General features: G+C 37.5%; 2 protein-coding genes and 1 pseudogene across 6 annotated transcripts; 1 reads left to right on the top strand and 2 right to left on the bottom strand.

Annotated features, from left to right (window-relative positions):
• Positions 1-19,262: 19,262 nt before the first annotated feature.
• LOC114316057 (putative protein phosphatase 2C 23 pseudogene) lies at positions 19,263-21,861 on the bottom strand (annotated as a pseudogene).
• Positions 21,862-25,307: 3,446 nt separating this feature from the next.
• On the top strand, positions 25,308-40,585 carry LOC114316025 (uncharacterized). The gene is made up of 8 exons (XM_028262677.2): positions 25,308-25,709; positions 32,406-35,063; positions 35,636-35,801; positions 35,948-36,071; positions 36,191-36,303; positions 36,395-36,979; positions 38,129-38,446; positions 39,405-40,585. Exons 2-8 carry the CDS (start codon positions 32,419-32,421, stop codon positions 39,903-39,905), a joined length of 4,452 nt encoding a protein of 1,483 aa, XP_028118478.2. The 5' UTR covers positions 25,308-25,709; positions 32,406-32,418; the 3' UTR covers positions 39,906-40,585.
• A 766-nt stretch (positions 40,586-41,351) lies between these two features.
• LOC114316024 (transducin family protein / WD-40 repeat family protein) lies at positions 41,352-52,566 on the bottom strand. Of its 5 annotated transcripts, none has more exons than XM_028262674.2 (10): positions 52,202-52,566; positions 51,160-51,226; positions 49,525-49,778; positions 48,350-48,911; positions 46,951-47,604; positions 45,660-46,100; positions 45,100-45,294; positions 42,416-42,472; positions 41,749-41,811; positions 41,352-41,607 (listed from the first exon to the last, which is right to left on the bottom strand). In XM_028262674.2, exons 1-10 carry the CDS (start codon positions 52,264-52,266, stop codon positions 41,524-41,526), a joined length of 2,442 nt encoding a protein of 813 aa, XP_028118475.2. In that variant the 5' UTR covers positions 52,267-52,566; the 3' UTR covers positions 41,352-41,523. The 5 variants fall into 5 exon arrangements, with proteins under 5 accessions (XP_028118475.2, XP_028118476.2, XP_028118477.2 ...); XM_028262675.2 differs by having other exon boundaries at positions 49,525-49,651; positions 52,202-52,491; XM_028262676.2 differs by lacking the exon at positions 52,202-52,566 and adding an exon at positions 51,732-51,860 and having other exon boundaries at positions 49,525-49,651.
• Between the last annotated feature and the right edge of the window lie 19,523 nt (positions 52,567-72,089).

Raw genomic sequence — 72,089 nt, forward strand, 5'->3', positions numbered from 1 at the left:
TATTCTCGAATTTGAATCCCGGTCTCGGTTTAGATTCTCTTTCCTCGATGATCTTCTTCAAGAAATCATCCAGTTGCTGTTTCTCTTTAATTTCCTCAATCAGTGCCGGTTGAGCAGAAATAGCAGCTAAGGTTCCACCTTGTTCCCGTAAAACAATTTCAATTTCAGATTTTTCAAGGTCACAAAGCAACTCTTTCTGTCCTGTAAGCAAACATGCTAAGTTTCCAATCGATTTCCGGCTCAATGCATCGGCAACGGTATTGGCTTTTCCTGGGTGGTACAAGATCTGTAGGTCGTAATCCTTTATCAGTTCTAGCCATCTCCGCTGTCTCATATTCAGTTCTTTCTGTGTGAAGAAATACTTCAAGCTCTTGTGGTCGGTATATACTTCACATGTTACCCCGTACAGGTAGTGACGCCAAATTTTCAGTGCAAATACTACTGCAGCAAGTTCCAGATCATGGGTCGGGTAATTCTTTTCATGTGGTCTCAGTTGTCGGGAAGCATAAGCAATAACCTTCCCATTCTGCATTAAAACACATCCCAAACCCTTATGAGAAGCATCACTAAATACAGTATAACCATCCGTACCTGAAGGTAAAGTAAGCACCGGTGCAGTCACTAATCGAGTTTTCAACTCCTGGAAAGCAGATTCTCTTTGGTCAGTCCAATCAAATGATGTCCCCTTCTGAGTTAACTGAGTCAATGGTAGAGCAATTTTGGAGAAATCTTTGACAAATCTTCTGTAATATCCAGCCAATCCCAAAAAGCTTCGGACTTCAGTCACATTGGTCGGTCTAGGCCAGTTCACTACAGCTTCAATTTTCTGCGGATCAACAGAAATTCCATTTTTGCTAACAACATGCCCCAAAAACATAACATGGTCAAGCCAAAATTCGCATTTAGACAGTTTAGCATACAGTTTCTGTTCTCTTAAGGTTTGTAGGGCAAGTCTCAGATGATGTTCATGATGTTCTATACTTTTGGAGTAAATCAATATGTCATCGATAAATACTACAATGAAGTCATCAAGGTACGGTTTAAAGATTCTGTTCATAAGGTCCATAAATGCAGCAGGGGCATTCGTGACTCCGAATGGCATAACTAAAAATTCATAATGGCCATACCTTGTTCTAAAAGCAGTTTTATCAATGTCATCTGGTTTAACTTTCAACTGATGGTATCCGGATCTGAGATCAATTTTGGAAAATACTTGTGCACCCTGTAACTGATCAAATAAATCATCAATGCGCGGTAATGGGTATTTATTCTTTACAGTTACCTTATTCAGTTCACGGTAGTCAATGCACAGTCTCAGTGAGCCATCTTTCTTCTTGACAAACAAAACAGGAGCACCCCATGGCGAAGTGCTAGGTCTGATAAACTTCTTATCCAGCAGTTCCTGCAGTTGTACTTTCAATTCTTTCAATTCAGTTGGAGCCATTCGGTATGGAGCTTTAGAAACTGGTTGTGTTCCGGGAATCACATCAACAGTAAATTCAATCTCCCTGTCAGTCAAATCTCCTGGAAGATTATCTGGAAAAACATCTGGAAATTCCCTGACTATAGGAATACAATTCACATCAGTTTTAACACTATCATCAGTAGACACAGTCAGTACAGAACACAGATATCCTTTACACCCCTTTCTAATTAATTTAACGGCTTTCACTGACGAAATCAAATACGGAGGAGGTACTACTCCACTCCCATTAAACACAAATTCAGGCAAACCAGGTGGACGGAAAACAACTTGCTTGGTCACACAGTCAATAGTGGCATGATATTTTTGTAACCAATCCATCCCCAATATTACGTCAAAATGATCAATGTTCAATGGCAGTAAATCAATAAACAGATGCATATCCCCAACAATAATTTCACATGCGGGGTACATATAAGCACATGTCATGGATCCCCCTACGGGTGATGATACGGCTAGCAGATAGTTCATGGGTTCTAAGGGTCTATCCAATTTCCGTGAAAAAGCATATGATACATAAGAATGAGTAGACCCCGAATCAATTAATACATATGCATTTTGTGCACAAATAGAGAGAATACCTGACACAACGGTCTCGGTATTCTGCACATCTCCCGGTACTAGTGCGAACACTCGGCCTTGCCTCACAGGCTCTTTCCCCGTAACTCTGGGGTTAGGCTTTGGTGGAGCATTTGATGCTGCTGCGCTTGGTGCAGCTTTACCACTGGCTTGTGGAGCAGAGGGGCAGTCTTTAACCATGTGGCCCACCTTGCCACACCTATAACAGGCTCCAGATATTCTGTAGCAGACTCCCTTGTGCTTCTTGCCACACTCAGGACAGGGTGGTATGAATCCACTCCCTTGACTGAGGCTAGTTGTTGTCCCCGTATTCTGTTTCTTGTTGGCTGGGTTGTGCTTGCCTTTCTTAAATTTGAAACCCTGCCTTTTACCATGCCATTCAGTTATTGGCGTTTCAGATTGTTTCACTGCTGCAATGTTCGACTCGGCCATCAATGCCCGGTCGAGAACACCCACAAAAGTTGGTAGTTTCAAAACATTTATCCGGTCAAGTATTGCCACATTAAGGCCACCTTCAAATTTTCTGGCCTTCTTATATTCAGTATCCACCATGTGCGGTGCATAACGGGCAAGTTCAGTAAATTTCGTCTCGTATTCTGCAACGGACATTGTGCCCTGCTTCAGTTGTTCAAACTCAGTTACTTTTCTATCCCTAACACACTGAGGGAAGTACTTTTCAAAGAAGGACTCCTTGAACTGAGCCCAAGTCATAACAATGTTTGTTTCACGGATTAACATCCACCACCTTCTAGCCTCTTCTTGTAGGGTGAAGGTAGCTAACAGTACTTTGTTCGCTTCTGAGCACGGAAACACTTCAAATAATTTCTCTGTTTCCAGAACCCAAGCTTCAGCTTTTAGCGGTTCAAGGCCTCCCTGAAAGGATGGCGGTTTCATTTTGCTGAACTTCTGGGTAAGAGCAATTATATCCCCATCATTCACATTCACATTAGGTTCCGGCTGAACCGGAGGAGGAGGTGGGGGCTGTTGGTTCTGTTGTTGCTCCAGTCTAGCAGTTATCAGTTCTATCATTCTTTCCATTCTTTCCATTCTTGCCTCAGTAGATGAGGACTCAGGTTCATTTGCATTGTCCATTTCACTATAAGCAGTTATAACAGTTTTAAACATAAGCAGTCATTTGTTTACCAGTTTAACACATTAACAGATATTCAGTCATAACATAACCACACACTTATCATGCTCATGAGATGCCCTAATCACTTTTCTAGGACACCCTATAGCTCATTTGGACACGTGTGTGCGGTATAACTCGTGGTAAGTATCGCTCTGATACCACTCTGTCACGACCCAAACCCGGCCCTATGGGTTTAGCACCGTAACCGGCCAGTAATCCGAGATTACCGAAGGCCTGCTGAACAGTAATACAGTGAAACAGAGTACAGGGCCTGGCGGAAGCCAATACAGTAAATAAATAGTGTCCATTGAGCTGTGACAGCCTGTATGCAAAAAGGCTTTTCATACATTATACAAAAACAGTACAGAAAACATTCCGTCTGTACAACACAGTATACAAAATTAACAGTCACACAGTACAGGGACCTAATCCCTGTATAACAGTACAGTAAACAGTCAGTCTATACAAAACAGTGAAACAGTACAAAAAAGGGGGAAACTCTAAAACACCCCTAAGCCCTAACAGTAGGCTCGGAACCTCGCAGTGAGGCACAAAGGCTGGCTTGACAAAACTGGAGTAACCCTGACGCCTCTAGCTGCGGTCTGGTGCCTGTACACCTACATATATATATATGAGCAGTGAGCTAAAGCCCAGTGAATAACATAAAGCGTAAAGGGGTTTAGAATGAATGTCCTTACAGTAATGAAAACAGTTCATTTCTATCAGTAATTCAGTTGCTCAGTACAGTAAACAGTCATATGTGGTACATCCATTAGCATAACAGTAACAGTAGGTCTTAAAAGACCGAACAGTAATGATGGCCATCAGTCAGTAAACAGTAGTGGTTCCACAAGGAAACCGACAGAGATCTCTGTGACAGTAACAGTAACAGTAAACCGTAGATACTAAGGATGCCACAGTACAGTTCAGAAATAAAGGACATACATTCATTCGGTAAATAATACCAGTTCAGTAAACAGTTCAGTTCAGTATTCAGAAGATAATCAGTTGAACATATCTTTACACAATTGTTACTCACAGAGTTCTGGGCTACAGTATGCTAGAGCGTGTCTCTCCAGTCGCCAACCCTACACAGTTAACAGATTGAACACACACTAAGCTACACAGCTGGGAAAGATGATAACTTAATCCCTAATTTGCCTTGGTGTGTTCTACATCTATGTTCTCATTAATATGTCTTAAACTAGGCCTAAGAATGCCTAGAGTGGGATGAGGATGCAAAGATGTACATTGAAAAGTATTTTCAGAAAACAGAATTCCGCTCGAGCTCAGGTTTCCCCGCTCGAGCGTACATGAAACAAAGGTACCCGCTCGAGCGTAAACTTTCCCGCTCGAGCGTACCATGAAAGTACTGGATGGGTGAAATCTCCGCTCGATGCCCGCTCGAGCGTGAGACCTGACTCCGCTCGAGCGCCCAATCCTCCGCTCGAGCGGACTGCAGAACAGTGCAGAGATGCTGGATGCTCGAATTCTACGCTCGAGCGGTACTTCATCCGCTCGAGCGGAAGTGCAAAATCTGGAAAACCCAGATTGCACCTCCAAGCTCAAAACCAAGTTGTTAACAACTCAAAACCGATCCTCTTGGGCTCATTTTCTGGAAAACTCTTATAAACACATGGAATAACATGATTCAAGCTCAATTTTGAGAAATCAAAGCCCAAGGGTGTTTAATTCAAACCCAATTTCAAATCATTTTCAAGAACAATCTTCAAACATGACATGCATGATCTTAAATCATTTTCAAAGCTTCGATGCTGTTTCAAAAGAGCTCAAACCTTCGAAAATAAGATGAACTCATGGAGTATGACCAAAAGATGGACATGCATGTGATGAAACATGGACTACAACCTCCATACTCATCAATACTAACATGCATGCAAAGATTGAGCTTCAAATCAACAACAATGAGCCAAAATATGACTTAGTTCTACAATGAAGCATGAATCATGCAAGAATCAACTCAAAACATGAACAAGAAGACAATGGAGCTACCTTAAGTCTTGTAGTTCAAGAAGGGAGCTCAACCATGCAATTTCTTCAACAATTTCTTCAATTTCCAAACAATTCACAAGCAAAATTGAGATGAAATCAACTCCTCAAGTCTCTCTCTCTCTAAGGTCGGCTAGACAAGAAGAAATGGCTGATGAAATGTTCTACAAGTGTGTACATAAGGCTCAAGTGTGTGTATTTGAGTGGACCACTAAGGGTGGCAATTCGGTAATTAAGTCCAACTCTTTAATTAGCTTAATTTAATCTAATTTAATCATACCTAATCAGTTTTCAGATAAATATACCATAAAATCGCATTAATTATGAGGGTCACGGAACATCAATCGGTTTCTAATTCGGCCGCCGATAAGGCCTTCAATTAGCAGTTTAAACATATAAACATGAACAGATAATCAGACAATCAAACAGATAGAATGCAATTAAGTAACATATGCTCAGTTAATTCAGATTCCAATTTCAATCAGTCAGTTCAGTACTTTACTTAGTTCAATTATCAGTCAGTTATCAGTTCCGTTTAGCAGTAATCGGTAATTATCGGTAATCAATCAGTCCCTAGTCAGTAAACAGTATGAGGGTTGTTACAGAAATGCACTAAATTACTTTTTTTCCCATCCCTATGATGTAAGTGCATTTATCCTGTAACGTTGTAGAGGCTAAGTTATTAAAAAAATTCTTAATGAATTTCTGTAGCTCTTATTGAGTGGGGTGTCATAGTTACAAGAGCACCACTGACAGAATTCACCTATGTAAGTATGGTAGTGGGGCCGCTACCTATGAGATTTAGGCTAATTCTCAAACACACTCATGAATCCTGAGATCACACAAAGCCGTAATGTGCTAGCTTTTAAAGCTTTTGTGAACACTTGGAATATTATGTGTGTGCAATAATTATTTATTTCCCTTAAGTAGTCATAGTTCAACGCTGAGCATACTATTGGCTCTGGAGTAGATATTATTGTTTCACTAATGGAGGTTCAATGCAGAGCACACCTACCATGATGCATAATATCCTTATTTGCCTAATAATCTCAGTTTTTGTTACCTGTAATATTAAAATAGGTGGGGGAATGTTAGCAGATATTTTAATATTATAATGTGTCATAGGTTGTTTCTCTTTTCTTTTCTACCTAGTTTGCTTTCCATTCTAGTCTCCAAGACTTCCTAAATAAGTCTTCCTAGTCTTCTCCAAGTCTTCCCATTCCTATCCATTCCAAGACTTCCAAGGTAAGCCATTCAAGGTCTTGGTCAAGTCCACCAATTCTTATCCATCAAGAACCTTGTCTAAGAAGTTTTCATTTCTATATATATTGAACTTATGTCATATCTGAGAACATACGAGAGAAGAAGTTTTGGTTGTGTTGTTATGTCTTGAGTGAGATTATCAGGCAAATAAAAAGGGTGTGTGTGATAAAGCTTTGGGTTCAACCAATTATGCAGTATTGGTGAACCATACGACTTAGTCGGGTTGTTGTATCCTGGGGGGGACAAGTCAAAGTTTTTTCTGCTGCACCGGTGTGAGGCTTTGCCTAACCGCAGAGGGCTTGAATCTCCTTAAAGAGAGCGAATTTCCCACGCCTAACCTCAGAGGGCTTGAATCTCCTTAAAGAGAGCGAATTTCCTGCGCCTCAGCCCTTTCAATAATTATTGTAATTTCTATTATTTGTATTTTCTAGTGTTTTATTTGTAATTATCACCAACAATACATATATCTTCTATTGTTTTCCAAATCTAATCACAATAATAAAAAAATATCACATAACATATATCTTATTTATTTATAAAACTTACTCCTTAGAAATGGTCTTAAACTAGCTCTGATCCTCAATCTAAATCACATAGATATACTCAGATGCTCAATTGATAATATAATTTATTATTGGAGAAGCAAACAGTCATCATCTTGTGCTGAAGTGGTATGGTGCTGCTAAAGTGGGGCTGCTTTGTGAGCTGCTGGAAGTGTGGTCTGGTGCTGCTAAAGTGGGGTTGCTGCTGTAGTATTGTTGCTGGTGTTATTGCTGGTTTGGATTGGTTGATCATTGTTGTGAGTCGATGCTGATCATAGTTGTGTTATTGCTGGTGTTATTTCTATTGGTTTTGTTTCTTTTTGTTTGGGATTGGTCTCTCACCAATCTTGCGTCAAATGCTAACAAATGATTGTGCTTCTTTTGCGGTACCAACCTAATTGGGATTGTTGAGGGTAGCTATGATGTTTTGTGCATTTCCCTGTTTTATTGATGTAAAATGTTGCATGTATTGTGTTTTTTTCATCAATAAAGCTTTTCTTTTGCTGATAAAAAAAAAAAAAAATTAATAAGGGCAACAACTATGAACCACATATATCGAGAAATGAACTCATGATGCTTTTGCAAATCAATGAATGAAGGCTTTCATGGCTAAATTCTTGATGGATGATGCTAGAGGGATTACATATCCCAGACTCTATGCTACGTGCTCATTTTAATTTTGTAAGTAATTTTATTCCAAAAAATAAATTTAAATAATTAAATAAAGGGTCCTATAGTTTTCTACGGGCTCGTTTGGAAACTTGACTATTTTAATTGACAAATTAATTTTTTAGCTATTTAGTCTGGTTTCAAAAAATTGTATTTGGGATGTGTGGGGACATATTTTCTGAGTGCCAACACGTGGCCAAGGTGACGCCGAAGTGTCAGCCAAGGTGCCACGTGTCCTGGTCATAACGCCGAGGTGATCTCAGCTAGGCCGAGGTTATCTCCGAAGATATCGGAGTCCGGGATAAGCGAATAAAGGACAAGAGTCCTGGATTGAATGAGACTTCAGTTTGGGTAAGGATAAGACTCTTAAAGAGTTTATCGCAATCCTACTGGGAGTCCAAGATTAGCAATAATCCTAAGTCCATTGAAGCTAGGCTTCTATTGGGACAAAGATTGTGTTGGCTATAAAAGAGAGGCACCCTCATAGGTCTAAGGTATGCAATTTATATTCTGAATAGTGAGTTAAGCACTTTTGCTATCTTTGAGAGATAACTGACTTGATCATTGGAGTGCCCCCGGGTGGACGAACCACCGCCAGAATCTCATCTTTTTGTTAGAGGTCATTCGAGACTTATCTATTTTGCCAGTGCTCTCCAACTAAGTATTAATTTGGCAGTGTGGTCGAAAATTGACACACACAATTTGGCGTCGTCTGTGGAAAAGAAAGGAGAATAAATGGCCAACAATGGACATCAAGAGAAGATTGGGGATGACACTCCTATTGGGAGTGGGAAATTTGTTAACCTTGACATCGAAAAAGACAACTGCAATGAAGAGACTCGTGACCAGAATCACGGAGGAAAGGACATCGGCTAGGAAGGCGACGTACCAAAGAAAACGGACCAAAGCGGGTATTACAACGAGGACGACCTTCAGGTATGGAAGGATAGATGCCTACAGAGGGACGATGAAATAAAGGGGATGTCAAACAAATTGGCAGACCTGCAATCGTTCGTCAATTTCATGATGCAAAACAACGTCATGTAGCCACCATTCCCGCTGCAGGACACGCCGATTCCAGCAGCCAATGCCCAGAAGGGAGGGCAGAAAACAATCCCTGTAGCCCCCTAGCACACCAAGAATGAAAAACACTCTCACCGGCCTTCAAGGGAGGTTGGGCAAGGAGAGCCGAGAAGGGAAGAATCTCGAAGGACACATCGCACCAAGGAAGCAGACCCCAAAGAACATCGGCATGTTCAAAGGTAGGAGTTGTGCTTCGACGTAACTAATGGAGAAAGGTCGAAGAGGGCTCACAACGAAGTTGAGAGTAGTGCACCTAAAAGGTTGAAGTCAGGAGATAGCCGAGCTCCTGGTCGCACAAAGGAAGACCTAAGGGATTACCTACAGAGGAGGCAACAAGATGCCGAGGTAACCTCCCCAGTCAAACCGAGAACGCCATTCTCGGTAGAATTGGACAAATTCGAAGACCCAAAGAGGTTTAGCATGCCGACATTCCAGATCTATGACGGGAAGTCGAACCCAAACTTTCACGTCGGTTTGTACCTGAACTCGATGGTGTTGTACACTGGGAACGAGCCGTTGCTTTACAAGGTGTTCCCCCTCATCCTTCAGAGAAATTGCATCAGATTGGTTTCACAAGTTGCCAAAAGGAACTATGAAAACCTAGGAAGGCCTGGTCGAGATGTTTGTGGCCAGGTTCGTGACGAACAAACTACAGCCATTAAGGGTGGATCCCCTGATGGCTCTGAAAATTGGCGAGGACGAAAGCCTGAGGGCCTATGCCAAAAGGTACTATGAGGTATTCAACTGGATACCAGAATGCAATTAAGAGGTGGCGGTCGTATCATTTAAGAATGATCTAAAAGATAATTGTGTGCTCCGAAAATCATTGGCAAAAACACTGCCAAAAAGTATAGAGGAATTAATGGCCAGAATAGAGAAGTACGCCAGGGCCAAGGAGGATATGTCCGGAACAAAGGCGCCGAAACCAGAGAAGAAAAACGGCTCGCCGAAGCGAGGCCGAGGTGATAGTGGCTACAACAAACCAGAAATCAGATTAAGGGCTGCTCAGGCAGTCACAACTGTATTTCGAATTCCGGTTTACAAGGTCTTGGAGAAAATCTGAACCCAGCCCTATTTCAGAGTACCAACAAGGGTACCAGGAAAGTTTATGGGAAGAAGCCTTGGTAAACATTGTGCTTACCATAATGAAGATGGACATCTGACTCAGGGTTGTAGAGCCCTGAAAGCACACCTGGAAGACCTGGTAAGGCAAGGCCATTTAAGGGATCTTGTGGATGAAGCCAGGACAAGAGAAGAGTAGGCAAGACTGCCTCAGGCACCAGCAGCTCCACCTCCTCCAGCACAGTAACTGCAGGTAGGCGGACCTCGGGTAATTAATGTAATTCACTCGAAGGTCAACGAAAATGAAATACGGGAGAGACCTAGAAGGTAAAGCACTTGCAGCATGTGTACCAGGTCTGGGAGAAAAGACCTCGCATCGAGGAATGCCAGGGACCAATAATGTCATTTACTGAAGCCGACCTTGAGATGGTGTAGCATCTACACAACGATGCCTTGGTAGTATCCCTCCAGGTTAGGGAGTGCCAAGTGAAGCGTATCCTAATTGACCAAGGCAGCTCTTGTGACATCATGTATGTCAGGTGTTACAAAGAGCTTGGCCTTCACCCAGACGATATGGAGCAGTCCAGCAGCCCAATGGTCAGGTTCAATGGAATGCCGACGTGGCCACTAAGAGCAGCAAGCTTGGAGGTGCAGGCTGGCACCAAAAAGATAAAAACAGAATTCACCATAATTGACACACTCTCCCCCTACAATGTTATCTTGGGAAGGCCATGGCTACATGCAATGGGGGTTGTTCCCTCAACGTTGCATCAGCTATTGCGGTTTCCAACAGAGCATTGGATAGAGGAGGTCAGAGGGGATCAGCTACAGGCAAAGAACTGCTCAATGGCAGCAATGAAACCCACCTGCAGCATACAAGAACCAGAGATAGTAGAGATCGAAGACGAGGACATAGAGGTCCTAGAAGATGTCGTCAAAGAGCCAGCTGAAAAGAGTAAAGAAGCCTTGAAGAAAATCATTGTCCAGCAAGGGGATGAGGAACGCTTCTTCCTTCTCGGCTCAGGCTTAGCCGAAAAAGAGGAAAAAGAACTGGAAGCTTTCTTCAGAGCAAACATTGAGGTGTTTGCCTGGATGCCTTACGAAATGCCTGGCATTGACCCCGAGGTCACTTGCCACAAACTGAACGTAGACAGGTCGGCCAAACCTATAATCCAACGAGTAAGAAGACCGACGTTGATGCATGTTGAGGCAGTGGAAGAAGAAGTAGACAGACTTCTGGAGGCCAAAGCGATTCGAGAGGTAAATTACTCGATATGGCTATCAAATACCGTGGTGGTGAAGAAAAAGAATGGTAAATAGAGGGTCTGCGTGGACTTTACCAGCCTAAACAAGGCCTGTCCTAAAGACAGTTTTCCATTACCCAAGATTGACCAATTAGTGGATGCCACTTCAGGGCATGGAATGATGAGCTTCCTGGATGCCTACATAGGATACCAACAGATAGCTATGTACCCGCCAGATGAGGAGAAGACTGCGTTTATCACCCCAAAAGGGTTGTATTGCTACAGAGTGATACCTTTTGGGTTGAAAAACACAGGAGCAACTTACCAGAGATTGGTAGCCAAGATGTTCAAACATCTAATTGGCAGAACAGCGGAAGTTTACATCGATGACATGGTCGTGAAGACCAAGGAACCTGAAGGTCATCTGGCCGACCTAAAAGCAGTCTTTGATATCCTTAAAACATATCGGCTCCGACTCAATGCATCGAAGTGTGCATTTGGAGTTTGATCTGGTAAGTTCTTGGGATAACTGGTGACCAGAAAGGGCATTGAGGCCAGCCCAGATCAGATCAAGGCCTTCCTAGAACTGAAAAGCCCAATATCGGTGAAGCAAGTACAGATGTTGATTGGAAGGGCTGCAGCCCTGAATAGGTTCATAAGCAGAAGTTCTGACAAATGCAAACCCTTCTTTTAGCTTAGTGAAGAAAGCCACAGACTTCTTATGGACAGAAGAGTACGAAATCACCTTGGCCGACTCGAAGAAATATTTGACCACGGCCCCAGTTCTCTCAAATCCAGAACCTGGAGAGGAGCTATTCCTATACTTAGCAATTTTGGAACATGCAATAAGTGCAGTGGTAATCCAAGAAGAAAAAGGGAAACAAAAGGCTGTTTACTACGTAAGCAAAACCCTGGCTGATGTAGAAACCAGCTATTTACCCTTAGAGAAGTTAACGTTGGCTTTAGTAATGGCTTTAAAGAAACTAAACCATTACTTTCAAGCCCACAAAATTGTGGTGCTAACTGAACATCCTTTGAAGTCCCTGTTGCAGCAGGGAGATCTGACAGGCAGAATAGCTATATGGGCAGTGGCCTTGGGCCAGTATGACCTGGAATATAGATCCAGAACAGTAATCAAATGCCAAGTTTTGGCCGACTTCGTGGCCGAGTTCACACCAGAAGCCATCGTACATCGAGCTCCGTTGAGCCGAGGTGAACGATGTCCAAGCGAACAAAGAGCAACCCAGCCGAGGGCAACAAAACAAAGGAAGGAAGAAAAACTCAGGCCCTGCAGCATTTACATCGGTGACTCCTTTCGACTGTTTGTTGATGGAAGTTCAAACCGACAAGGAGTGGAGGCAGGAGTAGTATTTGTATCTCCAGATGGATAGATACTAGAACAATCCATTTGTTTGGGGTTCAAGGCCTCAAACAATGAAGCAGAGTATGAAGCACCAATTGCAGGATTGAAACTGGCAGTAGCAGTAGAAACAGATGAGGTGATAGTCTTCTGTGACTCTCGGCTTATAGTCAACCAGACAACAGACGAGTTCGCAGCCCGAGATGAAAGGATGTCGGCCTATGTAAAGGAGGTCGGCAGATTGGTGGCCTTGTTTCAGAATTGCCGACTACAGCAGGTTAGCTGAGATGATAATAGTCACGCTGATGGCCTGGCCAACCTGGCTAGTGCGATACAACCTGGAAAGGCAAGAACGATAATGGTTGACTACTTGCATGGTCCAAGCATAGAACCACTGAACACAGAGCGCGAAGCAATATGTGTGGAGATGGGACCATGTTGGATAGATACAATAATAGCATTCCTTAAAGACGGGAAGCTGCCCGACGACCGAAAAGAAGCGTACAAGATCAGACTGAAGTCGGCAAGATTCAGTTTAACCCTAGAAGGACATCTCTATAGAAGATCATTTACTGGACCCCTTCTGAGGTGTGTGCATCCTGCACAGGTTGAAGATTTTCTATACAAGATACATGAAAAAATATGTGGAAGCCACGCTAGGGGCAGGTCACTTGCCCACAAGGTCATTACTCAGGAGTACTGGTGGCCCTATGTACAGAAAGATGTCGAAGCTTATGCGAAGAAGTGTGAGAAGTGCCAAAGATTTGCACCTTTGATACATCAACTAGTAGCCGACTTGAACCCAGTATCCAGTCCTTAGCCATTTGCCCAATGGGGCATGGATCTTGTCGGAAAACTACCTCAAGGAACTGGACAAAGGAAGTACCTGCTGGTAGCGACAAATTACTTCAGTAAGTGGGTAGAAGCTGAACCCCTTGCCAAGATTCGGGATGTGGATGTGAAGAACTTCATATGGAAGAACATCATCACTAGGTTTGGAATCCCAAGAGCAACAATAGCTGACAATGGCACACAATTTGACAGTAAGCTAATCAAGAGCTTTTGTGCCAAGTTCAAAATCAAGAATTATTTTTCAACCCCAAGTTTTCCTCAAAGCAATGGACAAATAGAAGCATCCAACAAAGTTATCCTGTATAGGATTAAGAAGAGGTTGCAAGCAGCAAAGGGAAAATGGGTAGATGAATTGCCCAGTGTACTATGAGCATATCGGACTACGCCAAGAAGATCAACTGGGGAATCCCCGTTTGCCATGGCTTATGGCACAGAAGCAGTTATTCCGCTGGAGGTCGGCATCCTAGGGATTAAAACTCAGGCAGAAAGAGAGAAGGGAGAAAGCAACAATTCAGCTGGGGACATATCAGCAGCAGCTTGCCAAGGCTTACAATAAAAAGGTAAACCCACGAGAGTTCCAAGTTGGTGACCTCGTCATGAGAAAGGTTGTCGGCAACAAGAAGGACCCTAGAGAAGGCAAGCTTGGCCCAAATTGGGAAGGACCCTATAGAATCATCTCGGTCTTGGGCAACGGGGCATATCGGCTTCAGGATTGCGAAGGCAAAGAGCTACCAAGACCCTGGAATACTTGCAATCTGAAATTTTTTTATCATTAGACTTTCTTGTTTTTTGTTATTAGCCGAAGTAATAAAGTTTTAGCTCGATTTTTTACACTTGTGACTGACAAGATACTTAATGATGTCTCTGCAATACATGCATAATGAGAACCCAAGTAGAACTTAAGTTCACATGAGGGGGCAGAAAGTTGGGAAATGGTTCCTAGAAAGGTAGAATTTACAAACTAAAATTAGTTTAACGCTTGTTGAAATTTAAGTTTATAAGTTGAAGTTAAACCGAGGTCATGTTTAACGCTTGTTGAAACGTAAGTTTACAAGTTGAAGTTAAACCAAGGTCATGTTTAACGCTTGATTGAAACTTAAGTTTACAAGTTGAAGTTAAACCGAGGTTATGTTTAACGCTTGTTGAAACTTAAGTTTACAAGTTGAAGTTAAATCGAGGTTATTTTTAACGCTTGTTGAAATTTTAAGTTTACAAGTTGAAGTTAAACCGAGATTATGTTTAACGCTTGTTGAAATTTTAAGTTTACAAGTTGAAGTTGAAACCGAGGTCATGTTTAACACTTGTTGGAATTTAAGTTTACAAGTTGAAGTTGAAACCGAGGTTATGTTTCACACTTGTTGAAACTTGAGTTTACAAGTTGAAGTTAAACCGAAGTTACAAGTTGAAATTAAACTGATGTAGTGACTAAAAGAAAATTGGTCTAAACACTTGTTAAAATTTTTTAGAAAAAATTACATGTTACGACCACGGTTGTATTAGAAGAAGTACTTGTGTACTGCCGAGGTAAACCATTGGTTTATATAACCGAGGTATATCACCCCGAGGAAATTGCACAAATAAGGTGTATGCTTGAAAGCATGCAAATTATTTTAAGTATAGAGTCATGCAATGAAGACAAACATACAAGCATTCAAAAGAAGAAGTTGTATTTATATTCGAAAGAAGGCACATCGGCCAGACAGAAAGCTTACATTGTTTCAAAGAACGAAAAAAGTACAAGGTACAGGGAAAAAAATGAGAAAAGCATCAAACTAAGACTCTTCGGCGTCTTTAGGCGGTTGGGTCTGGAGTTTGGAAGACCGCTAAGAAGACATCTCGGCGGCCCTCTCAACCACGAGCTCGGCATCGATTTCTTGAAGAGTTTGGTCGAGGCTCTTGTCGGCAATAGACACGTCGGATGTTGCCTTCTCAGGAACAATGTCTTTGGAGACCTCACCCTCCTCGTCTTGAGTCAAGTCTAGGACTTGTTCATTTGGAGTATGGGGCTTGGCCCCAACAACGTCCTTTGTCTTCTTAACCAAAGCTTCCTCTTCAGACTCAGAACCGTCTTCGAATTGGCTTGGAGTAGGCAGGAATGGTAGGGGAAGGTCTGTGGCGTTCTTGAGGGGGGAGTCCTCGGGGACGTCCAACTTCTTGAGGGCAGCCATCCAACCAAAGGTGAAACCCTTGTTGCATGCCTGCTTCACTTGTTTTTTATAGTCCTCATTGACGTCTGCCGCCCCTTTTGCGTATGCCTTCTTATCGACGGCCTTGATCTCGGCCTCCTTTGTGGCTAAGGCATCTTGGAGTTCTTTTTGGGCCTCGGCCGTCTTATCTTCGGCCTCTTTCTTTTCGGCCTCAAGAACCTTCTTAATGGCCTCTGCAGCATCTGCTTTTTCCTCGGCCACGTCTTTGGCTTTAATGGTGCCGCAGCCTAATTTGACAAGGTCTTCATTTTCGCCTCGGCCCTTTTGATGGCCTTCTGTAAACTACCAACCTCCTTGATCTTGTCGGCTAACTCCTTCCTTACTTCAAAAGATTGCATAGAGAAGGAGTGAGGGTACTGGATCGCTTGAAAGAAAATGAATAGAATAGGAGTTAGAAAAATTCTCTGAGTATGAAAGGATAGAAAAAGGAAAATACTAAGTGTGAAAGACTTACTTGAACAGAATGCTGGAGCATCAGAGCGAAGTTCTCATACTCGCTCATCTCGGCATTCCGGTTAAGATCATTTGGAAGCAGCAAAGCCGTGGAGAGAGCGACGCTGACTTCGAGGTCAGTCGCACTGTCGCCAGCTCTGACCAGCTTGTCTTCGATGGTGATCGGGGGGGCCCAGGGGGCATCTGATTTCATTGGCCCCAATCTTGTGGCCGATTTAGACCTCGGCCTTTTGGACCGAGTGGATTGAGATGGTTCGACCTCGGCGGGCCTCTTCTCGGCGGCAGAAAGGGTCTTTTCACTTTCAGCCAACTTTGAAATAGGTAAGGTGTCTTCAGTGTCAATCTGAGTCACTGTTGCCTTTGGCTGAGCTTTCTTTAGCCTTTTTTGCTTCGGCTTTGGTTGAGGCTGAGATGGTGCTGGTTGAGCGTCGATGGTAGATGGGATGTCGGCTAAGAGGTCATCAGCAATTGCTTTTTTGCGACCCATCTCAACAGCAAAAACAGTTCGGCATCGTCGTCGGCGTTAAGATGGTGGGATCAGTTGTGGAGCTAAGGTAGATGGATGCTATGCTAGATCAGAGGTTGACCCCTGATCTGGCCGAGATGACGAAATTGCTGGAGGAGTAGTGGCGGATGGAGAAGACTGGCTCTTCTTCTTTTTCGGCACGTCGGGAAGAACCGACTTATAGGTGGGAATGAAGTTGAGTAGCAAAGGAGCTCTCCGCCTCGGAATGGGTAGATCCAACAACTTCTTCAGGCCCTTGCTAGGGAAAAAGGACTTGCGGAAGTCTTTTGCTGGTTGGGGAAGAGCTGCCAGAAAAACAAACATTAGAACAAACGAAGTATTGAAGACTTTAAAAACAAGTAAGTATAAACACTGAGCTCTTACCATTACCCTCTACAAAAACTGTTCGAGGAAGAGGGTAGAGGTGGAGGTCCTCATCTGGAGCGAACTCCCAGTTTCCCGAGATAATGAAGTAATCATCCCCGGCTCCCTTGTTGGAGTCTGGGAGGTCGGCAATAATTTTGTACTCTGTGGACCTCGATTTAAGATAGTAAATATAGCCTTTCTCTAATTTGAGGCCACACATGGTGTAACAGTATTGAATGTCGGCTAAGGTAACCCTAGCATTCTCTTGTTTGGCTAAGGCTATTATACCGTTGATGACTTGGTAGGAATTGATGGCGAGCTACATTAGGTTCAATTTATAGTAATGGAGTATCTCACGGAAAAGGATGTCGAGTGGAAGCCTAAGTTCACACTCAATAAAAGCTACAACGGAGAAGGGCATAGAAACAGTTGTGGGCATGATGGAGTCATCTTCTCCAGCCAACCTCAGATGGACGTCGGCGGGGATGGAAGACTCTTGCGTAAACTATCCCAACTTGGTTGGGGTATCTACCCAATGTTTCCACATACCCATGACGTCGGCCAAGGGGGAAGGTGTATAATTTGGAAATAAAGTGTTCTGTAAAGGCTCAGAATACCTCGGCAAAACCTAAACAAGTGATGGGGTAAAGATTTTTTGCAATGTAAAGTGAAGTTTGTTTCAGTTTTTCCCTAAGATTCGTGTGTTCTATGGCAAATCTCAAACCTAAGTCTAAGCAGATGGAGATTGAAGGCAAGAATCCGGAGAAAATACAAAAAACACAAACAAGAGCAATGATTCAGAATCAAGAATAGTGGTGAATCATCAAGAACACTGTGACAGAGTATGTGCAAGGGTGCAAGGCCAAGAACAGTGGCAGAATGAACAAGTATGTGGGTATTGTGTGTATATTAAAGAACGGTTTGGGCAAAAAGCAAAATCATGAGATAAATATGCTCAGAATACATGGTCGGATTCAAAACACAAATGTGAATGACGTTGCAATTGCAGTATACAAATGTAACAGTTTAAGGAAAAATAAAAAATTGAAACGAAGGAATAGTGACTTACAAGAGAAGATTAGGGTCGCCGAGATCAGACGGTGGCAGTAACTGGAGAAGTGCGGCAAAAATCCTCACCATGGGGAGAACGAAGTTGGTTGCAGAAAGCCTCGCGAGAGCAACAATGGTAGATTTGGGAGAAAAGGTTAGAGAGAAAAAAAGCTTCAGAAACGATGGTGTAAAGTGAAAAGACGGAGAGAGGAATGAAGTTTTGTTGAAACACAAAAACGGCGGCAAAAAGGCAATTAATATGCCTAAAACGACGTATGTGTCAGACGACGCACGCAAGAGCAATTTGACTTAGTGGCGCATGTCGGGTACGGCCCAAAGAGAGAGAGACGCGTGGCAAGAACGGTTGAGTAGTCATGCGTGACAGCTCACACGTGTGTTGAAGCTTTTAGAATTCTTGATTTAACGGAGTAGAACCTCGGCTTGGAGGATGATCTCGGCTGAGAAACTTGAACAAACTTGGTTAATGATTTTGAGGCATTGGTGAAAGCAGACTGTAAGTTTTTGGTCATATTGAGCCGACGTATTATGACCTCGGTAATGAACGAATGGAGTGATCTTAGCCGACATGCTAAATGGAAGAAACGATATAGGTTCCATCACCTCAGGATGCCGAGGTAATAGAACCTAAGAGACAGTTGTGGGGACATATTTTCTGAGTGCCAACACGTGGCCAAGGTGACGCCGAAGTGTCAGCCGAGATGCCACGTGTACTGGTCGTGATGCCGAGGTGATCTCGGCTAGGCCGAGGTTATCTCCGAAGATATCGGAGTCCGGGATAAGCGGATAAAGGACAAGAGTCCTGGATTGAATGGGACTTCAGTTTGGGTAATGATAAGACTCTTAGAGAGTTTATCGCAATCCTACTGGGAGTCCAAGATTAGCAATAATCCTAAGTTCATTGAATCTAGGCTTCTATTGGGACTAGGATTGTGTTGGCTATAAAAGAGAGGCACCTCCATAGGTCTAAGGTATGCAATTTATATTCTGAATAGTGAGGTAAGCACTTTTGCTATCTTTGAGAGATAACTGACTTGATCATCGGAGTGCCCCCGGGTGGATGAACCACCGCCGGAATCTCCTCTTTCTGTTGTAAGTCGTTCGGGACTTATCTATTCTGCCAGTGTTCTCCAGCTAAGTATTAATTTGGCAGTGTGGTCGGAATTGACACACATAGGATAATAGTTAACCTTTTTTTTTTTTGTAGTTAATTTGAAGATTGTGAGAGAATAAATTAAACAATTATGATTTAAATGTGATATTTTATCTTAGGGGAAATTACAAAAAAAACCCAGGGTTTAGTGCATTTTTCAAATTAAACCCTACGTTTCCAATTGTGACAATTTGTACCCCACCATTCCACTCGTGTTTCAATCTGATCCCCTCATTCATCTTCGTCTCTATCAGTTAATGGAAGACTGATTTGGGTGCCAAAATTTCCATAATCTTCATAATTTAGGACAAAAGACACCCCTCCATTTTCTGAATTTGAGTTTTCGAATGGAACAAAGGAATTGGGATTAGAGGACTCAAACTTGTTATCCCACAACAAACCCTTCCTTATGAACAACAGAGAAGAGATTGGAAAGAAGATAATCAAGTGCATCAGGACCGTTAAACCCATCGTAAATTCCAACGAAAACCCATCCATGTTCCTTCGAAACAACGACATGAACTGGATCCTCACCGGCCTTTTCTTGTGCCTATTGAAGATTCTGACTACCCATTGAATCATCATCATCTAAACTACCATCTGTGCTCAAATTCACACTGCTGATTGTCAACTTATTTTGCTTCTTACACCTAACAATCCAATCCTATTCTTTCACAAAAACAACCCATTTAATCGGCTCAACAATCAAATTTTGCCCTTGTGAAATCATCTTCGATATCGCTCCCTGTAGGACCCGAATCAACGACCCTTTTCTCGATCTGGGTCGAAAAGAAAAACCCCAATGAGAGTAGCTCCTCTAGAAATGATCGTCACTACCCTTTTCGAGAGGCCCCGGGAAAATTCCACGATCGAGAGGTCCCGACAAAAACCCTTTTTCGATCAGACTGGACATGAACCCCCTCTCCATCGGGCCCGAACCCGAATTTTCCCAAGAATTTAACGGCAAAAGACTTGAGCTCATGGAATTCCGAGGAATAGGTTGGAGAGGAATGGAAACGAAAGAGGTGGAGCTCTCGAAAGCGGAGGCTCGATCGATGGAGTTGTAGCTGTAGAGATCGACCAAGGTAGTGGAGAGAGGGGTGGAAGTGTTGGCACTGACAGAGGCGCCAGAGATCGATTGGAAAGTGGTAGTGGTGTCTTCGAAGTCGACTTTGAAGGAAGAGAGACGGACTGGAAAATGAGGGGGTGTCTTTTGCCCTAAATCATGAAGGTTAATGCAATTTTGGCGTCCAAATCAATCTTCCGTTAATTGATAGAGACAGAATGGATGGTGGGATCGGATTGAAACACAGTGGAATGGTGGGATACAAATTGTCACAATTGGAAACTTACGGTTTAATTTGAAAAAAATACTAAACTCTGGTTTTTTTTTTTTATAATTTTTCCTTTTATTTAATTAATTATTTTAATCTATTTTATTTTTATTAACTATTTTAATCAAAAAAAAAATACCAAGTCAACTTTCCAAACACCCCTGCAGGTATGTACAGTTTAGGGACTGTACTTATATCCAAACATAAAATTGAAGATTGAACAAGCTAATATAATATAATTTTATCCCCAAACTAATACAACCATAGTATGTAATATTATACGCACTCTTTATCATGAAGGATTATTTTGACCATTAGATTTAAAAGTTAAGTTTTCAGTTTTTCTTAATTTTTTTTTAAAAAAAATACATAACTTAAAAGAAATTAAAAATTAAAAAAATGATTTTTAACCTCAGGTCAAAAAGAGGCCGAAGTGGAATAAACGTGGGAATAGAAAATGGTGATGGAAATCTACTGTTACGTCGCGTTTAGTTTTTCGAAGTTAAAAAACGTTCGCACGCGAAGGTTGGGGGGTGTGGGGGCGGAATACGCCCGCGGCGTTCAGGAAACATCCTCGAACCCCACTGACGTGCCTTTTTTTTTTTTATAACACGGTGGGGGGCAACTTCTAACGTGCGCATACAGCTCTACTTTTGGAGAATTTTTTGACGACAGATAGGTAAATGTCATGTGATACTTAAAGCTTTTTTTTTTTTTTTTGGCTATGTTTCTGTGTTGAGTGATAGGGAGACAACATGAGAGGTTATGGTATTTGTGATTAGTTGAAGGAACCATGCGACATGTCAGATGGTACCCTATCTGTACCCAAGAATTTTTCTTACTTTTGCCAACTCCTTTGAATTTTTACCAAGAATAATATTAGGGATTGTAAAAAAATTATTATAAAATATTTTATAATTTTTTTTATTCTTTAATTAGTGTATGATATTTTATTGTATTTGTAATTTAAAAATAAAGAATATTTCATAATTATTTTTTATAATATTTTTTTGGGTAAATGACGCTTACAACCCCTGAGATTTTGGTTTAATACATATTACTCCCTGACGTTTGGAAAATTACGCTAACCCCCCTGTCATTGTAATTATTTTGACGGAATGAAAACATTGAACTCATGAACTCTCTTTATTTTTACTTTGCTTTACTTTCTCTTTTTTTTCCTCTTTTCTTTTACTTTTTTTTTTAAATTTAATTTCCTCTATTTTTCTACTAGGAGTTGTTACCTTTTATATAAGTAGGGAGATTTATGAAATGAGACTATTAACCAAAGGGGTGGGAATGTAATTTCTAAAACGTCAAAGGGTGGATAATAATTGAACCAAATCTCAAAGGGTGTCAATGTAATTTATCCCTTTTTTTTTTTTTTTTTTTTTTTTTTTTTTTTTTTTTTAATGATCTCTAAGATCTCTTTTACCAGTGATTCCTTTGCTTTGTGGGTTGCCCAGAAGATTCATTTCATCTTGGTTACTGGTCATAGCATTTATAAATAAGTGAATTGTATAATAAAAAATATGAGCCTTGATTTTTTTTCAATTTTTTATTTTCAGAATAGGATATGGTGGGAGTGGATAAGGAGACTTGAATTCGTAAGTGCTGAGTGAGTTTCCTTTTTAAATATTTTGTTGTTCATCTTGTGAAATTAAATAAATAGATTTATGAAAAAATTAAATTATATATCAAGAATACATGTAGATAATTATAACTAAATTTTAACATAAATACACAATAATAAAAGGGTAAAGAAACGAAACCGAAGCCTGTACGGTAGCAGTTTCCTTAAAACAGATTTCGCCGCCTCACAGGTCGAGTGCTTGAGGAATCCCGGCGTCTGTCTCCCAGGATACGACGGTCAAAACTAGCTACAACAGAAGCACTATCTGTCTAGCTTAGCGAACAAAACAGTGGCAGCACTCTCTCATAGTAGGAACTTTTTGACAAACTGACTAAAGAATAGAAGAAACAATTTCTGTGTTTGAGACTTGACAGGAGGGTCTCAATTTATACATGTATAGGGGAGAAAGGAAGAGCCTCCAGCCTTTATGGCTGTTTATAATGCACTATTAACCTCTGCAATAAAGGCAGGAGTTACAAACCCCATTAATGCAGGAGTTACAAACCCCATTAATGCTCTATTAAACTCTGTAATAAATGCAGGAGTTACAAACTTCATTACTTTTTCCATGAAGCTAACTTCATGAGGTAATTTCTCATTCAAATCTCAATGGTTTTTAGCCATTCTATCTGTGGTGTAAAGATCTGAATGCAAAGTATCTAGACCCACTTGGACCAAACACAATAGATGGTTGGGACCCACTTTAATATTTAATTAAAGTCACAAAAAAACCATTTTTTCCAACATATTTACCTATCGTTTTGATAATGATTTTTTTTTATATTTTATTTAAATTTCTAGATGTATTTTGTGTTTTTGAGATATTTATTACCGGTAAAGATACTGAAATTTTATCAAAATAATATTTGTGAATTTTAATTTATTTGCATTTAAATATGATGTAATAACTGTCAGTAGTTGAATTATATTTTTTAAAAAAATTATTACGATAAATTTATTATTATTTTAGATGGAAATGAAAATGATAAATTTATCTTTGAGAATTAAAATAAATTTATATGATAAATAAGTCTAATTCCCCATTTTTTATATGTAATAGCCAGAACTTTGCAATTATTTTTATTAGGCCGAAACTAATTCTCTTTAAAGGGGCCATGTTTTCAGTCAACAATTTTAGTTGCAGTTGAGCCCAACTCGTTAACCCTAGTTCTAGCAAGCCCACTTTAATGCTGTGTTTGGTTGGGGAATTTGGGGATAGATTTGGAAAGAGAAATGGAAAAGGTAGGTGAAATGTGAATAAAACATGCCTATATTTCACCTAGTTTCACACACCTTTTCCCTTTCCCTTTTCAAATCCCTCATCAAATCCCCAAACCAAACACAGCATAAAGGTACTAGTGGTACTAATAAAGATTTATTTATTTTTGGAATTAAGATTTAGAAAAAATAAAATTTTAAAAATAAAAACCTTAGATCAAATTTTTTTAATGAAATGATGCCAAATCACAAAAAATATAATAGGAATGAAATTTAAAACTAAAAGTTTGTCATGTACTTTGATCATATTTTAACTTCTTAAATGTTTAATATGATAATAAAAAAAAATGTACCAATGATTTAGTAATTAAGATTTTGTTTAGAACTTGGGAAAAAATATAACAAAATATACAAAACAAAGAAAAAAAAAAAAATACAACCCCTTCTAAATGCTAGATTGACCCAACCTAAAATTTGGCATAGAATATAGAAAACAAATATCGATTGTAATATATCAAGAATTTTCTAAAACAAAAAGATTATATATATTCATTTTGAGTTTTTTTTTTAATTTTTTTTTATTTTTCAAATTTATTCCGCACAAATAACACTTTTTCCAAATTTTCATTTAATCTCATCCATCAAAGCTTTGGACCACACCGACTGAAGGCCCATGCAAATCAACAGAGTTGGGCTCAGCCCACTTCGTCTGGTCTTGCTATCGTTACAGCGGCCCAATGCCGCTCTTTAATATTATTTATTTATTTTATTTTGAGTTGATTTTTATTTTTTTAAAGTCGGTATAAATGGTCTTAAAAGTTAAAATATTTTATTTTATTTTATAAAAAAATCTCTAAAAAATTTTCAAAAACGAACTTTTTAGTTTTTATTTTTATTTTTATTTTTATTTTTATTTTTATTTTTTGGATAAAATTAATTAAATTTTATTTTCTTAAATATTTAGATGTCATCTAGTTTAGAAGAACTTAAAACATAAATGATTTTAATTTAAAATTTTAAAAAAATCAATCAATTTTATTTTTAAAATGTATAAATAAATTACATGGACTTCTTGAAATTTAAAAAAAAAATACAATTACCCCTTAGTCTTTTAACGTGTAGACCATTTTTTTTACTAATAATGTGTCAGTCTATGCTAAAACATATATGTTTATTTATTTTAATGTTGATTCATGATGTGCATTAATTTTAATCACTTTAATCTTACAAAAAGAAAAGTCAATGTAATTATATAAAAAATATAAAGTTAATTGTATTTTTTTAATATTTTAAGGGAGGTGAATGTAATTTAGGCTCCGGTTATACCGACGTAAAATATTTTACAATTTTTTTTTCTTTCTTGTAAATTGATTTACACGTTTTTTATTTATTTTATTTTTGTTTTTCAATATTTGGTTGACATTTGGACAAAACATGTTATTGCCTATTTTTTTTTGATTTAATAAAATATCATTTATGACTTTTTAATAAGTTAAGATATTTATTTAAAAAGACAAAATGTATTAAAAATATAGTGAATGAGAATCAATTTTATAAAAATGACTTACACAAATTTTAAAAACAAATTATTTTTGAAAAAATTATGCAAAAATATTTTTACTTACTTTTTGTTTAATCAAATAATAATAAATAACTAAAATATTTTACCTCAAGATAAACGGAGGCTTACTTAAAACAAAAAAATAAGGGTAAATTACAAACACACCTCTTGAGATTTACTTAAATTATAAATTATTATTGTGATTTTAAAAATTACATTATGCTCCTTAAGGTTTATAATTTCATAATAAATATGTTCTTTTATTAATAAATCATCAAGTTAATTAACAGTTTTTAATAATATTAAAATTTTATTTCAATTAACAATTTAATAATTTTATTATTGTGTAGGTGAATAGTTATAAATATTACTTTTTTAATTAATTCTGTTAAATAAAAAATTTTGACAAGAAGATATTTATAATTTTCTAAATTACGGAAGAAAATTCGTATTTCAAACCTACTTTAAGGGATGTATTTGTAATTGATCCAAAAATAAATAAATAAATAAATAAACTCCAGATCTGTGGTGTGTGAGTATGTGCGCCGGAAGCGCACAATAGTGAGGAAATGCATTGAGCAATGCAATGCGTGTGCGCGACGTTGGCCCAGATAAGAGAGAGAGATAGGGTCACTCACAGACCGCTTTTCTTCTTTTATTGGCGGTGATGAGAGAAAAAAGTCATTTTGTTACACAAAGGGCTGAGCGTCGTCATCGACCGACTTCTTAGCTCCCTTTATTTTTCAATTCCCCCCAAAACTAAAACCCTAACTCCCTCCTTTTGTTGATTCGATCTGAGACGCGGGAACTCCTTCTAATCTCTCTCTCTCTCTCTCTCTCTCTCTCTCTCTCTCTCTCTCTCTACCAAGTTTTCTTTAATCTGATCCTCTCTCCCTCTCTCGTGGATAAATGGATTAATGGCAAAAGATAAGGTAAGCTCACGAATCAATTTCTAATTCTGTGTTTATTGTAATGCGAAACGTAGATAACTTTGAATTGTTTAGATAGATTATTGTTTATCTTTATTTATTTTTTGCTAGTGCATGGCTACTTTTTGGCTTCGTTTTAGGTTTTGAATGCTAAAACAGTGGTAATTGTGGTGTTTGTTTGTTTTTGCTCCGGAATTGGAGGGAGGATTAGTAGTTGAATGTTTTTTTTATTTGATTGATGTGCTGTGATGCTAAACTTAAGCTATAAGAGCTGAATTAAAAACACTGTTAACTTTTTCTAAGTTTAAGCTTAACAATCTGTGAGTATGTACACATTTGGAATATGCATTAGCAATATTACATGTAGGTGAAATTTGAACAGTAGCAGCTGGAAATATGAACACTTTTTTTTTTTTTTTTGATGAATGTTATATTGTTTTATCCTGAATTATTGTGCTTCAAAACAAAATTTGACTTCATTTTTCTTATTTCTCGTTTCGTTGTCTACTATTTAATTTTCTTAATTGTCGTTTTGTTGTCTACTATTTAATGCTATCGTCTCACATTTTTTATTAAAAAAAAACCAGTATATATATCCACCACTAATAGTGTGGAAGGTAATGCTGATGGTGTTAATTACAAAAACAAAAAGTTAAGTTGGATTTTGTTTTGAAGGTTGGATTTTGTTTTGAAGGTTGATTTTTTTTAGACATTTGGTTCCAGATATAGTAGTCCCGAGAATTTGGTTGCATATTAAATGCGATATGAAATTGAAAACCTATGATATGGTCTATATACCTTATTTATCTCCTTAACTTGGATTTGCCCAATCTTGTTAGTCAACAGAGCTGTTTATACTCCAAGAAGTGTCCTGATAGCGACTTATTAAATGTTTTCAATAAATATGATAGTTCTATCAAATTTAGATGCGTTGTCAACAACAAAATACCAGTTTGGCTCTGGAAAGTTTTGATATACCGGTCTGGTTGATGTGACGTTTAGATATACCGCCCGGTAAGTTGAGATTTTGACAACTCGGCAAGAGCATGTCAACATTTATTAATATGAAAAAATAAATTTGAATGTAGATGGTGAAGAAAAAAGTTGAAAAAAATTTAAATTTGAAATTAGAAACTTGAGCAGTTACAAAGGAGCAATATGGTTATCAAAAAATTCATGACATGAAGTTCACTGAGTTGTGCGCTTTATATAATATTATAGATTAGGTACTTAAAAATTTACAACTTGTAGCAACAATTGATTATCTTTAAATTTATAAATCTCTTACGCTATGTTTGATAAAAAAAAAAAAAAAAAAATTCATTATATTTAATTTTGTGATTGATTGTTTTAAGGACTAGCATGCTGGCAAGCTGCAAACACTGCATCCAATTTTTCCTTCTTGTGGCTTTATTTGAAGTTTTATGTAGAACTGTCATATGAAGAGAATTAGATATAGTTAAAAATATATGTATTATTGATTGATGAATGTTGATTTTTGTTCTGTTACAATGGATTGATTATATAGATGTAGGTTAGGTGGTGGTAGGTGAGGAGTAGGTGAGTGTAGTAGGTGAGTGTGTGGTAGGTGATGGTAAGTGTGTGGTAGGTGATGGTAAATTCTAACAGCCCCCCGCAAACTCAAGGAGGATAGAAACTAACCAACTTGAGTTTGAAGAGAGGAACAAAACAAGAAAATACATAAAAATAAAAAAAAGATAGGAGACACTGTATGGTCGTGTCAGACCGTTGGTGAAGACACTGAAATGTAGTGTCATAACGTGGTAGAGGACACTGTATGGGGGTGTCATAACGTTGTAGAGGACACTGTATGGTGGTGTCATAACGTTGTAGAAGACACTGTATGGTGGTGTCATAACGGTGTAGAGGACACTGGATGGCGGTGTCAGACCGATGTAGAAGACAGTTTATGGGGTCATGTCGGACCGTTGTAAAAGACAGTTTACGGGGTCATGTCGGACCGTTGTAGCAGACAATGTCGGGACAGTTTACAGAGTCTTGTCGGACCCATAAGGGAGCTAACCGGAATCAATGTCGGGACAGTTTACAGAGTCTTGTCGGACCCATAAAGGAGCTAACCGGAATCAATGTCGGGACAGTTTACAGAGTCTTGTCGGACCCATAAAAAATACACTGTATGATGTCGGGACAGTTTACAGAGTCTTGTCGGACCCATAAAAAATACACTGTATGATGGTGTATATAGGCTGCCCAAATATATATATATATGGATATATATAGTGAGCCCTCAAAAGTCGCGCCCTCAAAAGGCGTGCCCACTTCATCAAAAGGCGTGCCTGACAGAAAGCGTCGAGCCATCAAAAGGTGAGCCGGAGACGCGGCGAGGCACGTGAGCGACAGAGTGGCGTGTCGGCCGCGTCGTCAGTGTCAATATAAACCAATGCGGAGGCGGAGGAAACCAAACCAGACTGAAACCTTTGAACTGGTCATTCTGAAACAATCTGTAAATACTCTGTATCCAACCCTTCTCGGAAACACTCAGCAACCCAAAAAACATGGCCTCTTCTTCCCGTTCAGCTACCCAGAATATGGCCTCATCTTCCCGAGGTCTGCTCACTCTCTTTCCCGACCTCAACGAGTCAACAGGAGAGATAACAGGTGCGGTGGCCAGTGAACCTCAACCAAACACCTCTGTGTTTGCTCCGTTGAACTTTCCGATGCGGTCGGTGGAGCAAAAAATGGCGGTGCAAACTGATATTGAGGCCAATCAGTATACTCTGAAGTCATGTGTGGAAACCATGACTGCGGTCACAAACTTGTCGCACCGGCTGCAGAGCAGGACAAATGAGGTGCAACAGTTAAACTCCCAGCTGGCTCTGCTCCAACGCATGTATAAGGATGCGCGAGCAGAGATAAGTGTGCTAAAGACAGAAAACAAGGAGCTGAAGCGGAGGGCCACCGTGATGTTCCGATTTGGAGGGCCGCCATATGCTGCAGTGGAGGAGTAGGGAGGAGTGATCATGCCCAGTGGAGTGGGAAACACGGAGGCAGCACTGTCAAGGGCCGCCCAGGACGGAGGCAAGAAGAAGAGACCGGCAGTAGAGTAGAGAAGGGAAAAGAAAAAATCCCACGGGGGGTGTGGTTGTTTTGTTGGTGTGTCTGTTTTTTTTTTTTTTTTTTTTTTTTTTATGTAAAATGGTTAACGGGGTGAGCCCCGACATGAATAAAAGGAGTGGTATGCAAGTCGTCTTCGTCCAAAGTTTTTTTTTTTTTTTTTTATCTCAGAATACGCAAACAATTGATGTGCAAAATTTTGGGGGAAGGACTGTTATGCTATAATAGAAATTTTCAAAAGAGTAACAGTTTGATGGGGTTTCCCATAAGTTAATTTGTTTTGTTTTTGTGTTTTTTTTTTTTTTTGTGTTTTTTTTTTTATGTTTGTGTGCAAAGGACGTGATGGTTGGAAAGTCAAAAAGGAGGAAGAGATAAAGTAGAGGTAGTGCGCCAGAATAGGAAAATAAAAAAAAAAAACGAAAAGAGGAAAGTGGAGTGGGGAACAGGATTGTAAGGAAAAATAGGTTTTAAAAATAAAAAGGAGGAAGAGATAAAAAAAGAATAATAAAAAAATAAATAAACAAAGGAGGAAAAGAAAAAGTGGTGGCTGGCTCTCTCTCTCAGCATCACGTGGGTGGTGTAAAGAGAGTGGTTGTAAAATGTGTGCACTGGGTGATGAGGAAAAGCGGCCTAGAAAACACCGGGTTGCGCTGGAAGGCTGCTTCTCGGTGTATGTAGGACCTCAAAAACAGAGGTTTGTGGTCAAGACTGAGTATGCAAATCATCCACTGTTCAAGATGTTACGTGAAGAAGCTGAGTTGGAATATGGGTTCAACAGTGATGGCCCTCTTGCTCTTCCAGTTTTAGAGAGAGAGAGAGTGAGGAATAGACGAAATGGAGCAAATCTGCTCAGATCTGAAGTTGCAGAACCCAGAACCAAAAACAACAAAATGAGCTGGTGTACAGATCTCTGTTCGGCGAAAGCATTTTTGCGGCGGAGGTGGATCGTCTGGCGGCTAGATCAAACGATGGAGACGCTGAAGGCATCGGAGGCGACTGTAAGTATTGCACAGAATACTACTGGCAGTGTATTTGTACCCGTGGGGGCGTTGGGCGGCGGAGAGCCGAGACCCGACCCGGAGAAAGCGGGTATGGCTTGGTGATGATCGTGAGCTTACTCTTGGGAGCTCAAGAACCAGGTAAAGAAATGCTGAGCAGAAAAGATGACGTGGGTCGGAGTTGGCTCGAGATGCAGGGGTTGTAGAGAGGCTGAGGAAGGCTGGTGCGCTCGATCTGGACAAGGAGTGAATCCTTACATAACATCAGGGTCCCCTTGCGGGTCAAGCAGTGGATCTGCAATATCAGTAGCTGCTAACAGTTGAGAGATGAGAGGTCTGGCAGGCGGCCAAGGCGAGGCTACCGCCCGCCGGTGAAGTGAAAATACTAGGTGCTTAACCTTGCTCTGATACCAAGTTAAAAATATATGTATTATTGATTGATGAATGTTGATTTTTGTTCTGTTACAATGGATTGATTATATAGATGTAGGTTAGGTGGTGGTAGGTGAGGAGTAGGTGAGTGTAGTAGGTGAGTGTGTGGTAGGTGATGGTAAGTGTGTGGTAGGTGATGGTAAATTCTAACAGATATTGTGTTGTGAGATTGAGTGTTATGTAATCTTTTCAAATCCCTCACCTTCACACCCTAAACAAACAAAACCAAAGAAACTCCATTTTTCATGCTATACATATGCAAAGAAATATATTTCTACTAGCTATAGAGTCTATAATGCCAAACTGATTGGGAAAAGCACTGACCAATTAGAGCAACGTTGTCCTGTCTATGATTATATATAAAATGGGCTAACATTATAGAATCAGTTTGGTTTAAAATTTAAAAAATGCACAAATAACTTCTGAATATGCTTGGATTGTGTGATGTTGCTGAATTTTACAACATATGTGATGGGAACTGTGAAGGCATTGGATGAAGATAAATTGGTGATTGTGGATTTATTTCAATATTGTTTTCTTCTCTATGATTTATTGGGTTTTATCCATATTACCTAGAACTAATATCGTACGTCACATGCTCTGAAGTGTGGTACAATAGGGTTAGACTTCCTAATTTGACAGCCAATATATTATAGTGTATTTTTCTTCAAATTAATTGTTCAACAACACAGTTCAATAAGCGTTATTATAACCCATTGTTTTACATTTTGTCAATTCAAAACTTCACTCCATCTAGATTTTAGTTCATTGTATTTGATTTTTTTCTTATTAAAGAGAACCTTTAACGGAAAACATAGAAAGATTATGGGATCACTTTAAATTGTTAAATTCATTGTTTTTGGAACATGCGTTTGAAAATGTAAATCGCAGGTGTTTGCTTTTTTGGGTAACATTCATTTTATTTATTAAATTAAGATTTGCCTATTGTATCGGGTTAATTTTGGTAATATTAATCTAGGTTTTCTAGGATGCATCCTTTATGTAATAAATTTTGCAAATATTTATTTGAGTGTTGATTATTTTTACATTAACAACTCTCCAGAGAAGACCTTTTTCAGCCAGGGAGAAACGACGGCAAACAAAAAAGAGTTGGTTGAAAAATAAATATTAGTTTATTTAGGAATCTGTATTTCATTAGGATTTTCCTTGTTGGATGATGCTTATAGGTTATATATATGGGGGTGTGTGTTGAACTATTAGGTTTTTTGGCAGTGATTGAATATTGAAAGAACTCTAATATTGTTCTGCCTACAGAATTCTCTCTCTTCTCTGGTTCTACATTAATGTGTTGTTGGAACTATTTAAAGGTATCAGATTCTTGGAAAATCGTTTATAGGGCAGGGAGAAAGATGGGAGCTTTCAAATCAGGTTTGAACTAAAGAGAATTGGGGTTTAATAGTGAATCGTGATCAATGTGCTGCCAAGAATTATAGAGGAGAAAGAACGAAGGATTATTTTGGAACCCTGTCCAGAGTTCCTTATACCTCAAGTTCAGGGTTCAGCTACAAAACACTTCAAAACCTACATATGCTAAATCTGACATTTCTCTAAAAAAAATATGAAATAATAAGCGCACGTTGATATTCATAGGCTATTGTGTTTGTTTCATTCCTATTAGGAATACAAGTCTAATAATTAGATATTTCAAACTCAAGTGGGTGAAATCAATCTCAACTTTGTTAAGGACACATAAAAGAGTCACCAACACAACTGTCCTATTTAAAATTGAGCTAAGATCCATGGGAACTCATATAGCATGTACCCATTTTATGAAAATGTTAAAATAACATCCAGTCAAAAAGTGATGGGGACATAAATAAAACTAAATTAGCATTAGTTGAACCTTGACAAGCCTTGAATGATGCTTGAATAACCAGCACCTTCATCAACAAGGTTACAATAGGTCTTTGTGAACTTTCCAATTTACATTGTTTGTACTATTTTGATGTTGACTGCCGGACTATGGAATGCATTACAACTGTATTGGACTATGGAATGCGTTACAACTGTATTAGACCTGGTTCTGTACTTGAAGAGTTTTCTATTTTAATTTATGGGTGAAACTGTTAAATGAATTTGATATTGAATTGCTTATTTTCAATTAAGTGTGGTAAATGGAATGACATAGGACTGGTTATATTTGTCACTACAGGCTTTCTGTCCAAATGTCTGCTGACATGAACATGGATGCATCTTCAGCACAAGACAACAGTGAAACTGGACAAGGATCGCCCCCTATACAAAGAACTTCAATTCAAGAGCATGAATTTGGTGCTAGGAGTTTAGCTAGTGAAGCAACAGAAGAAAAACATGTGATTAGCACTGGAAATGTAAATATGGTATCAACAGAAGCCAGGCCTGCGGAATGCAACTATAATGGTATTGAACGATTGAGACAACCTCACGAAGATCTAACCAGAAATTTAAGTTGTGAACAATTGGGACAACCGCTGGAAGATGCCACCATGAATTCTAATTCTGAGCAGTTCGGTTTACTACCTGATCACGTTGCTGGAAAAAATTTAAGTGCTTTACGAGCTATGTCAGAAATAAATTATGAACTTGTTACAGAAAATGTAAATAGTGAAGCATTGGTGGAAACACAGAAGATGGGTATTGGACACATTCAAAATGGACCAGCTGAAACTGGGACAGTAGAATTTGACCATCTTGGTCTGGAACAATCTATCCTACCTTCAGAAGATGTGACCAAAAATTCCAGTTGGGATCAATTGAGACCAACACCAGAAGATGAGAGAAAGTCTAGTCTGGAACAATTGGGATTACCACCTAAAGATGCTGCAGTGAATACTAGTCTTGAACAATTGAAACCACCACCTGATCACGCTGCTGGAAAAAAATCAAGTGCTGCACAAGCCAGGTCAGAAATAAATCATGAACTCATTCCCGAAAACGTAAATAGTGAAGCATTGGTGGAAACAAAGAAGATATGTACTGGATGCATTCAAAATGTACCAGTTGAAACTGAGACGGTAGAACTCGACCATCTTGGTCTGGAACAATCTAGCCTACCTTCAGAAGATGTGACCAAAAATTCCAGTTGGGATCAATTGAGACCACCACCACAAGACGGTAGAAACTCTAGTCTGGAACAATTGGGATTACCACCTAAAGATGCAGCAGTGAATACTAGTCCTGAACAATTGAAATCACTGCCTGATCATGCAGCTGGAAAAATATTAAGTGCTAGACAAACAATGCCAGAAATAAACCATGAAGAAGTCCCAGAAAATGTAAATAGTGAAGCATTGGTGGAAACACAGAATATAGGTACCGGAGGCATTCAAAATGGACCAGCTGAAACTGAGATGGTAGAATTTGACCATCTTGGTCTGGAACTATGTGGCCTACCTTCTGAAGATGTGACTGAAAATTCCAGCAGGGATCAATTGAGACCGCCGCCAGAAGACAAGAGAAAGTCTACTCTGGAACAATCAGAACTTGTTCCAGAAAATGTAGATAGTGAAGCATTGGTGGAAACACAGAAGATAGGTACCGGATGCATTCAAAATGGACCAGCTGAAACTGGGATGGCAGAATTCAACCATCTTGGTCTGGAACTATCTGGCCTAATGTCTGAAAAGGTGACTGAAAATTCCAGTAGGGATCAATTGAGACTACCACCAGAAGACGAGAGAAAGTCTACTCTGGAACAATCGGGATTACCACCTAAAGATACAGCAGTGAATACTAGTCTTGAAGAATTGAAAACACCACCTGATAACACTGCTGGAAAAATATTAAATGCTAAACAAGCAATGCCAGAAATAAATCATGTACTTGTTCCGGAAAATGTAAATAGTGAAGCATTGGTGGTAACACAGAAGGTTGGTACTGGACACATTCAAGGTGAACCAACTGAAACTGGGATGGTAGAATTTGACCATCTTGGTCTTGAACAATCCGACTTACCTTCTGAAGATATGACCAAAAGTTCCAGTTGGGAACAATTGTGCCCATCACCAGAAGATAAGAGGAAGTCTAGTATGGAACAATTGGGATTACCACCTGAAGATGCAGCAGTGAATGCTAATCTTGAACAATTGAAACCACTACCGGATCACGCAGCTGGAAAAATATTAAGTGCTAAACAAGCAATGCCAGAAATAAATCACGTACTTGTTCCAGAAAACGAAAATATTGAAGCATTAGTGGTAACACGGAAGGTTTGTACCGGACACATTCAAAATGGACCAACTGAAACTGGGAGGGTAGAATTCAACCATCTTGGTCTTCAACAATCTGGCTTACCTTCTGAAGATGTGAACAAAAGTTCCAGTTCAGAACAATTGGGACCACCATTGGAAGATGAGAAGAATTCTAGTATGGAACAATTGGGATTACCACCTGAAGATGCAGCAGTCAATACTAGTCTTGAACAATTGGAACCATTACCAGATAATGTCTCCAATAATTGTGATCTCAAACAACTAGGAAAACAACCAGAAGATGCAGCCAACAATGCTAGCAAGTTGGGAGGCAGGGGTAGAAGAAAATCTACAAAATCGACAAAACATGCGCCAGGATCTTCTGTAATGAGTACGAGAGTTTTGCGCTCAAGGTTGCAAGAGAAACCTAAAGCTCCCGAGCCAAGTAATAATTTGCCAGAGCATGTTGATGGTGCTAATCAGGAAAAGAGAAGGAAGATGAGGAAGAAGAAAAATATGAAGAAAATTCCAGTTGATGAAGTCTCAAGAATTAGAAAGCATCTGAGATACTTGCTAAATCGAATAAACTATGAGCAAAACTTGATTGATGCCTATTCTGGTGAAGGTTGGAAAGGACAAAGGTTTGTAGTCTATAGCCAATTTAGACTAAATAGTTTATCACAGTTTTTTTTTTCCTTCTAGCATGCTGCTGTCATTCTAGTGGCTGGTGCATATTTTTCATGAGCATGTTCGATCCTATTCTTTCTCTTGCTGATAATTTCTTTGATTTTTAGTGTCTGGTGCATATTTTTCATGAGCCTGTTTGATCCTATTTTTTCTCATGCTGATAATTGCTTTGATTGGATTTTGCAAAAAATGGGACTTGAACATCAAACGATATTTATTAAATCCGTGTACTTTTTTTTCTCCCAATTTTCTTCTTCTTTATAGTCACAACCTTTACAATGACCGAAAGGTGTTCATTGGATGCTTGTAGCTTGTTACCTTGTTGAGTTTTGCTTTTTTCATCTCTTTTGTTTTCTTTGGTGGACTTCTTGTCTCCCACTTTCTTGTAGTTTATTTTTTTATTTTTGCTTATTAACATAGTGCTGATAAAAATAAATAAATAAATAAAAAGAAAGAAAGAAAATTAGAACTTTTGTCTGCTGCTGAGTTCCTAATTCTTTTGCTTGCTATTTTGGTAATTTTGCAGCCTAGAAAAAATAAAGCCAGAGAAGGAGCTTCAACGAGCTAAATCAGAAATTTTCCGTTGCAAATTGAAGATAAGAGATCTATTTCAACGTCTCGATTTGTTAATTGCTGAAGGAAGGCTTCCAGAATCCTTGTTTGATTCTGAAGGACAGATTGACAGTGAGGATGTAGGAGTTGCCTTCTTTGAACAAGATAATTTTACATTTTTATGACACTTCTAATTAAATGTTATTTTGTTTCTGATAGTATATATATATATATATATTAGTTCTAAAGAGTTGCAAATACCTAGACATTTATCTTCCTGTGGCAGATATTCTGTGCAAAATGCGGGTCTAAAGATTTGGGAGCTGATAATGATATCATACTCTGCGATGGTGCTTGTGAGCGTGGTTTCCACCAGTTTTGTTTGGAACCACCATTGTTAAAAGAAGACAGTATGTCTAAATAACTTGCTGCTCAACTCACCTTGATTTTTTATTTCTTGAGTTCCTTATTTCCTGTTCTTGTTTCTATTTGTTCTTTTTTCAACTCATTAATTCCCCCTGGCTTACAGTTCCTCCCGATGATAAGGGTTGGCTTTGCCCTGGATGTGATTGTAAGGTTGACTGCATTGATTTGCTTAATGATTCTCAAGGAACTGTTCTTTCCGTCTTGGACACCTGGGAGGTCAATTACAAACTTCAGTCTTAAAAATTGTCGGTTGATGACTAATTGGTTTGCTTATATGTTACTCATTATGCTTATCTCCCGTGTGCAGAAGGTATTCCCTGAGGCGGCAGCAGCAGCAGCGGCTGGAAATAAGCTAGATAGTGTTGGACTTCCATCAGATGATTCTGATGATAATGATTATGACCCTGATGGTTCAGAAGTGGATGAGAAAGTTGAGGGAGATGAATCTAGTTCTGATGAATCTGATTCCTATTCTGCTTCTGAAGATAATAGAGATTCACCAAAAAACAAGCAGAAGTTGGAGCTACCTTCTGATGATTCAGAGGATGATGATTATGATCCTGATGCTCCAGATCTCAGTGATCAGGTTAAGCAGGAAAGTTCAAGTTCTGATTTTACATCCGACTCTGAGGATTTTAGTGTTGCATTCGATGATAACATATCTCCATGCAAAGACGAACCTGTGCCTGATGAACTGATGTCTGCATCATCAGACCAGAACAAGCCCTGTGGTGTCTCCAATGGAGAAAGATCTAAAGTTGGTCGGAGGAAAAAACAATCTTTAGATGATGAGCTGCCATATCTATTAGAGTCAGGTCCTGGCCAAGGGGAGTCTGCACCTTTATCAGGAAAGAGACATGTAGAAAGGTTGGATTACAAAAGGCTGCATGATGTGAGTTCCCTTTCACAACATATATCTCTTATCATTAGCATGCTGTCCATAATCAATGTTTCTGATGATGGACTTTCAAGCATTTTTCCTGTCAGTCACTTGTGATATGTGCTAATTGTTTGCACTTCAGTAGTGAACATCACAGTATGGCACCATCTTTGTGTTAGCTGACTTTGATGCTCATGGATGTTTACTGTGATTTCATTTATTACCTGATGTAGTAGACACCACTTCTGTAGTTGTCCTCAAGTAGGTGTGCACAAAGTAACCAAGGAACCTGCAAACTGAACCAACACGGTTTTCATATGTTGGGTTGGTTGGGCACGGTTTGGTTTTGGGTTCAAAGATCCCATAAGTGATCAGGTCTGTTCAGTTTTTGGTTGGGAATCTGGGTAACTCAAACTGACTTGAGAATCGACCCCATGTATATATTATATACAATATTTGATATTGTATAAATACACTTTATGTTTGATTGTTTCTTTTATTGTCATTGGCTTTAACCATGTATTATTGTTGACTATTAAAAATCATTAGTATAGTATGTGGTGTTGATTTTATGGTTTGGTCATTTTTAAATATTTAAATGACAGTGGGTCTCAGTTTTTTTCAGTTTGGGTTGGTTCGGTTCCATACATGGTTGTAGGTTCAAAAATCCTAGAATCAACTAGGTTGGTTTCATTCTATGTTTGGCAATAACCTAAACGAAACCAAGCCATGCACACCTCTAGGCAGATATATTATGGCTAAATTTCTTATCATTCTGACATTGTTCAGATTGAAGCACAACAATCTTTTCCATCTACATATTATTAATTGTTGCCATATCCATGTAGAAAAAATTGCGAAAAGTTCCAAGAGAATCATGCCAAAATTTGAATCTGTGTCTGATCCTCCTGGTTCCTAGTCTCTGTAGAGTCTGCTGTTCTTTATGGAGAGTCGTTTCTTTATGCTTATTCTATCATATGCTTGCTGTATACCTGGGCAGTTTATCCCCTCTTCCTGTTCCCGTTTATTGTCATCCTCATTTGTTCTTGTTATTGTTTTTTTTGTCTTCAATTATATTTTGCATATTGACTCCATTATGTTAGTTTTCGTAATATATCCTATGTTGGCTTATCTTTGTTTACAATGACCTGATTTATAAAGGAAACATACGGAAATGTTTCATCTGATTCAAGTGATGAAAATTGGATGGATGCTTCTGATGTACCAACAAAGAGAAGGAAGAACAATACAGGGAAAGTTGCTTCAGCATCACCTTGTGGAAGGACTCCGATTATAGAGGGGAAGCACAACCAGGAAGAGAGTGAACGTACTCCTAAGAGAAGAGCTTGTAAGAAGCTAGATGTTGAAGGCACAAATGATTCGCCAGCTAAATCATATAAAGGTTCTTCTGAACCTGGTTCAAGTTATGGTGGTTCTAAAAGAACACCATATAAAAGACTTGGAGAGGCGGTAACTCAGGTATCACATGCTCGTCAATTAATTTTTACTTCTTAATTCATGTGGTAGTCTGCATATGGAATCAACATTTCCCCATCAATTCAACTGTGGACTGGGTTTTTCTGGCACTGTTCTTTCCGTTTCTACAAATAGTAGTCAAGGGACAAAATTTTGTTTCATTTCCATTGAAACAACTGAAATGTTGCTGTTTTCTAGGAAACCGAAACAGAACATTAGTGGAATATTGAAATCCAATATTTCCACCGACACTCAGAAACACAATGAAACACAGTGAAACATGCTGAAATAATGAGATATTTCAACACTTGAGAGGAATGTCCAACCATGGTCATTTCTATTTGTCTTTTTTCTCAAAAGAAAAAGGTTAAGAACCAAATTAAAAAAAAGTTAAAATTTATCCCAAAAAAAAAAAGTTTAAGAAAAAGAAACTAGAAAGGAGAAGAGAAGGTTAACCAAAAATGATTAAGTTATTAATTCTCTCTTTTATTTTTTAGTTGCGAAGTATTTTTTTTTTTAACTAGAATTTTGCTTTCTTTTATTATTATTAATTATTGAAATTCCCAAATAAAGCTGCAAACCTCTTCCCAAATAAAGCTGCAAACCTTTTGTATATGATCATCTAGTATTCATAGACCTATATGCTCAATTGTTTAATTATTCAGAATTTATTAACATTTATATATTACAGGTTATAGTTTTTGTTTCTTAACATTTTCAATTTTTATTGTCATTTCACTAGTGTTTCTAAACAGTTCCATTTTCAAGCTAACTAAAACAACCTACCGAAACAAAATTTAATCGGTGATGATGGTAGTATTAAATATGAGGAGGGACTAATGCTTTGTCACAAGCCAGCAAACCTTGTTGACATTAGTATTGAATGATTTGTGCTCTTTGTACCTTACCTTGTAATCATTTCACAATTCAATTGACTTGTGTTGTGGTGGTAATTTTGCAGGGACTTTTAAGAGCCTTCAAAGAAAATCAATATCCAGATCGAGCTGCAAAAGAAAATTTGGGAAAAGAATTAGGAATCACAGCCCATCAGGTTAGCAAATGGTTTGAAAATGCACGTTGGAGCTATCGGCATACATCTCGCATGGCATCAAGTCTAGAAAGTGTCCCAATGTCAGAGCCCGAACCAAAAATGGTAAGAGAAGATGATGCTGGCAATGGAGTAAAAAATAAGGAAACGAGCAAAGTGGATGCTGGATTGGCCTCTACGACCCCCAGAGGTCACAAGAGAATAAGTCAGTCAGAACATCAAGCATCATCGGATCACATGTTGAGTATTGAGGAGACCCAGAATCCAAGTGCACCAGTTGATTTACCGAAATCTCAGGAAGTGAGAAAAAGGAGCAGACCACCGAAAGCTCGAGTGCAGAAAAGGGGCAGACCACTGAGATCTCAAGAAGTGAGAAAAAGGGGCAGACCTAAACGTAAGAAATCTGCTGCTTGACTATTAGGAAATTCTGTACTGCTTGGAGATTATTACTTTTGATCATTTGCTACTTGGAATTGAGTTGTCCGGAAGGGTAGTCCAATTCCAAGGTGAGATCCTGAAAGCACATTTCGATTACTGTTCTGTAAACAGACTTATTTCTGCTCACATACCCCCGCTCATAAATCTGTTCACAAAGCAGACTCAGTGAGATTGAGAACACTTGTTGGTCATTCAAACAGATGCGTCATCGGCAAACATGGTGCATGATGGTATCTGATAGAGAAATGTTCCCCAAAAGCCAAGAGTATGCAAAATATGCCATCTTTTCCAACAGAGGAGTCCATGTTTGGTTCAGGTTTGGCTCAAGTTTGGTCAAATGGTTATGGTAGGGCAATTATAGGGGGGAAGACATCAAATAACTTGGAATAACCTGTGAGTTTGAGGTATTATGAAACACATTTAATTGTTTTCGAAACACAATTGACTTGTGTTCTGAATTAAATTGAACTTGAAAATTTCTGTGGCTTCTAATTTTTATGATGGATTATAAAATTTCAAATTTGTTTGGCACAATGGAAGTGATGAGGCCGAGTAGCCCTTATTGCCATTATAAATGTTGAGGCTTTGGGGGAGAAAAATAGAGGGATATTTGTATTTGATTTATGAATGATAGGTTAATGATTAATTTTTAGTTACATGCGTTTGTAGGGCCTTTTTTGGGTATGGCTTAGATTATGCCTCGATCTGTTTGGTTTGGAGTTTGAGTTTTCAATCAATATATATATATATATATATTAGTGTTTTTTGTTTTTTACATTTTAATTATTATTTTTTTTAAATTCACCTAATTTAGATTACAAAGTATAAAAAAAAATTATTGAATATGAAAAAATACAATAAAAAAATTAATACATTTTCTTATTTTGTTGTGCTCAATAATTTTTTTTTAAATTTTATAATTTTTTAAGTAAATCTAAAATGTAAAATTTATTATTAAAATATTTTAAAAATTCACTAAAAAATATATATATATATAGATTAAAAACTCAACCAATTTGTCGTTTACACCCAAAACACATTTTGGAGTTTTTTTTTTTTAATATTCCAAAAAAAAAAAAAAAACTAATTAAAAAATCGACCCACTTTTCAAATTATTTGAAAAATTAACCTGCTTTTGAAATCGCATTTTCAAAATACGATTTTGAAATTGAAATTACATTTTCAACATGCAATTTGCATGTTGAATATGCAATTTCAGCATGTCATCATAAATTACATTTTCAACCTACGATTTTAAGGTGAAATTGCATGTTAAAAATGTAATTTCAATTTCAAAATCGCATTTTAAAAATGCGATTTCAAAAAGCAGGTTAGTTTCTCAAATAGTTTGAAAAGTCGCTAATTCTCTAAATAATTTTTTTTTTTAGAATATTAAAAAAAAAAAACTCCCACATCTTGTGGTTGTCTAAAAATGGAAGAAGCCAAGATCAAAAGCTCTTCCACAACAATTATATACAAAACATCAAGTACACAATACACACATGTCTATGACAATAAATAAATAAATAAATAAATAAAAATCTAGAATATATAATATATTATCATCCTATTATGTACAATTCGGGTATAAATGTCAGCCTCCCATGCTATAGGATGGTCGAGAATGTTGACCATCGGAGTATTCTTTGGCATAGTCACTCGATGAAAGCAAATTCACCTGCATCTTTCGAACTTTAGTCATCTATCTCATTGAAAGGTCCAAAGATTCAGTAATAAAAAAATAAAAAATAAAAAATAAAAAATAAAAAAAATCATAGAAGAAAAGTGAAATACAAAATAGTTGAGGCACATAATTAACCTTAACAATCTCAGAGTTTGAGCTCGGACGTATATAGGCTGCTAAAACACTCATATTAAAGTCCTGGGAGAAAAAAAATATATATAAAAAAGAAGAAAAAAAATCAAGATATTAGAATCAGATGACAGCAATTCATGAAGCACGATTAAGGAAGAAAAACATGTTTTTTTTTACATAAATTAACATAAACACATATGTATAGGATAGGTTTAGTGGTGATAAGCAAGGCGTCAGTTTTAAATAAATTTTGCAAGGATTTCAGAGAGTCAAGATTAATGCAATTGCAAAGTTGAAAATTGTGTATGCACCAAGCGTAACAAAACTAATATAAATACAAGCATTACGATATTTACATTATTTAAAAAAGGTAAATCCATGGAGTATTTCTTCAAACTTAAATCATCATCAGGTTTGTGGCTACTATTAATGGTGCAAGAAATGGCATTAAATCAATATAAGAGGAAATGAAATAGCAGCCACTGTTTCCAACAACTTTTCAGGAAATGGGGGAGAGGTGAAGGGGAAAGAAAAGGAAGTGTAAATTTTGTCCGGCAAACTTCTAATTTCCCACTCTAAACATGAAAATAATGGGAAAATTTTGATATCTTTTTGGTAAATCACCATTCCATTTGAAGCAAAGAGAACATCTAATAAAATGCAAACTCACTCGGAAAGGATCACCCCTTAAGGACTGCACAAACATTGAAGCCCCTGCACCTTTACCCTGCTTATTAACAGCAAAAAATTACAAATCCGTAACTGGAATCGAGAAAATGTTAAACAAAACAAAGACGTGTGCAAAACAAGCATCCCTCCGTGTGTGTGTGTGTGTCAAGGCACAGACAAAGACGTGCAATCACACACTCAGACATGGACGTACACATGAATGATTGAGACCCCGAGAACTTTAGGGGAAGAAGAAACCCAATAAGAAGGGGAAATTTGTAGGCCATACCTCTCACCTCCACTCATTGATATTGGATTTTCACTTCCTCGTCTTTTCTTTCAATGGGATCAGTCTTCTCATTGTTTCGGAAAAAAAAAAAAAACACACTACGATGCTTCCTTATTTACCACTTCCAAGGTAACCTTCTGAATTTGAAGCTTCTTCCCAATCACCACCACCAACTACCAAAAAAAAAACTATAAAAACCCCTATAATATGCACAGGGTATGACTTTCTAATTTTTCTATAGCACTGTCCCTTGAGAATTATTTTCTGTAGCCATAAATAAGCTTTCTATCTGATGTGTGTATTCAGTTTAATGTGGGATATGTGTTCCTATTTATTACACAAGTTGTGGATCTTCAAATTAGTCAGAATTCTAACACTAGTCAATATGAAATTTGGCTTGCAAGCTTTTATTCTTGTAGGGATGTTGATCCCATTTCTTAAACTTATAGAACAGTAAGGATGATTTAACCATGATGCAAAATTTATGTAGCCAGTCAGATGCCTCAACTACTACAATCAAAGGTGGACCTAATTGAAACAAGACACGATTAAAAATATGCAAAATAACAACAGAAGGGCTGAGTTCTGCAATTTCTAGCAAACAAAGCTCGTATTCCACAAGATATGGGTCTCATCAACCGAAAACTTAAGTATTTGCGTCAACCTCAGCAAATTTTGAGCCAAATTATAACCCAAAATCTACTTTTGTATTTTAGCTAGCCTTTTTTTTATGTACACACTCCATCAAACTCTCTATTCTAAAATTCTATTTCATTAAAATATTATTTTTTATTCTCTTATTTTTTCAATTTAAATATATTTTTTCCAACCGTCATATTTTTAAAACGGCTATATTCTAACGGTCATATTCCTACGGCTATATTCTAACGGCTATAATTATGTTTTATCCATATCAATTTAATCTATCTCTTTGGAAGCTCAACTGATGTTAAACAAATATATTCCAAGACCAAAACAGTAGCAAAACAGCTCCAGAACTGCAAGAAAAAAGTTGCCAGGCTGCAGAGGCCTTTGGCCGGCCGACAGATATATTGGCCGGCTGGACAGGTTTTTGACCGCGCAAAGAAAGGAAATTTTGCTGTGGCCAGACGACCGGCCATGGTATTTTGGCCCAGTTCTGTTCCAGTTCAGTTCTTTTTGGGTAACACAATGAAAGAAATAAAGAAAGGAACAGAAAAAGGTGTGAAAATATAATAAAAAATAGATTAACGTATGAATAGTGTCTCACTTAATCAGGTGAGGCACTGTAGCAAAGTCAAAATGAATGGTTGCTATAGAGAGTTTCATGGAGCTTTTGCTCTCTACAATAGCTTCAAAGCCATTGTAGAGAGCCTGATGTGGATGCTCTTAGATAGAAAAACAAGTTATTCCCATAGTTTAGTCACCAAGTGGCTGTGAATGGATGAAACAAGAAGGATAAAAAAAGGCAAACAATAAGAGAATCCAATGTAATGGAAACACCAAATATGCAAGTAAAAAATATAGTGACAGGAAAACCAAAAGAATATCCAATCAATAGAAAAAGAACGAATTGATGATGAGGTGCGTAATTTCTACTTTGCTAAATAAGTACAAGACAATGTGTTCGCATGGTGGGAAAGGATGGCATAATTATCAATTGAAACTAAAACCATTCCCATGCTGGAAAAGTTAGGACTCCAGTGGCCAGCCAGGTAAATATCCTTACTTTCTTTCATGGCTCTATCTTTATTCCTAAGGGCGTTTTTTCATGAAAAAGTCAGTATCCGTCTGGTCCTTTGTTATAAGCATGTATCGGTAAAACTTTATGTTTCTTATTTCATGCATCATGCTACAATGAAAAGGGGTAGAAATAAAATAAAGTTATGGCACAATAGCCATTACATCATAAAGATTATGAGTGATTTAGAGAAAGTTCCACAACCACAATGAAATTAGGGACACAAAATTTCTGCCAAAAATCTTTATTCTTTTTCAAAGAAATAAGTATTTTTTTCTTCTTTTTTTTTTTTTTTTTTTTTTGTATTTGAGGATGTGATTTTTTTTTTCTTTTCTTTTATTTATTTATTTTTTTTATGACCGGGCGTTCATGCCAGCTTACGAGCATCTCGACTAATCCCGAAACCCACGCAAGCGTCCCTTCCACGTGGATCGGGCAAATCTCAGACAGAGCCTACGGGCATGGCCCCAAGGAGCAAATTGCTCCTAATGGGAGTTGAACTTGAGAGCTAGAGAGTGTACACCCCTAGCCCCAAGTTGCACACCCACTAAGCCAACCCCTTGGGATTATTTGAGGATGTGATATTCACAAACCATTTCTAGATATGAGGATATATGTAGTCCATCACGCTACAATAGATTACATGCGGAACACAAGAATCACAAGAATAATTTACCTCCAATGATAAATCCCTGAGACGTCTTCCTGTTTGAGCGCAACAAATGCGGACTACGTTTTCATCACAACTTCCACTTATAATATAGTCTCTTCCATTCATGTAATAAGAACGAGTGTAATTTTGTGAGCTACCTGTTGAACTTATATTAAAATCCAGATGGAGTCTCCCGTCAGCAGCCAATAGTTGTTTAACCTGATAACATGGGGGGTTAATCAACATAGTACAAATTAAACACATCGTGCATATCTAGCCACGATGACCATACTCATGCCAAAGATGTTTAATATGTTTAGCTAGATCTTAACATATCCAATTCAAAATCGAGTCTGGTTATGTTCCACCAATAGCATCTGATCTCTGCTGGTGATTCAAATTCTAAAAGCATATATAGAAACAACTAAAAAAGAGAATTAACATTGGAAATTAGAAATCAGAAAGAGGAGAGGAAAAAAGGTTGCAAGGAAATAAGCTTAATTACTAAAATAAAGGGATCACAGTGATTGATGGATTGGACATAAACACTGTTAATGCATGCAGTTGATTATCACTAAAAATACCTCATTGTCAACAGCTGACACAAGAAGATAGTGGTCATCGGGGGAAAAGCAGACCATTACATTTCCTCGAGAGCTTGATGCCGTGTAGCAAGGGAAAATTGGTTTTTGTCTTAAATCCCACATCTTAACCTCCTGATCAAATGATGAAGTAGCAAAAATGGATGGAGAATGGTTCGCAAACTTAACAACGTTAATGTGCTCTCGATGCATATCAGTGAACACTTGCAAGCGTCTTCCACAGCCAATGTCATACAAAGCAACATTTCTTGAGTATCCACTAGCAAGAAACCATTCATCCGTTGAGTTGACATGAACAGATGTCAGTTGATCAAACTCGTCAAAGGTAACAGAAGGAGCAGTGGAATGGATTTCTTTATTTCTTGGAGGAATATGCTTGATGTCATATAGTTTCAGCGAACCATTGTCAGCACCAGCAATTAGCTGAAATTCAGCCGCCGAATAAATAAATAATAATAAGTCAACAATTGCCACATCATCAGAGTATAAAGTAGGCACCAACACAAATTCTTTAATAGATTCACCGAATTGAATAATCCCAAAAAAAAAAAAAATCCTCTTCAGAGGGGAATGCTTACAAACAATTTAGGAGGCGGGATATTCTTCGAATTTACAATACCCTCTTCTGGCAATATAATTGACCCAATCATTCTTCCTTTAAATGCAAGTTGCATATAGATGGGCCCCGCCCCAACAATTGGACAGATTCAAACCAAAAAATCTCTCAAGGCATAACTGATAGACTAAACTAAACTAAACTGGATCCAAGTATGTCTTTGCACCTGGCTCCTATATTGGACTTATATCAAGATGAACATGATATTTTTTTGATCAGCCATGATGAACATGATATTACCTCAAGTTGGCTCATAACTTAAGAGCAACCTTGTCACATCCTAAGTGACATGCATGTTCATCACATATAACAAAATTCCACCTAAGCTTGTACCTTTCTGCTAGCTTAAAGATATATTTACCTTTCAAATAAACGATTTCCTTTCAAAGCTTAATTTTTCCATTTGTTACAAAGAAATTTTAAAAGCAAATATGCCTTTAACTTTGCACAATCCTGAATTCACTGAGTATGTGATGACATGGACCATGACTATTTTCAAATAAAACTACCCATGTACTTAAGAGAATGATTAAACACTACAAAAGCGGAAGTACATAGCATACTTTTGATTGATAGTAGTAAGAATAACTGGAATACAATGGTAAACCAATAAAGTGGAATTTCTCTTCATCACATTCAATCTGAAAAATCCCATACCTTGGAGGGATACTTTTTGAGCCAACATAGTCCCAAAACACTATTCATTGCTCCAAGTGATGGGATGTAACTAACGATATTCTCATTCTCATGATTCATCACAACAACTTCACCATCCAGGGTACCGAAAGCCATAAGGCTAGAGTCAGAAGGATGGTACTCAAACTGCCGTGGACGGAAGCTCCTCCTTTTATCTCCTGAGATGCTTAAAATAGAAAGTGGATGCAAGAGAGGCCAAGCAGAAGAACCCACTTTTGCAGCAGAAAGTGACCTGGAGTAGAAATGTTGAGACTTTGCCGAAACATGCAATGGCTTCTGCCTCCAATTTTTTGAGTGAGTACAGCTTGCTCTGATTTCACGCTTCTGTAAGATACTGACAACACTCTCTTTATTCTTCCTCCTGTATGGTAGGTACTCAAAGTGTTGTGAAAAGATAATGTTGGCTCTCTCCCTGTCAATCTTTCTAATTGGCAAGTCATCAAGAACATTCAAACGGGGTAATGAAGCTATCATGTACTCTCTGTAATGTTTTTCATAGCATATTGGTGAAGGATGATGAGAAATATATTTCTTTTGCACAATAGATGAGATGTATCTAGATTCAGAAGAACTCAAGTACTCGTCATCTTGCATCACCAAGGTCCCAAAAGAAATCTGCTATGACAAAATAAAACTATACCTTTAAAATGGAGGCACAATAATGCTGGGCAGGTAAAATGTGATGATAAGTTTTTGAAACAAAACCATTTCTAGAAAACAACAAATAATCCGACATTTGCAACTGAATTTCAAAGAATATTACTACATGCTTAAGGAAAAAAGGTATTATTATTTATTGAGGCATCCACAGGCCCCCTTGACAATTTCATGTTGAACCATTCTATTCCAACCAAATATATAATATTATATGTCTACTAGATGTTACCTGGAATGTATATCATTTTGGCATGTGGAACTGGAATTGGAAGGTAATATGATAGGGTATCAAACTATTGGCATGTCTCAAGATACTGACGATGAGTGTGATTTAGTTTGAACAATTTGACATCTCAAGAAATTTAATCCATTGAAATTCCTTTTCCTTACAAGTTTTCCTATATCAAATTAATCATGTAAAAACAAATTTCTAAGTGTCTCTTACATAACTTGAGGCACTGATGCATTTGGACTCTTTTTTTAGAAATTCTCTCACCAAAACTCCCCTCTTAGAATTTGGTTCCTTGTACTATGTTTATTTTTTTTTCATAGCAAAAACATTAAGGAAATGAAAAGGGAAAATGCACAAGTCACTTTGTATCCCTAAATTTAGTGTCATAGCTAGAAAGTGTACCATATTTGGAAAAGTAAGTCGCAAAACTAGAATGCTAGGGTATGTGTTTTCTGGTAACTATTTATTTACCTCATTTTGCAGATCAACCGGCCCATCCCACCCAGGAATTGCATCAGGCAGCACCTCCAGTTGGCCAGGCTCCCTATGGTGGTTTGAGAAATCCACTTCACTATCATCTGATGAATCCTCAAAAGTGCATTGGACATCGTCATTGATATAGGCATCTTCCATTGTTGAATATTGATAATAATCTTCATCAAAGGATGGTGCTCCAATGAAAAGACCACTGTTCAGCTGATCTGAATCAGTACTCTTCCCACTGGGTGATGCAGGACAAGGCCCCGTGTCGTCACAACACAAACAATTCTGAAAGCGGAGTTCCATTAAAGAAGGAAGCTTTGATAGTGCAAAACTAGTTGTCCAAAGATTTGCAATTCTCGTCTCACATAATGAAAGGAACTTCAGCTTTGGCATACAAGCAAAACAATCCTCTCGGAAACTAGTGAGTGAACTGCTGAAATCCAGGTTAAGGGTATGCAACTGCATAAACTTCCCAACCATACTGAGTTTCCGGAAGTGGGAAGACCTCAAGTTTAACACTTGGCAATTCAAGCCCTTTTGAGAGAGATCCCTAAGAGTGATGTCAAAAGGCAGTGAGTTCAAATCAAACACGTACAGAAAACAATTTTCTCAACACACACACAAAAAAAAAAACTCCTGTCATACGGTGTTTCTGTAAGGGTGGGAAAAAAGAACCTGGCTCGTGCATACTCAGAAATGAGGAATTACAGAACTGTTATTGATAAAACCACTATATGAAAATGAGCAAGAGAGGAATGGAAAGAAACACAACACAGATTTAGGCAACTAGTTAAATATAAAAGCATGGTTATCAAAAATGCTTTCCAAAAGCAGATACCTTTGAGAGTTTGCGGGATGACAACTAGTTGAAATTTTCATTACCAAAAAAATTGATAGTGGTTACAATAGTAAAATTGGTAAAAGGTTTTTCTACTTTGGACACGGAAGGATTAACCATTCTATTTCATTCTCCATGGCATTTCAAAACACAAATCCATACTGTTCAAGACTAAAAAATAATAGTAACCTTTTCTTTGGGTAAGTAAAATATTAATCACCACCAATAATAAATATAATTAAGTTAATCTTAGTTTCTTTTTGACAATAAAATGGTAATAAAGTGTGGTTAAGCAATCCAATTAAAAGCAGACACAACTACATACCGCAAAAACTCCTTCCCAAAGGACAAATCCCGGAGGTCAACAACTCGAAGTTTTTGATTGATTGCACGCAGCAACACCAAAACATATTCTCCATTCAATTCACATGATGAATCATGAAATATATCAACTGCATCAATCTCAGAAGTGTCAATTTCCAGGAATATATCAAGAAGTGGAGGAAAATCAGAATCCTTCAAGTAATCCAAGGAAAACACAAGGCTACAAAGCTGGTGGCGGGCTTTTTTGACCTCAGCCTGATTATGAAAGCAACTTATGTTAGGAAACAAAAATACAGTAGTGCTCATTATATAATTCATGCTTGATAATTAGGCAAATTCAAATGAAACAGGAAATTGTTCGTAATTTTGGGGATATCTAGAACCAAGAATTCCTGAATTACGCGACATAAAGTTGGGAATCATTCAGGATTCATTTGTCAGATGAAGTATATCGGGATAAATGGACAGATTCACAAAAAATTAGAGAATCTTGTAATTGTCTATAGGTGCCAAACAACCAACATTATTAAGAAAACAGCCTCTTAGACAATCAAGTGATGTATCAAGCACACACAAATGCAGAGGGAGGAACACTGAAGAGTGAAAGAAACAAAAAATAATTATGAGGAAAAACTATGCTATACAATGGATTTTAAGTTTTTAAAAGTGAGACGTCAGAGATTTCTTTCCCTACTCTTTATCAACATATAAATGTAAAATTAATTGTTTGTTTTTTCATACAAAATGTAGAACTTAATTTTATATAAACATTACTTTCTACTTACTTTCATCTATATATGGACAGATCTTTTGTGTCCCTACTATGTCCCTGTACTAATTCTTTGGAAATTGTTGTCTTTGCGTTTCTATATCATGTAGTATCCATGATTCATAGTGTGTGCACATAACCATGTTCCAACTATTTGGTCCAGTAACTGAACTCCTTTGTTATTCAAACACTAGAAATGGCATATTTTATTTCAAAGCATTTTATATTTTCTCATCCGAATTCTTTCTTTTTAGTATAAACTATAAAGGCATGATGAGTTATACAATGGGAGCCCCAACCTACTTGCTAAACCATCCTATCAGTGGCTTGGGACAGAGAGTCCATCTTCACAACTTCGACCAATTAAACTATTTTTTGGGGGGCATATCGGCCAAAACCAGAAAATTTGAACATACCACAATCCTTCATCACCACACTGTATGTCCTTTCAAAGCCATCCCTTTTCTTATACCAAAAACTTCAAAATGCACCAACTTTATGGCAGGAAGTTTGTTCTCTCACTCCTTGGTATGAAATCTAAATCCAGTGGAACTTATAGTGCCAGGCCTATCATACCAACAAAAGACTCTGGGAGTAGTATTTGCGTGGTACATCAACTCAAGAATTTCCATTATTATTATTATTATTATTTATTATTTATTTATTTATTTTTTATTATTTTTTTATGTATTACAATCGCCCTAGCTTTAGGATTCATTTATATCCAGACTTTTCGAGACATGGTTAATTCAATCTCAATTTAAATAAGAAAATAAAATTTACCGTTGAGGATTACTTACATTCATGCAAGAACATATTACAAACAAATGGTTGATGAATACAATGCCAAACATGATGATAACAAACCTTGAAAAAAGCTGACAAAAGTGCTTTATTAGGTAGGACCCCATGCCTCCTACAACAATCAAGGTACCTAGAACCACAGCCAGAAGGCAGTAATTAAAGCATTTAGCGGAAAACACCGAAACTAAAACAACAATCCATAACTAAAGCATATATTAGGCTATCAAGTCAAGAAACCATCAGAGTGTTGGTGAAATATATATAAGACAAACTTCAAATTTTCATTCTTCTTTTTTTAAACATTGGCAATTAACACTCCGTTTGGAATGTGAGGTGAGAAAATAAAAGATTGTGGTCTCTCAGTATCATGTTTGGATGAGTAAAACACCAAAGTATGCAATACAAGTATTTGGATGAGATGTTTTCTTTCTTTCTTTATGTTTTAATGGGCAATCTCGGTATTATAAAAAATAAACGACCAAAAAACTTGTTTCTCACCAAATCTCACCACGTTTGGTGAGAAATTAAACTTATAAAATAAGAGTGTTTTTGGTTCATCAATTTGTATAGGAATTTGGAAAGAAAAAAGAGAAAGGTTGGGTAAAATGTGAATGAAATGTAGTTATTTCACCCACCTTTCATGCGCTTTTCCAAAAAATTAGGGAGTTGTCTTTCTCACAATTTCTCATCATTTCCTTCCTAAATTATAAACCAAACATGATAAAAAGAGTTGTATTTCTTTTCATTTCTAACCATTTCTCACCAAATCACATCATACATAACTAAAGCATATATTGAAAGGTCAAAGAATTTATCTATGACATTTTAAAACTCTCTATCCTTTCTTTCTCTTCAATTTCCCATTTTTTTTTCCCTCAAACTATTGTGCTGAATGTCCCTTATCCTACCAACGCCAAATTGTCAACACAATTGACGTGGCAATACACAACAACATACATTTTCCAGTACAAAAACTATCAACAAATTAAATAATCAGTAAAAATATCTAAATCAACTGAACTGCAGTGATTCTGATAGGAAATTGCTGTGAGGAGTGAATTTTGGTTTGAAAAGCAAAAAAATTAAAAATTAAAAAAAAATGTACCGTTGTTCGAAGTCTGGTGGTGAAAACGTAGAATCTGTAGTTGATCCAGGAACAAGATTTGCCATGGCAGTGTTCGTGATCTCCTCCCTCTCCCGCTTACTCCATACTAATCCTCATCTCTTACATACCATATACATATATAGATACATGTATATAAACTGCGATTTACAGAGTATGATGAGAGAGAAAATCTGAGCGAGATTGGGGCCTGAGAGAAGCCAATTTATACCTTTAAGACCACACGGACATCCATGGCCGACCCTGAAGCTTTTCCGAATGGAGTGTGTCGCACTTGATGCAGGCGTTCCGTTCCATGTGTTCGCTTTGCAACAAGATGGGCTTTGGAAGAGTTCAATATGGGCCTTGAAAGAACTGGTTAGTTGGGCCAGGCTAGATAATGAGCTATATAAGCCCAATAAGTTTGGAGATTTATGGGATGCAAGGGTAGAACAAAGTGCTTTCAGCCCATTTATTTAGACGGCCTATGTTTGGGCTTTTGGCCTAGACCAAGTTGTGCCAATAATGGCCTTTGGGCTTTTGTTTTTACAGGGGCTACGATTGATAATTACCTGCCATATGTGGGACGGGCAATTGTCAAGACGAAACTCTGGTAACTATATATATGAATCCTAACATTTACTCCAAAATAAAATAAATACATAATAAATGAGAGTAATGTTATAAGAAAATACATCACCTAGTGGCTAGTGGTATTGAAAAGGGATGATTAAAAAATAAAGCATCGTCCTTTGTTTCTGTTGAGAAAACACATTCATCATACTTTATTTTGGGTGAACTGAAAAATGAGAGCAATGTTATAAATAAATGATTTTTTCACCAAATTTTTTTATCACCAAACACAAAAATATTAAGATTCCAAAAAAAAAAAAAAAAAAAAATCAAATATTTTATAGCATACACATCTTTTGTTTTGTTTTATTTTATTTTGCTATTTTGATTAGCAAAAGTTAGTATCGGGGGAGTTCAACCATCACCCTCTTCTTGTAAGGACATAAATTTTGTCTCATATTTCACTCCTATAAGTAGAACTCAAAGTCTTTCTTAAGAGAAATTTGATAACCAAAATATTAGCCACACTCACACATGCCACAACCCCTTGGTTTGTACAAATCGTCTGTTGATATGCCTCTTGCGGGATAACTAGCACTATCGGTTCGAGTCCGGATCCTCGGCCGCCCTTCTCGGTGGCCGTTCCCAGCAGCCCCCCAAAACGACGTCGTTTTGGGGGTTTTTTCATTTTTTTTTTTTCTTTCTTCTTCCTTCTTCGCAGAACCAGAGGGGAGGGGAAGAAGAGAGAGAGGAAGGGGAGGGGAGGGGGTCCGGATTCGCCGAAGACTCGCCGTCGCAGGTCGTCGAGCTCGCCAGCCGTCCGATCGTCGCCCGATCCAGCTCGTCGCAGCAGCTGCACCGCCGTCGCCTCCGCCTTCGGCCCACCTCCGCCTCCTTCTCCTCCTCCCCTGGTGATTATAGCCCCCTCCAGTTCGGCCCACCGGCGGCTCCCTCTTCTTCTCCCTTCCTCTCTCTCTTCTTCCCCTCCCCTTCCCCTCTCTCTCTTCTTCGCCTCCCCTCTGGTTCTGTTCGAATGAGGAAGAAGAAAGAAAAAAAAAAAATCAAAAAAACCCCCAAAACGACGTCGTTTTGGGGGGCTGCTGGGACGGCCGCCGAGAAAGGCGGCCGAGAATCCGGACTCCTACCGGTTCGACTTTTGTGTCTATTTTAGTGTTCAACTTTTTCTTTTGGGTAATGCTAGGGACACTAAATTTTTTACCAAACAAATGACCAAATATCTCACATGGGGGTGGGGTCCGCAATTTTGTGGGCCCCACACCCATGTGAGACATTTGGTCATTTATTTGATAGAAAATTTGGGACCTCTAACATTTTCCTTTTCTTTTTGTCTTCCTAACAAAAAGCAATAAATAAATAAATAAATAATATAAAAGCACTATCTGTGTAAAAATTTTAGGATTGTTTAGACGATTTCACACACATTAATCTTGGTGTCATGCTGTTTGGGTTAGTTTTGTTAACCATTTTTGCTTCTACATTCTTAATTGTTAAATTTTGAAGGAGATGATTTTTTTTTTTATCTTTTGTAAAGTACAAGTATAGCCAATTTCAACACTTTGATTTTCATGTCACCGTATAATAAGAACGAAGTTGCAATAGAGGATCAAATATAACTTTGTGGATGAGACGTTTTCTTATTAAGTGTGATATTGAGATTCGAGTTCTATCCCTATAAATGTAATTTTCTTTGTCTTATTCCTCAACAAAAAAATAATAATAATAATAATAATAATTTGGATTAAAATTTTGTAATTAAAAATATAATTTTCTTTGCCCAAATGATCTAAATTCAAGTTTTGGGCCAGAGCGGGAGTGGGAGGGGAGAGGGAGGGGGGTCGCACCCCCAAAAATTATAAAAATCATGTATATTATATTAGTAATAGTAAAATAATTTTAAAAAATGAAAAAATACATGTGTATTTGTCCCCCCTAAAATTTGAATTATGGATCCGTCATTAATTGTAAATATTATTTTCTTTATCATATACCTCTCCTATATATATCGTTATCAGTGCAGTATCCTTTTTCAAAATTATTTCAATTTGAATTTTCAATTTTCTTTTTCTTATTTCTCTCTTTATCAATTGTAAAAGAAGTAAAAAAGAAAATGAAGGACCACAAGGGCATACCCATTTGGTATGTGCCACCTTATTCTTGTCAAAGCAAATAGGGTGGTGGTTCTAAAGAGGTCATTCTGTGGGGACGATGATACTGATGAGGTAATTATTCAGTAATTTCAAAATATAGATACGTGATATTTTATAATATTGTGATTGGTGGAGAAGATGAATAGATAAGGTATTACGTTAGGTGATTAAAAAATATAAAAAAATATAATAAATAATAATTAGTTAAGAAATACGAAAACGTAATATTTCAAAAATATTTTATAATTTTCCCATACTGAAATGGGGCTGTCTCAAGTATTTGGTGGGGGGTAGCATAAATTAAAAGCACTTTTAAAAGGTTTGGCAAACTGTTACATCTTTCATGACTTTTTAACCTAATAATATTGGTCATCCCTCTTTAGTCTGTTGTCATCCCAGCTTATCATTCCTTCTAAAGAGAAAAGTGAACAAAAGCACCATTCGCATCATCTCTCTCTCTCCACATCTGTATTACTATATAATATTATAGATGTTAACATAATGTCATATTTTGATTTTTGAAAATGTCATTTTAGCCTATTTAAAATACAAAATTTAATTTTGAGATAAATTAAGTTTGAACTTTGGTGTATGAAATAACATTTTTACCATTTGAACGATATACAACATGTTTATATCTATATCTAGCTATACTATATATAAAATGAAAGTTAGAGATAGTGTAAATGTCACAGATTTTTTATTCAAAAAATACCCATAACAATTTGAAAATTGTTAATACATTTGTACACGCATCACATGTATACCAACTGCTAGTTATCTTCTATCTATCTATGTTATATATAAAGTAAAGGCTAGAGATAACGTGTAAATGTCATGAATTTTATATTCCCAAAATACTGATAATAGTTTGAAAACTATTACTGCATTTGTACATGTGTGTGTAAAGGCTTGAAATGGTGTTTGATTTTCAAAATACCTTTCTAGCCTATTTAAAATATAAAATTATATAGAGGCGTGAATGCGGTTTGAATTCAAAACCTTTACGCTGTGTTTGGTTGGGGGATTTGGGAAAGGAAATGGAAAGGGAAATGGAAATAAAAGGAAAAGGAGAAAGAATTAATAGAATTCCAAATTCCAACTATGTTTGGTTGTGTTGGTTATAAAATAGAATTGATGTCCTAAAAGGTCTCCTATTTCTTTATTTATTTCTCACCCCCTTTCTTTTCTCATATATTTTTTATTATAACCAAACATAAATAGGATTACATTTCTCATTCCTTTTCCAAATCCCACCCAAAAACCCCAACCAAACACAGCATTAGTTTAATACCACTTGAATAACACATAACATATATACTTTAAATTAAAATTAAAATGGGACAATCACTAGTATTATTATAAAGTGAAGGCTTCTCATGTGTTGAGACAACTTAAGTAAGATGAATGGAAGTTGAATCAAAGACTTTTTGTTTAGGAAACATCTTTATTATTAAAACAATACACAACATATCTAATTTTAAATTAAAAATCAAACTTTATATTTTAGAGATTTCACAATACGCTTATTGGGTGAGTATACACCCACTAATGTATCTTTCTATTATATAAAACTTACATCTGAATTGATATAAGTTTGTCACGTTTTTCGTTTTTCCAAAAAATTATTGATAACTACTCGGATCAAATTCTGTAACTTCTTGTCTCAAGTAATTACTTAAGATTAAACTCACATCAAATTTTATACCCTTGTGATTATGTTATGCACGTGATATGCCGCGTAAATTAGAAGGCTGTTTGATGGGTCAAGAAGGCATATCATGATTTAGAACCCCATGCAACTTGCAAGCCATGCTTTATGCCCATTGATTATACCTTATTCTGTTTGAATAACAAACATGTTAACCCACACAAAAAAAAAACATACTAAAGCATGCATGTGTCACTATCAAGAAAAACCCCCCCCCCTCCAAAAAAAAAAAAAAATTAATAATAATAAAAAAAAATAATAGCAGCAATTGGGAAAGTATTATTTAATATTTGCGGGTGATGAAGATAGTGGCAACAAAATCAAATCGAATCCATTCAATTCAAAGATATAGATATATACTAGTTTTAAAAAATCCATACAAAGCAAGGGCTGTTATTATAGTAGGTTTAAATTTTGTATTTTAATAATTTTTTAAAAATTAAAAATTATTCTATGAAATTGAATAGATAAATCATTATATATATATAATAGAATTATGTGATATAATATGTATCATTTTTTGATTTGTTATACATCTAATGCTGTAGACTCCAATTTTATTATCATATCATTTGGGGTGAATTTATGAGTTCTTAACATTTCTTCCAAATTTATAAAAAAAAATTATGGTGTATAGTTTTTTTCAACAGATAAATATAAAATAAATATTAAGATAATTCTCTCATTTAAAAAAAAAATTACTAAGATAATTCACTAAACTAATAAAGAAATAGAAGAAAATACATATCTATACCATGGCTAATTTTATTAATACATAAATCATACTCGCATTACAAATGACCAATTTTATTAATAAGTAAATCAACAATTTTTAATGATATGAAAAATATTTTTTAGTTACCTATTTTGTTAATAAATAAATCATTAAATCAATTAATAGTTTTTAATGATATGAGAAATATTTTTCAATAAACAATTTTGATAATTTATTATTGCACAGTATTAGCAAAAATCTAGTTTGGGTCAAATCGATAGAGGAGATTCGACAGAATAACCAAAATTTCACAAAAAGCAACAAATCAAGCAATTGTGGATGGTGTCTTATGCCTTGACAGTTTCAAGAACTTCTTTGGAAGTCGTAATGCGAAGAAACAAGTGTGAAATTTGATTGAAGAACAAGTAAACTTGCCACTTAATTACAAGAATTAAATTACAAGTTCAATGTGCATAACAATCAACAGAGTAAAACTTGGCTACAGAGGCTGAATTACAAACAAAATACTCCTAAGTACAAAAGCTACTGCTATCTAAGTTAAGTTACTCTTAATTCCACATGGGTTGTGAATTTTTGTTGAAGATCTTTCTCCTTTGAATTTCCAGTTGTTATGCTACTAACCCTGCTAATTGCTTGCTGACACATGTCCCACCATGGAACAAATTACCTCCACTTCTTGCATAACTGCCCATAATCTCCATAATCGCTGGTAACTGCTTCTCTGCTGCAGCCTCCTCTTTCTCTTGCAAACGAACCGTGTGTCCTCCATTACTTACATGCCTAACTTCATGGCTTGACACCTGGGCCATGTTTGGCCACATACTATTGCACTATCAGATGAATTGACAAAGAAAACTACACTTGCCACATATACTCCTTTGACTGTTTCGCTCTTGTCACCTGTTCTACATTCTAGGACTCTCATTTCACTACAAATTCGTGGTCTTTACCCCTAGCATTCACTGGATCAGCTCTCCGTATTTTGTTACGCTTGTTCGACAGAGAAAACAAATTTTAGTGCCAACAATGCCTCCCTCATTCAAGACAAAAATGATGTTTTTGTTTTGAATGAATATCAGAATGAACAATTTAAAGTCTTGACACTTATATACTTGGGTGGTTTATAATAATGAACATTTAGGCTCATAAAGACAAACTCACATATCAAAGCCCAAATACCACAATAAAACCCAGTTGCCAAAAATTGACCAAAATACTAATGAAATAGGCCCAACTGTTAGTAACAAGCCCAATTGTCGGTAACAGGTTCAAACTCAATCAGGAGCGTCTACCATAAGTTATTTGAATGCCAAAATTTGAACCATCACTACTCTCACTTCCTCTGTTTTGCTCTGTACTTTGACTTCTCAACCTTTTTGCTTCGAACCTTTTTGTCCACATACTTCTATAGTGCCCAAACGAGCTCAAATCAAAGGAAAGAAAGAAATAGAAACTTTACCTGTGCAACGTTTCCCAACTGAGTTCCAGTAGCTACTCCGTTAACACGTCTTCAATAGTTGTATTATTCCACGCAGCAACCACTCTACACAAAGGGAATTGGGTCCTACTTTCACCACAACAATTCCTGACAAACTTACTCATTATTACCCTATTGCAAACACTGAAGTGATGCTTTTCCATAAGGTGAAGTTAGCTTAGTACCATTGGGACTCAAGTCCTAACACTTTGCGCTCATGGCAAAAACCTAACCCTAACTGGAGGCTATGGGTCCAGCGAATGATGGTATACGACATTGATCTCTAGAGGGCTTTAGGTATCTACGATGCTATCCAACTATCCGCCTTGGCCCTAGACAGGGACAAATGGGCCATCAGTGTTGCTTCCTACTTTTGGTCTTTGTCATGCAACTCCCTCATCTTGAGATGTGGTATGATCTCTCCCATCATCCTTGATGTCGTACATTTAACTGGCTTTCCTACTTCTGGCCAACATATCAGTGCACTTTTAACCCCCAAGGCAACTATTAAACTTGATACCGACCTTAGCTATGGAAAATTCCAAACCAAATATCAACAGTTTGGTCTTGAACCCACAGATGAAGAGAGAACAACTTTTTACTTATTGTGGCTTTCTCGATATTTCTTATGTGTCCCTGGCTTTAAAATTACCAAAGAATACTTAGTTCTTGCCACTTACATTCAAAAAGGCATAGAACGAGCCTTTGCTCATTTTCTTTTAGGCACCCTGTACAAAGGTCTTTTTTCCTTAGTTAATAAGAAAATTGATCATAACTGTGGTGGCCCCTTCTGGCTTTTCCAAGCCTGGCTTTATGCATATGTTCCTAAAATCGGGTCCACCATCCAAACTCCATATTTCTCACCATGCGAAAGCTATGCTGAATTTTTTCTTTCCTTTAGACCAGTTACCTTCAATTCCTTCACCAAAGTGTTCACCACTCTCTTTCAACTACCTATCGACAGGGATCCCTAGCTTTTTATTCCCTTCTAACATTTTCATTTTACTTCATCCAGACTCACATATATGAATGTTGAGCCCCATACCCTAGATGATGACTGGAGACAAAAACAAAAAAGCTTTTGGTCTCAAATCCTTACTCCTAGATATATTCTGGTGAGAGGGTCTATCTCTACCAGTAGACTCTCAAACTATAGCTTTGAGAGCTACAACCCTTGCCAACGGGCTAGGCAAATGGGTCTGTATCAAGCTGTTACTTGCCCTTATTTCCATCACATAATTCATGAACAAGTTGGGGCTAGACTTCAATTTAAAGATCATTTAGATGTGGAGACTCTCTTAGCTGAGAATCAGAAGTTATTTGACCAATTTGGCTTTTATTACTGCAACACCACACCTTACCTTACCACAAGATTCAAAGAATGGTGGCTTCTTATGAGTGCACTGATCTTTGATAAGGAATTTCAAGTCTGTCTCTAGAATGTATATCATGACAACAAGAAATAAGTATAAATGAGTATTTGTAAACACTTGTGCTCCCTTTTTTCTTATACCTGTTATTAAAATTGCTTTCCTTGGGTGTGTAATGGTACTAATTTGCCACATTTCCTTCATGCAAACAAGTCTCATATCAAGGCCACTCCTCTGGCTATAGAGATACCTGCCTAGGCTGTTCCATTCCTTATGAACAAAGGTAAGGCTCCAATGAACCCACCAAAAAAGTCCAAAGGTAAACCCTTGAATACCGCCAGCTGTGTAGGGTTTATGCCATACAACCAAGGTGTTGAAATTGAACGAAGAACTAAGAAGAGACATGAAGAAATTAAAGAGATTCTTTCCTCTCAGTCTCAATTGGAGAGTGATATAGTTCTTGAAAGGAGGTCCAAAAGAAAACAAGAACAACCAACTCCTTTTCAAACTACAGCTCCTCCTACACCAATCCCTTCCTCTCCTAGCAGTTCTTCCTCTCCACTTATAATGGTATAGACTTCATTCAAACTTTGCTAAACCACTATTTATCATGTTTAATGTACTGACCTTCTATTCACTTTTCTTCTTTTCAGACGTACAAGAGGAGAAAACTTCTCTCTCCAGTTGTATCTCATTCCTCTCATGAAGAATTGCCTGAAAACCAGACCAATCTGCCCTCTTTTTTTGCCTAAGAATCAAACCAACTTACCCTCTTCTCAGACAAACTTTGAGGATCAACCTCCCCACCATGGAGAGTAGACTGGTCAAGAGAGAGCAAGCCTAAGAGAACTAGCCCCTGAATTGGCTCAGCTTTTGTCTGACATTCCTTAAGGGATAACTTTAGGGAATTTAATAGTCTTCCCTCTTAGAGGGGATATGCCATGGAACAAATGAAGTCATCAATTTTCCTGGTGTGGCCTCTTCCTCAGAAGAATCAGAAGCCCCTGGGCATACCAGAGAGACACTAATTGACTTAACTGATAACCCTGAAAACCATACATTCCCTATCGACAGAATTTCACCTGTCCATGAGCAAAATGATGTCATCTATCAAGATAACCATTTTCCACCTTATAATCAAGGGAATGAAGTTGACAGAGCTGACACTGAGGTCCTGAATAATGAGTCATCTTCAAGTGACATGAGGACTCCTCATGAGGGAATTACACAACTTTTCAGCAAACCTATTCAGTCTCCCTTTACCTCTATACAACAATCAAGGGAGGAAGTACCTTCATTCCATCTACCTCTAACAATTGATGCCCCCTTATCAGTTCAAATTGAAATTCCTATGAGTGAAGGGACCTCAATTTTGCCCAGACCAATCACCATGGACATGGGAGTTCAAACCTCCTACAGCTCTGGTCCTGTCAAAGAATCCACCAATGCCCTTGCTACAACCATTTCTGAAGTGCAAGTAGCTTATTCATAAGTAGCATTCTCTATGCAAGTGTTTATCTCCTTTGCCTCATCAGACTTTTGATTACAACTTCACCATGCTTTTGATTACTCTAACAGACTGGCATATCCACTCATAACTTAGTTACTACTGACATGGAGGTACAAACCACTTCCATCTTGCCTAACACTGAAACTTCTACTATGTCTTCAACAGAGGTAGAGCATTCCTAAGTTGTTCATTTTTCTTATAATTTGAAACAATTACTAACTTAAACTCTCTATTGCAACAACCTAGAGTTGCTCCTCTTCAAGACTTACTTTTGGACATCTCTGTTGTTCAGCAAACTGTTGCCAACCTGACTGTCAAAGAAAGATTGAAGTAACTGTCTAATGAAGAACAACAAATGATAGGCCAATTTTTCACAATACTTGGTCAACCTTTGAATGATTTGGTTCTTCCTTATACTCCAACTTTGACTAATTGTTTGGAAGCCATTGCACCTCTGATGCCTCAACTTTTTGACCTTGACCAAGTGCAGGCTTTCCAAAACTTCCTTTCAAAGCTCCCACAACACTTAATGGCTATTAACTAATTTCATACTAAACCAAAAACCATTGAAACCCAAGTGGATCAAGTGAGAAAAACAATCAATGCTCTGACTGAGGCCTCTACCCGATCACAGGCCCTCATTACTCAACTTGCCATTCTCATAGCAGAAAAGGCTCAACTGGAGACTTAACTTGCACATGTGAGATCTTAGAAAGCTGCTACTGAACAAGAACAAGCCAACATTTCCCAACAAATTCCAAACCTTCTTGTTCAAGCAGAAGGTGGCCCACCTGCCATTAAGCAAGCCCAAGCTAGACTTAGGCAAAATAAAATTAGGCACCAAACTGCCCTTCAAGCTTGGAGTAGGCTTTCAATGTACTTTCGAAAAGATTAGGCCAAAAATAATTATCTTGATTGTACTCATGACACAATCTTTAATGAAAGATCTGTCACATTTACTCCAGTTTTTCCTGGTTTGTCATATATGCTCATTTTCATGCTTTTATGACTTATTCATGCATTCCCACATAGTTGGATAATATTTCTTTAGGTACTTGCCATTAATGACCCTTCTATGTGGCTCAGCTTCTAAAGAGGCAAGATGATAAGCTCCCTCTCTAAGGACCATGTGTATTTTAAATGGACCTTCCCAATTTGGGGACCGCTTGCCATATTCTGGGCTTTTTAAGTTAATTAGTAAAATGGTTTTCCATACCAACTCTCCTTCAAAAAACACTTTACTTTTTACTTTCTTGTTATAGCTTCTCTCAACTTTCTTTTTCTGAGCTATCAAGTGATTAAAGGCCATAATCCTTTTTTCCTCTAAGTCTTGCAACTCAATCAACATAGCTTCAGATCCATAAGGATATCTAAATGTCTAGCTAGTCGATTAGACCTTGCTGTTACTTCTAGGGGCAACACAGCATCATGTTCATACACCAACTCATATGGAGTTGTACCTGTGCTATTTATTTTTGAGTTTTTGTAAGCCCAAAGTACTTTTGACAAGAGATTATGCCAATCTCTAGGGTTATCCTCAATCATTCTTTCTAAAGTATTCTTGACAATCTTATTTGTTGCCTTAGCTTGCCCATTTTCCTGAGCATAATAGGGTGAGGAATTTAATATTTGAATGCCATATTCTATGGCAAACCCCTTAATCTTATCCCCATTGAACACTGTGCCTTGATCGACAGCAATGGATTGGGTAAACCAAACCTATGAATCACATTCTTTTTTAAGAACTCGATGACTTGAGTCTGTGTCACCACTTTTAAGGGCACTGCTTCCACCCATTTGGTAAAGTAATTAGTGGCTTCCAATAGGTAAGAATGTGTTTTAGAAGACGCTGGGAAAATATGCTGAATTAAGTCCATTGCCCATCCTCTAAAAGGCCAAGGCTTTACAACTGAATGAAGGTTTGTAGCTGGTACCCTTTGAATATGGCCATGTTTCTTGTAACTCTGATATCCTTTTGCATATATTATGTAATCTTTTCTGATACATGGCCGAAAATAACCATATCTGTTAATCAACCATCTTATCTTATCACCAGCTTGATAGGCTCCACAAATTCCCTCATGTGTTTCTACCATGGCTTTCATTTGGTCTAGTTTACTAATACAAAGTAAAGTCAAACCATCATGTGTCTTCCTAAATAAATCATCCCCCATGATAACATAATTTAGGGCTTGATATCTTATTTTCCTATCACTCCCTTCACTAGGATTCGACAAGTACTTTATCAAAGGAAACCTCTAATCTTTCTTTGTCATATCCAAAGTGAAAATTGTCAAGAAATTTCTACACCTAATCCTAAGTGTAGAAAAGTTTCTTTTCTTAATTCGAACCACCCTTTCTTGAGCTCCCTTAGGAATTTTTAAACCAGAAGCTGCTTGAGCCATCTCATTGGCCTCTTTATTCTCCAACCTGTATCTATGTATGAATGTGACATGGTCAAAGAAACTGATTAACCATTTAACCTCAATTAAATACTCCTCTAAAGCACCACTTACACACTTGAACTCACCCAAGACCTATTTAATGACCAACTATGAATCCCCCAAAACTTGACGGCTTCTAATTTTAAATTCTATGGCCAACTCTGGGCCAATTATCAGGGTTTCATACTCAACTTGATTACAGGACAGAATATGTTGTGTTTCCAACTAATATGCAAATTGGTACATTTGCTTATTTGGCGCAATCAATACAATACCTGCTCCAACTCCTTCATCTATCTTTGAACCATCAAACATCAATTTCCAAGGTTCATTTTCCACCATATTGACTTCATATAAGTCTAAATCGACAGATGTACAAGGGTGTTCCGTTAGAAAATTAGCCAACCCTTGTCCTTTGACTGCTTTTTGAAGCACATATTTGAGACAATATTCAATTAATGCTAATATCCATTTACCTTGTCTTCCTCTCAAGATTGACTTGGTCAACATATGTTTGATAACATCTATCTGTGCTATCACAAACACTTCTGTGGGCAACATATAATGCCTCAGTTTAATGGCTGCAAAGTTAAGTGCTAAACATAGCTTTTCGACAGAATTATATCTGGTCTCAGCATCATTTAACCTCCTACTTAGGTAATATATGGCTTGTTCATGACCCATATAATTTTCTTGAGCCAATAAACAGTCAATCGACAGGTCAGAAGCTGAAATGTACAACTTTAATGGCTTACCTGCCACTAGGGGCATAAGCACTAGAGGACTTGCCAAATATCTTTTGAGCAACTCAAAAGCTTCTTGATAGCATTCCTCCAATTTAAACTCAATTTCTGACTTATTTTTAATAGAAGAGAAAATGCTAAAGTTTTTTAAACCAGATTAGCTATGAATCTCCTTTAAAAATTTATTGTTCTAAGGAAGCTTTGCAACTCTTTTGTGTTAGTTGGAGGCTTTGCTTTCAGAATTGTTTTGGCCTTATTAACATCCACTTTTATCCCTTTGTGATATACTAAGAAGTCAAGAAAATGTCCAACAGATACCCCAAATGCACACTTTAAATGGTTCATCTTGAGTTTGTAGATCCTTATTCTTTGAAATGTCTGCTACAAATGTTCCAAATGCTCATCAAAACTGTCAGACTTGATGGCTACATCATCTATGTAGACTTCTAAGAATTTTCCAATCAAATCATAGAAAATGAAATTCATTGCCCTCTAGTATGTTGCACTTGCATTCTTTAATCCAAAAGGCATGACTACCCATTCAAATGTCCCCAAAGCACCAAGACACCTGAAGGCTGTCTTATGTATATCCTCTGGGTTAATAAAAATCTGATTATACCTAGCATGACCATCCATAAAGAACAAAATCTTGCTCTTGGCTGCTGAATCTACTAACAAGTCAGCCACTGGCATGGGATATCATCCTTGGGAGTTACTAGATTTAGGTTTCTAAAGTCTATGCACACTCTTAACTTACAATTTTTCTTCATAGCAGGGACAATGTTAGACAGCCACTCAATATACCTGGTTATTCTAATGAAACCTATTTTGAGCAACTTTTCAATTTCCTCCTTGACCAATAAGGTGACTTCATTTGTCATCCTCCTTGGGGGTTGTTTATAGGGAATGAAATTTCCTTTAATTGGAAGCCTATGCCCTACCAATGCTCTACCAAATCTAGGCATTTTTTCATAATTCCATGCAAAGTAATCCACGTACTCAAAAAGCAAACCAACTAGCTTGCTCTTACATTTATTAGATAGATTAGAATTTACATAGATGGGCCACTTACAGGCCTTACTCTCTAAGTTATACTCCTCTAAAGGTTCCTGCACATTTACCTTGAGGTCATCAAGCTTGGCAGGAGCAACCTTCATATGCTCCAAATGCACTTTTTTATAACTCAAAGGGCTACTGTCGATAACACATTCTACTGAGGAACAATTGGGCAAACACTTAGGGCTAAACTTACTTTCTAAGAAGAAATAAAAAAAAGCCTAGAAAAAGTAGATCTAATTACAATGGCTATCTCATCCAGCTTGTCTTCTTTTATCACTTGTACTTGCATTACTCTTGATCTTCAACAACCTCCTCTATCACAAGCCTTTTCTGCTTCTGCATCAGGCTTGGCTTGGCCAATTCCTGGCCTATCTGCTTGAAACCTTCCTCAATGAAGGCCTTGAACTCATCATTAGTCAAACCTTTCCCTTGGGACTTGACCTCTTCCTCATCAATCACAACTAGACCTAAATCCTCATCATACAGCACAACTTATATATTGTTAACATCAGCAACAAAAGGATTTGCATCTGCCCAGTAAACTTTCATTCCTCCTTTTTTACCTTGAACACCACTAGTTAAAAAGATTAGTTCCTGGTGCAAAGAAGAGGGTACACACCCATTAAGGTATATCCAATCCCTTCCTAACAAAACATTGTAGTTGGAAGCAGAATCTATCATAAAGAAAGTTGTTCCCATTGACCTGGAACCAACCTGAAGCTGTAAGGCCACTACTCCTCTGGCCTCAAATGACCCACCAGCAAAATTACTTATATTCACATCAGTAGGAAGCAAGTTATCGACAGATTTCCCAATAGCTTTTAGTGTTCTAGAAGGAAAAATGTTGACAATAGCCTCATTATTGACCTTAGTGGTTTGGCTTATGTCTTAGTTACTGCTATTTGAACTACTAGCTCAGTCAAATCTTCGACATCACCTGCCAATTTATCTAGCTAATTTGGTTTAGCCTGAAACCTGTGAGGAATGGCCATAATTATATTGCACTCCTTAGATGAAGGTAAAGAGCAAAGTGAATGGCAGCCAACTTTTCTCCAAAGTCTCCACCAGAACTATCTAATTTGATTTTATCTTCTCCAACCCTTTTATTATCATTCATGTTATCAATGGCCATCTCCTGGTCTTGTACTTCTTTCATTGCCCTATCTTTCTCATTGTTATCATCTTCATCAGACATTAAATCCTTCTCCAACTCTTTCAACTTCTGCCTCAACAAAGCCTTTTCAGAAAGCTTCCCAACAGGTCTGTCATTTACCTTTTCTGGCTCCATTTTTCTTTTCAAAATCTGATATGGCTGTACTGAATGGGCTCTAGAAGTTGAACCCTTCACTTCCTTTTCTCTAGCAGCAGGAACCAATCCATCTCTAGTCCATACTAAATCTTGTCTTCCAACTGGCTTATCCCCCACAGCTGTAAATATCATAGCATAGAACTTTCTTTGTTCCCTCTTTTTTTGAGTTCTTGTTTCTCCTATTGGTCTCCAACCAGTCATGGGAAACTTTGGATGAGACACTCCATGCCATCCTAGATGGGATGGTACTAGAGACTTTACCATCATTGGTTGAACTAGTAGCTTATCTAGCTTCATTCTTAGGCCACGATACTGCTGTTAAAGTCCTTCAAACGGTCTCACAAACTGTTGTTGCCCTTCATATGGCCTTCTAGTCTGTTGATGGCTATTATGTGGTGTACCAAACTGCTGTTGCTGGCCAATATATAGCCTAGTCAGTATTTTTGGATTTTCATAGGGCTTAATACCCTTTTGTTGTTTGAGCATAGCCCTTACGTTACTTGACCCACTAAAACATGGATGAACAAGAGCCCCTTAGAACAAGAATGGAGCATCATCCCTACCATAGTTCTCTACAGGACCAAATATCTCTGGGTCTGTCCCATCATAGAACAAACAATCATTGTCGAAAATCTGCAGATCACCACTACCTATGGTGTTGAACCTCAAACCAACATTCTTTCCAATTTTTTGAATTCCATCAATCATAATGGCCTTAGCTCTTTCTTTATTAGTACTACATCTGAAACAAATGAACCTCTCACTGGCTCTCCTTGAACTTTTTTTCCTTTTGTTTCTTTTGCCATTTTCTCTATCCTCTCTTTGTGGAGTTTCTCTAATTCCACCAAGAGAACTCTAGGGTTCTTATCCTTCTTCTTTTGATCAATCGATTGGAAGTCAGTTGATACCATGTTGATCTCCACCATATTTGGAAATGGATCACTATCAACTGCTATGACCCCTTTATCTTTTTCAGTATACTTTAGCATTCCTTTCTGAATTAAATCCTGCACACAATTTCGAAATGTAACACAGCTATTAGTGGAATGCCTAAAAGAGTTATGCCACTTACAATACTGCTTGCCAACCCTATCTATTTCTCTAAGAATGTTGTGGCCAAAAGTCAAAGTTAAAAAGTTGTTTGCTAACAACTCATCAAATAATGCATCTGCTTTTGATAAGTCAAAAAAGTATTGCCTATGTGATATAGCCACATTCTTTTTGGCTAGCTGTGTTGCTGACATGCTCGCAGACTTGTCAGCTTTCCTTAATGTCTCACAAACCACAAGCTTTTTACTTATCACTTGAACAACATCTATGTCAACATCCATATCAAACTCAACCTCTTGGTAATAAGTCCCTGATGAGGCTGCATTTCTCTGCTGCTCTTATCTGAGAATGGCCTTATAACTGGTTGCCCTTGAAAACAACTCAAATAAGTCTCTAAGCATCATGCCTTCAAACTTTTTCCTAAGTTCAAAATCTAAACCATTCTGAGCTAATCTTATGATTTATATTTCAAGCATATATACAGGACATCTGATTTTTGCTTTCTTAAACCTGTCGATATACTATTATGCATTATTTCCTTGTCTTTGTTTAAATTTTGACAAATCCACCATTGTCACCTTAGGCTCGGTTCTAAAGAATTGAGCATGAAACTGACTCTTCATTTCTTGCCAAGTATGAACAAAATTTTCTGAAAAGTTAATAAACTATGTACATGCCACTTTAGACAGAGAATGAGGAAAGAGTTTTAATTTTAAACAATCATCATAGCCAAGTTCTTTACATTGGAGTATGAATGTAACAACCCTTTGGAGTATGAATGTAACAACCCCAACCCATGATTAACATTAATCTATGATTTCATATGTCTAATAAGTTATTAAGATCAAATTCTGAATTAATTACATGTGTGTTGCATTATTTGTGTTTATATTTGTTTAACGTAGGAAAATCTGTTCATGTTTATGTTTTGATTTGCGAATTGAAGACCTTATCGGCATCCGATTCAGAAATTAGCTTGATTTATGTGTTATTTGGAATTTTTAGAACATTATGGTAAGTTTAACTAAAATTCGATTCGGAACGATTAAATTAGGAAAATTAATGCCCAATTAAGCCTAATTAATGAATTACTCAATCCAAGCCTATATATGGCACTTTTTATACTCCCACTCATCCTTGTTGATTACATTTCAACACATTCTTGAACCTATGCACACACAAACGTGAGGATAAGAGGGAATTAAAGGGGAGAATTGATTTCAAGAAGAAAAAGGAAGAACTGCTAGGCAACTAAAAGACAAATTGAAGAATTAAGCTAGGACTCACCAAGACTCACCTAGAATTCAAAGAATTGAGAATTTTAGGTAAGACTTGCATTCCCTAAGCTTTCATTTAACTCACTTTACAAGAATTCAAGAGAATTTAGTTGAATTAAGCAAATCTTGAGCTAATGAGTTGGTAAGAAGACCATATCATGCATACATGCTCTTTTCATAGCAAATTGAAGTTGTTTTCAAATATTTCCTCTCATGCATGTTGTAATCCTAGCATGGTTTGAATAATTCATAACATTTCTTACCATTGGACCGCATTTGATCATGTTTTGGAAGCTATGAGGTCAAATGAATACATGCATGTCATGTTTATAGCATGTTCTTACATTTCAAGTTGAATTTTTTGCACAATTGACTTGCTTTTGGGCCTTGATTTCATGAAGTGAACTTCAAACCAAGATGTTTTACAAGTTCTTAGATGTTTTCCAGAATTTTGGCCTAAGAAGATGAGTTTTGAGGTGTGGAATTCGAGTTTGGAGCTTAGGAGTGCAATTTGGAAATTCCAGATTCTGCACTTCCGCTCAAGCGTGAGATTCTGCCCTCAAGCGGCCACCTTTGTTTTTGCATCTCTGCTTGAGCGACCAGAAGTTTGCCCGAGCGTGAAATACATGCTTCCAGAAGTTTCATGTTTTTGCAGACCACTTGAGCGTTAAGAGTTACACTCTAGCGGGGACATGAGTTTTACGCTCAAGCGACCATCGAGCGTCCGTCGAGCGTGAAAATCACATAATCAGTACTTTTTTCAAATTTACATAGCGCTTGAACGAGGGAAGTTATGCTCAAGCGTCCCTGCACACATTGCATGTCCGCTCAAGCGAAGGAAGTTGCGCTCGAGCGGGCCCCTTGTTTTCAGCAGGTTTTGTTAAATGTGTTCAAGTATATTTTGGCATCCTCATTGCATCCTAAGCCAAGATTAAGACATAGTAATGAGGGTAAAATGTAGAAACACACTACGAACAGAATGTAATGAGTTAGATATATTCCAAGGTGTATTTCAAATGTGTATTTGTTATGTATTGATGTAGGTCACGTGCCGTAAACCGTTTGATTAATCTGCTCTGTCTGTCTGCACCCGAAGCCAACTGTGAGTAATAACTTAGTAAAGTTATATTCAACTTTATTTATTTTCTGTATGATGAAATAAGATATGTCTTCTGAAATGTTATGTTCTAAATAATGAATGGTTGTCCAAATTCTAACATGTATTCGTGGCATCCTTTGCATCGTGTGATATCTGTTAGCTGTTACTCGGTATCAGAGGTTCCATTATGGAACTTATTATGTCTGCACTCTGTTACCCGTACCAGAGGCTCCATGATGGGGCTTAGCATATCTATTATATGTTACCCAAATCCGGAGGTTCCTTTATGGAACTGGTTACTCATAACCACCATACGTTCTGCATCTGTTCTGTTAGCGCTAATGGATGTACCACATATGATTAAGCATGAACTCTAATTTCTGTATATGATTTGGACAAGATTATGAATATGGATCTACTTTTGCTTTTGAAATAAATATGAATCTATTTTCTGGAGTTGATATGCGACATCATTCATGGAAATCCTTTACTTTGTTATTATTCACTAGGCTTTCGCTCACTATTTATATTATGTATGTAGGTGACCAGGCACGTGATGAGGGCCAGAGTTAATGGCCTGGGATTCCATTTTGTCAGCCACCCTTTGTACCTCCCGAGGAGGTTCCGGACCAAGTCAAGTCGTGTGGCCATGTCTTTTTGAACGTTTAGCACTTTGTTTTCTCTTGTTAATGAACAGTTTGCTTTTGGTTATCTGTACATAGGGTGACATATAATTACTGTACCTATGTGATGTCATGAGTATGCTTATAAAGTTTAAAATGATTTTGTCTCATATATGTCTGCACAGCTCAATGGACGTTGTATTTTGTGTATTTGCTTCTGCAGCCCCTTGATTATGCGTTATTATGTTCAAAGGCCTTTGGTAATCCAAGGATTACTGGCCGATTACGATACTAAACCTATAGGGGCGGGTTTTGGTCGTGACAATGAGCCCATCTACATATTCTATGGTTGATTGTCTCTCTTTCCCTATAAACAAAGTAAACTCAAGAATCCTATAATTTCTTGGAATGGAGGTTGTTTGGTAAGAACTCTTAAACATTGGCCTATCTGGCCTTCTCAGGCCTGGACCATACATTTCTTGTATGATGTTCATTATTTGTTGTATATTATTAATCTAAGGGCTTAAGTATTGTTGTTGTTATCCTCCTCCTTGAACTTATGGTTGGAAGTAAGGAAAATGGGGGACCAGGCCCTCTAAGCTTTGGATGCATCATGTTAGGCTTATAATATGGTTGTTGCACGACATGATCTCGTATATTCTGAGGCCTTACTTGATTAATTGGCCTATTTCTCTGTTCTGCCATAGCCTGATAACCTGTTACAAGCCCATCAAAGGCATGA

The sequence above is a fragment of the Camellia sinensis genome, chromosome 2 (genome assembly GCF_055761805.1).
Source record: "Camellia sinensis isolate YWXY chromosome 2, ASM5576180v1, whole genome shotgun sequence".
Classification (NCBI taxonomy): Eukaryota; Viridiplantae; Streptophyta; class Magnoliopsida; order Ericales; family Theaceae; genus Camellia; species Camellia sinensis.

What these genes read in the sequence shown, in the direction of transcription:
- LOC114316024 (XM_028262674.2), bottom strand. Translation starts at nt 52,266, where the DNA reads ATGGCAAATCTTGTTCCTGGATCAACTACAGATTCTACGTTTTCACCA. An exon ending in TCAAAAAGTATCCCTCCAAG is followed by an intron (nt 46,101 to 46,950) that starts GTATGGGATTTT and finishes GCTGAATTTCAG; the next exon opens with CTAATTGCTGGTGCTGACAA. An exon ending in CAAACTCTGAGATTGTTAAG is followed by an intron (nt 41,608 to 41,748) that starts GTTAATTATGTG and finishes CGAAAGATGCAG; the next exon opens with GTGAATTTGCTTTCATCGAG.
- LOC114316025 (XM_028262677.2), top strand. Translation starts at nt 32,419, where the DNA reads ATGTCTGCTGACATGAACATGGATGCATCTTCAGCACAAGACAACAGT. An exon ending in CCGTCTTGGACACCTGGGAG is followed by an intron (nt 36,304 to 36,394) that starts GTCAATTACAAA and finishes TCCCGTGTGCAG; the next exon opens with AAGGTATTCCCTGAGGCGGC. An exon ending in ATTACAAAAGGCTGCATGAT is followed by an intron (nt 36,980 to 38,128) that starts GTGAGTTCCCTT and finishes TGATTTATAAAG; the next exon opens with GAAACATACGGAAATGTTTC.